At 42.3% G+C, this 72,089-nt stretch overlaps 1 protein-coding gene across 4 annotated transcripts; it reads right to left on the reverse strand.

Moving 5' to 3' along the window:
• Positions 1-1,558: 1,558 nt before the first annotated feature.
• On the reverse strand, positions 1,559-48,697 carry SENP5 (SUMO specific peptidase 5). Of its 4 annotated transcripts, none has more exons than XM_070944966.1 (10): positions 48,624-48,697; positions 37,222-38,759; positions 29,724-29,829; positions 29,445-29,592; positions 23,395-23,442; positions 21,797-21,874; positions 13,253-13,390; positions 11,825-11,908; positions 2,530-2,580; positions 1,559-2,417 (listed from the first exon to the last, which is right to left on the reverse strand). In XM_070944966.1, the coding sequence occupies exons 2-10, from the start codon at positions 38,726-38,728 to the stop codon at positions 2,307-2,309; spliced, it is 2,271 nt and encodes a 756-aa protein (XP_070801067.1). In that variant the 5' UTR covers positions 38,729-38,759; positions 48,624-48,697; the 3' UTR covers positions 1,559-2,306. The 4 variants fall into 4 exon arrangements, with proteins under 4 accessions (XP_070801067.1, XP_070801066.1, XP_070801068.1 ...); XM_070944965.1 differs by lacking the exon at positions 48,624-48,697 and adding an exon at positions 48,497-48,550; XM_070944967.1 differs by lacking the exons at positions 2,530-2,580; positions 48,624-48,697 and adding an exon at positions 48,497-48,550.
• Between the last annotated feature and the right edge of the window lie 23,392 nt (positions 48,698-72,089).

Raw genomic sequence — 72,089 nt, forward strand, 5'->3', positions numbered from 1 at the left:
GACAGCCTAGTGCTGTCAAGACATTTAACATCATGCCCCAATGCCTCAAAGTGAAACTGTAGGAATTGCTAACAACTGGCACATTCATACCCATTTAGCCCCAAAATAAAGGTAAAGGTTCCCCTTGCACATATGTGCTAGTCATTCCCGACTCTGGGGGGCAGAGCTCATCTCCGTTTCAAAGCCGAAGAGCCAGCGTTGTCTGAAGACATCTCCGTGGTCATGTGGCCGGCATGACTAAATGCCAAAGGCGCATGGAACGCTGTTACCTTCCCACCAAAGATGGTCCCTATTTTGCTACTTGCATTTTTTACGTGCTTTGCAAACTGCTAGGTTGGCAGAAGCTGGGACAAGTAACAGGAGCTCACCCCATTACGCGGCACTAGGGATTCAAACTGCTGAACTGCAGACCTTTCGATCGACAAGCTCAGCATCTTAGCCACTGAGCCACCGCGTCCCTATAATACTGAATATTTTGAGTACCAAAATACTGAAGCCGATTTATATTGTTTCATCATCTCCCTCCCTCTCCTCTCTCTCTCTTTCTGACATGTACAGTTCTTCCAATGGCAAAAAAACTTCTTCCTTAGAGCCTTAGAAAGTCAGTCTCTCATTCCGCAATTACACAAATCTAGCTTATCCATGTTGGAAACATGTATTCCAGAGACCTCACCTGAGGAAGTGAGCCTGAATTTGAAAACAAGAACACTGGAGTTGAGAAGGAAGACAGCCAGTATCCAAGGTTTACCACAGGGTGCATCCACTGGGGAGTAAAAATGTTGCAGGCTGGATTTTGTTCCCTTGAATCTGCCTTGGGCACTATTTACACAAATGCAAAGGCAATAGAAAGGGAAGGACGTTTCTTTTCTCCATAAAATACCCATTTTTTTGTGTGTACCTGCTTCTGACTGTAACAGGGATCCTGAGCAGTAAGTGTCTCCAGCTGAAACATCTGGCCAGTTAATACTGGGGGAATGAAGGCTTTTTCCTTTAAAAAGGCTGAATAACTGGCTTATCGCCACCTATTATCACAGGTTAAAATGTTTTTAAAATCCTGTGGGAAATCGAGAGGGTCCAAAAATTATTCTGGAGAGTTTAGGCTGCCAACCATTAGGATAGGGTAGAGTAGGATACGATAGAGTAGGTAGGATAGGGTAAGGTAGGGTAGGATAGAGTATGGTAAGCTAGGGTATAGTAGTGTAAGGTAGGGTAAATAGAGTAGAGTAGGATAAAGTAGGAAAGGGTAGGGTAGAGTAGGACAGGGTAGGGTAGGGTAGGATAGAGTAGGATACAGTAGGAGAGGGTAGGGTAGGACAAGGTAGGATAGAGTAAAGGAACAAGAGATAGTTGAGTGGCTTGATGTACCCAGTTGAGTATTTCTCAACCCTGGCAATTTTAAGATATATGGCAATTCAGCTGGCTCAGAAACTCTGGGAGTTGAAGTCCACACATCTTAAAGCTGCAAAGTTGAGACACCATGACCCAGATGTTGCTTAAAAACAAGATGAAATGTCAACATTTCCTCGGTAAATCTACAAGCAAGACTGCCAAATCCAACTGAACGAGCATCTCCATATTTTATTTGCGCTAAAGGAGTCTGTGGTACAAAGAATTCCTTCCGAATGGTCTGAAGACTGTGATCTAGTACCACTTGGCAAATTAAAAAAAAATACAAATAAAAATGAAATGACCGATTAAAATGGATTTTCACAAACTACATACAGAGTCCAGTTTCCAACTATCTTTCTTCCCAATTTAACGGGGAAGGGATTAGGAAGGAGAAAACATATTTTTTTTTAAAAAAAAGAAAAGGATTCTGGATATTCTTTTCATGGAATTGGGATTTTCTTCTCTTTTCTTTCTTTTTTTGTACATTCAAAGATTATTGCATCAGAAAAAATGGATCATGCACGTTTCATGTTTTCAGACAAAAACGTTTAACCTGTATTATTCTTGTCACTTCTAGCTACATTTCAAAGGTGCACCAATTCTACAGTTTTATACTTCTCTTTGCTTTTAGTCGCATGCTTTGCCTATGCACATGCGTTAGATAATAAATATTAAATACAGGAAAGAACATTAGAAAAAAAAAACCCATGACACTGGGAATATTTTGCGGCAGGTTCACCGGGTAAAGGTACAGACTGAAAGAAAAAAAAAATGCTTGAGGTAATTCTGTTGGCTATAACCACTCCACCAAGATTTGTTTGAAATTCATGGAAGTTTCTTTCTTCTCAGAAAATTCAAGTACACAAATACCAGCTGAGACTCTTCAGAAAATACCAAGGGCTGTTTTTCTTTTTCTATTAGTCTATTAGTCGGCATTCACAGAGTTCCTTGTAAATCCTTTTTCGCACTCTGGGCATGTCCTCTTGAGAGAACTGAAAGGACTGGTCTAAGGCGAGGCACTTGCAGTACTGTGGGAAAAACCAAGAAGGAACACATCTTAGAAACAGAGACGAGAAGCAATGTTCCCGCAGATTCTGAAAAAAAGGAAAACCCGATATTTTTGAAAAGCTACTGCCTTACCTGGAGTACAAAAACTCCACAGTCACTGTCATTTTTCTGTTGTGGAATGCACTGGAAAACCACATAAACAAAACAAGAGTTTAACACAAATATGCACACTGGGTTCCAAGTAACTGATTTGCATTCTGTAGTTGCTCGTTTCCAGATCACCAACAATTTGCAACCAATCTCTAATTATGGTGTGTATCTCAACACTGTGCCAATCATTTTGCTTTCGGAAAGATCCAATTTGTGTCACCCATTTAAAATTAAGAGGACCAGGTAGCAGATAATAAAAAGATTATCTCCTCCACAGCCTGCAGATCACTGAGAAGTCTTGCTGGCTAGAATCTTCCTGGCTGGGGAATTCTGGGAGTTGAAGTCCACAAGTGTTAAAGTTGCCAAATTTGGAGACCCCGGGATTAGACACCTAGTCCCCTGCTGAGCTAGGGAGGTCGTCAGGAAACATTCTGATTGGCCCAGTTCTTTAAAGAGGGAGAGTCAAAGCTCTAAATGTACAAGCTCATGACTTTTACTGTTAATGGCCAGCATAGAAATAAGTTAAGAGTACATATGACAAGTTTACTTGTCTAAATTTCCCAGGGCATCCTGATGAGGAAGCCGCCGGAACAGCTGCTCCAAATGTTGCCCGCTGCTCCATTCTGTTTCCTCCTGTTGACATGAGCCAAGAAGGCATATGGAACCCACTCTCTCCGTTTCCGACACCTTGGAAAACTTTCCCTCCAGAAATATAGACAGAAGTATAAAATAAAGGCGCTGCCCACATTTTTAGAGCTGCCTTCCCAGAAAAATTCCCAGAATCCTGTCAGTATCAGCACTGGCTGGCGTTTCCGAGTCCAAATATAGTTGTGAAGTTCTACAATTTTAGGATCAAGAAGAAAGCTGACACATCTAAGAATGAGTTCGCTAGTGTTTTTTCTAACTTGGCAATTTTAAGAGGGGTGGACTTCAACTCCCAGAATTCCCCACCCAGAACCTCATGAAGGGACTTTGCCGTTTAGCCTTTTTTGAGAGCAAAAGCATTGCTTGAAGGATTTTGCAGAATGGAAACTCGCCACCAAACATTTTTTTACTCTCAAGGAGGTTGGGTGAAAAGATCCCTCCCGAAATCCAGGCAGGATTTCCTGCTTGGATTTTGTGACGAACCTTTTTCAACCAGTCCTCAGGAACCAAAGGGTCATCTGGGCAGGTGGCAGCAGCTTGTGATCTTCCCTGCAGGCTTCCCCATTGATTTTCTGGGGAAGCCAGTAGGATAGACCAGGGGTCTCCAACCTTGGCAACTTTTAAGACTTGTGGACTTCAACTTTTAAGACTTGTGGACTTCAACAGCAAAGCTGGCTGAGGAACCCTGGGAGTTGAAGTCCACAAGTCTTAAAGTTGCCAAGGTTGGGGACCCCTGGTAGATTACACATAGTGATTGCACAATTATGGGGTGCTTGCGCCCAGACCACATTCATGTGACTGTGGGAGGCACTGAAACAGCCATAAATTCAGGCACAGATTATGAGTGTCTTCGTTCAGCGCTGTTGTCATTTTGAACGATTGCTGAACAAATGGTCGTTAAGCGAGGACTACCTGCACTCTCACTTGGAATTGTGCAAATTAGAGTAAGAAAGCGCCACTGTGTTTTTAAAAAAGAGATTGCAATGGTTGTTTTTCTTTTAGGGGTAATACTTGTGGTTGGCGGCTTGGGGTCAATCCCAAGGTCGGCAGGGTCTCGATGTTAAAAAAAAAAAAATACGGCAGATTCTTATGTGGATTTGGCCACGTAAGTAAACACACATGTTATTTTGTAATGGAAAGTAAATTCCACCTCCCAGGCACATGCCAAAATTTTTAATAACCAAGATCTTCCCAATTATTTCAAGTAAATATTTGAACTCTGCTATCTCCTTTACACAGGCTCCATTTATTCTGAGCATGCACACACATGGCCAAACACACTAGTTCAGAGTTACTCCTAGCCTTCTCTCCACAGAACACAGATTTTTTTTTTACAGCTTAACGTATTTGGTCATCTTTAAGGCATTTTAAAGCAAGGTTGTCCATTTGAGTATTAAAGACTTACTAGCCCCTATGAACACACCTTCACAATGCACTAGAATAGAATAGAATAGAATAGGGTAGGGTAGGGTAGGGTAGGGTAGGGTAGGGTAGGGTAGGGTAGGGTAGGGTAAGGTAAGGTAAGGTAAGGTAAGGTAGGGTAGGGTAGAGTAAAATAGAATAGAATAGAATAGAATAGAATAGAATAGAATAGAATAGAATAGAATAGAATAGAATAGAATAGAATAGGGTAGGGTAGGGTAGGGTAGGGTAGGGTAGGGTAGGGTAGGGTAGGGTAGGGTAGGGTAGGGTAGGGTAGGGTAGAATAGAATAGAATAGAATAGAATAGAATAGAATAGAATAGAATAGAATAGGGTAGGGTAGGGTAGGGTAGGGTAGGGTAGGGTAGGGTAGGGTAGAGTAGAATAGAATAGAATAGAATAGAATAGAATAGAATAGAATAGAATAGAATAGAATAGAATAGAATAGAATAAAAAATTTTATTGGCCAAGTGTGATTGGACACACAAGGAATTTGTCTTTGGTGCATAGGCTCTCAGTGTACATAAAAGAAAAGATACGTTCGTCAAGAATCATAAGGTACAACACTTAATGATAGTCGAGGGTACAAATTAGTGTTTGTAACTAACTGGGAGGAAGAGGGAGATAACTAGATGTGTTAAGAGATTTGCTTCACAGGACACCATTCGATGAACTGTCATCAATCAGAGTGAGAGCAGTAATTTAGAGGGCTTTTACGGGGAATTCAATAAATGGCAATGTCTGTGGAAAAAGTGAGCCGACCCTTAACTTCAAAAACCTGTTTCCTGAGTAATGAGTAACATCCTAATTAAGTTCTATATTAGGATGTCCCAGGATCCTAATGTCTGCTGGAGGCAATGTTTATATGTTGTTAAGAAAATAATGATGATTTAGTTTGGCCCTTTCCCATTGATTGATCTATTTTTATTTTCCCTAAGACATGATTGTCTTTATCTTTCTGTAACAGCTTTGTTCCCTATGCCATCCGTCTGGTGAATTCGCAAGATTCATTTTTCTCGCCATGTATGTGTATACTTCCGAACTAGTGCGTCTTGTTTCTCTGTGTCATATAATAATATATGTAGGTATATGCTTATTTATTTGTTTGTTTATTTTGTCATGTTTATGTAGTGTATATTGGAGGTAGTGACCCTTTGAGAACTGTATGCAATGAAATTTCATTTTAATGTATGTCGATTATGTACATTTAAAGTGACAATAAAATTATTCTAAGTTTAAAGTTGGGGTACTCAAGCTTTTTGGGACCAATCGGAACTCCTGAATGTTCTCTAGGGCTCCTAGAGAGGGAGGTACAGGTGGTCCTTGACTTACGGTCACAATTGAGCCCAAAATCTCTGTTGATAAGTGAAACATTTGTTAAGTGAATTTTACCCCATCTTACGGCCTTTCTTGTCACAAGTGAATCACTGCAATTGTTAATTTAGTAACACGGTTGTTAAGTGAGTCTGGTTTCCTCATGGACTTTGCTGGCGAGAAGGTCACAAAAGAGGATCGCATGACCCCGGGACAATGTGAACCAGTTGTCAAACATCTGAATTTTGATCACGTGAATACGGGGATGCTTGCAATGTTGTGTGAACCATGGTCATAAGTCCCTTTTTTCCAGCACCGCTGGTAACTTCAAATAATCACTAAACAGTCTACAGAGGAATTATTGAGTCTGTCATCTGCACCTCCATAACTGTCTAGTTGGGTTCTGCAACCCAACAAGACAGACACAGACTTCAGAGAATAATTACAACTGCAGAAAAAACAATGGCTACCAACCTGCCTTCCATTGAGGACCTGTATACTGCACGAGTCAAAGAGGGCTGTGAAAATATTGATGGACCTCTTGCATCCTGGACATAAACTGTTTCAACTCCTACCCTCAAAACGACACTATAGAGCACTGCACACCAGAACAACTAGACACAAGGACAGTTTTTTTTCCAAACTCCATCACTCTGTTAAAGAAATAATTCCCTCAACAGTCAAACTATTTACTAAGTCTGCACTACTATTAATCTTCTCATCTTCTCGTCCCTATCACCCATCTCCTCCCACTTAAACTGCATGACTGTAACTTTGTTGCTTGTATCCTTGTGATTTATATTGATTGTTTCCTAGTATGATGATTGCTTATCTGTACCCTATGACTATTATTAAGTGTTATACCTTATGATTCTTGACGAATGTATCTTTTCTTTTACGTACACTGAGAGCGTATGCACCAAGACAAATTCCTTGTGTGTCCAATCACACTTGGCCAATAAAAAATTCTATCTATCTAAATGAACTGTTGTAAGTCGAGGACTACCTGTATTCTCCAAACATGGATCACTGTGGTGGATACCACATATTCAGAAAAGATTCCCTATTGTGTGAACTCCACATCTCCTGGATCCTTTCTATGATCTCCAGCTGATAGGGAGAGTTCTCCATGAACAGCTGGGCAGTAGCTTCTCACCTATTATTATTTTCTGTACTTTTGTGAATGTGTTTGTTTATGGGTTCATAAGCATTTTTGTAATGATGAAACTAAAGATTGGTGATTTCTTCTTCAGCACCCCCATTCCTTTTTTAATTCAAAGTGTGTATCTGTTGGTGTTCAGTTGTTAGGAAGTGTCTGACTCTTTGCAACTCCATGGACCACAGCACTTCAGGGCCCCGTCCCTCCACTGTCTCCGGGGGTTTATCCAAATTCACGTTCATTGCATCGATGGCGCTATCTAACCATAGCACCCCTTTGCCATCCCTGTTTCCTTTTGCCTTCCATCTTCCTCAACATCAGGGTCTTTTCCAATGAGTCCCCCCCCCCGCCCCTTCTCATTTGGTTGGCCAAAGGATTTGAGCTTCAGATTCAGGATCTGGCCTTCCAAAGAAGAGTCAGAGGTGATTTCCTTCAGGATTGACCGATTTGATCTCCTTGCAGTCCAAGGGACCAAAGAGTGTATATATATATACATATACATATACATATATACATATATATATATATATATACATATACATATATATACATATATATACATATATATACATATATACATACACACACACACACACACACACACACACACACACACATATATATATGTAAAAAGCATTAAGTCAGGCAACTGAGGGAGTTGCCTGTGGGACTAAACCAGGGGACCCCAAGTGTTTTGTTGGTGATGCTCCTGTGAACTGCAAAACAGTCAGAGCTCCAATTATGCCTAACTTTTGTACAGTATTTAAGAGATTTCACATTATGCAAAACCCAAATGGCTCGTTTTAGGCAGGACCCATGGGATTGTACTATTCAGTTTCATCTGCCCATCCAGTCTATGCTGACTTCTTCCAACATCAATACCATCCGATATTCCTGAGGTCAAGACACATCCTAGAACCCACAATATCCTTTCCCCCTCCCCCCTACTCACAAAAGGACTGGGTCATTTATTAGGATGAGGGCAGGGCACAACTGGAAAAATCATCCTTAAGACAGCCAGAAAGCTCCAAGGCATCTCACTGAGAAACTGGATAATGTTCAAAGACCTGTTTTATTATCTCCAAAGCTATTACGGGATGTAGCTACGAAAGTCACCAATCCCCTTGCTTTCATTTCATCCCGATTCTTTGCCTTTCACAAGCAGTCCTCGAATTGCAACTCTTCGTTTAATGACCGTTTGAAGTTACGACGGCACTGAAAAAAAAGTGACTTATCACCGTTTTTCACGCTCACGACTGTTGCAGTATGCCCGTGTTCACGTGCTCAAAAGTTCAAGCCCTCGGCAACTGGTTCATATTTATGACAGCTGCAGTGTCCTGGGCGCGCGCATAATCCCCTTTTGCAATCATCTGACCAGCAAAGTCGACGGGGAAGCCAGATTCACTTAACAACCGTGTTCCTCACTTAAATACTGCAGAGGTTCGCTTAGCAACTATGGCAAGAAAGGTTGCAAAACTCACTTAACAAATGTCTCACTTACCAGCAGAAATTTTGGACTCCATTGTGGCCGTAAGTTGAGGGCTACCTGTATTCCACCAGGGCTATCTTTGATTGTCAAGGCTATTGTATCAGGCAGCTTGATATCCTACAGGAAAAAGCCACATCTCCCACCTTTCAAACTATCCCTCCAACCCCCTTCCTAATAAGGTATGTATCCAGAGGTAGTATTCAGCCGGTTCGTGCGAACTGGTAGCAGAGATCGCGGGTGAACCCACAAAGTGTGCGCATGCGTGGCAAACCAGTGGTAAGAATATTGGAAATCCACCACTGTACGTACCTCTGAGTCATACTATGCAGAAACCTTTCCCAACCAGGTATCCCCCCCCCCCGCAATAAATGGGGAGGTGGGACTCTTATATCTGGCTGGAAATTCTGACTTTTGCTTCCAACATATAGGGAGGGACACCCAACCAGGCAAAGTAGCTGTCTGCTGCTCCTTCTCAAGCAACAGACATAAACTTAACCAAGCCACAAACTCAAGAGATATCCTGAACAAGCTACGTAATCTGATTTTTATTCAATCCATCTTTATAATTATAGGGAATTGGCGTAACGACGCTATGGTTAAAGCAGCAGCTAAGCTGTACTTAGGCAGGCAGACAAGAATTTTTTTCTAAAGAGAAGATCTGGTATGCTGGTTACGCTCCGATTCCACGATGGTTATGTTTTTGGCAGCGGAAAGCTGCCTCAGCTACTGAAACGCTCTAATTTTCATTTTTCTGTCTGACATTATAAACAGAGCTCCACTTTTAAAATGATATGTAGTTGGAGGGAGGGGGAAGCTTTCTGTACGGCCTGGTGATGAACATCTGGGTGGAAATTCTGGGGCTTGAAATTCAGACATCTGAAAGTTGCCGGGATCAGAGCAGCCTCTCTCGAGCCTGGCACTCACAAAATTAAGTACCATATCTTTCGGAGTATATAATGCACCTGACTATAAGACACACCTAAATTTAGAAGAGGAAATCAACAAAAAAAGGTTTTTCCCTCTGCGGGCCCATTTTCGGGCCTTTTCCAGCTTTTTTTTTTTTTTGACCCGTTTTCTAGGCTTTTTTCTGCCTGTTTTGGAGAGTTTTTTGGCCCATTTTTGAGGCCGTTTTTTCCCCAAAAAATGCCCCCCAAAAAGCCTCAAAAACATAGCCACCAATTTTTTTTCTTTTCAGGTACTAAAGTTCTTCTCTAATTAAAACTCGGTGGTTCTCCACCATTCTGACCCCAGGAACTTATGAAAATTATAGTACAGGTCATCCTTGATTTACAACAGTTTATTTAGTGACCGTTTGAAGTTACAACAGCACTGAAAAAAGTGACTCAGGACCGTTTTTCACAGTTACGACCGCGGAAGCATCGTGATCAAAATTCGGACTCTTGGCAACTGACTCATATTTATGACGGTTGCAATGCCCCGGGGTCATGTGATCACCTTGTGCCAACTTCCAGGGGGAAGCCAGATTCACTTAATAACCTTGTTACTAACTTAACCACTGCAGCGATTCACTCCAACAGCTGTGGCATGGAAGATCGTAAAAGCAGGCAAAATTCACTTAACAACGGTCATAACTCAATGGTGGTTGTAAGTCGAGGACTACTTGTCTTAAAGAAGACCCAACGCCGTAAAAAATAGTTCCAAGGTAGTGGGGGAGGGGGAATCTTAACATCTCTCTCCCCCCCCCCCCCACTTACATTTTTATCCTGCCCTCTCTCTGACTCCACCCCGCTATTGTTAAATGCAGCTCTTCCATGCAAAGCTTTCATTTTACACCAAGTCAAACCTTTGGGCAGTAGGATTGTTCTCCAAGCTTGTTTCAGTTTAGTTTCTGAACGTCTCGGTACCAGATTAGGTAACATCATCAGTAGAATCTTCTTGCCCTATTCCTCTCTAGTTTATGACTTGTGCGCCAGTGTGGTCAGTTGTTCGTTTGATTGGTCGTTTGTTTGGAGCTATGTTTAAATTCTGAGCAGTTGATTGGTTCCCTTGTTGATTGATCGTTCGAATGGGTCTAGGTTTCTTATATATTCATATGTTTGATCTGGATCAATATGCTTGTTATTAATTGCTCCTTTGGTAGAATCTCCCTTCTGTATTTTGTCTTTGACTTTAGATCAGGGGTGTCAAACGAATGTCATCACGGTGGCGTCACGTGACGTATCGCAATTTTTTCCCCCTTTGCTAAACTGGCATGGGTGTGGCCAGTGTGTGACACATACGGCCCGCGGGCCACGAATTTGACAGCCCTGCTTTAGATAGCTCTTTTCTGAGTATTGAATTTATATATATATATATATTTTTACCAACAAAGAAATAAATATATAAAATATATATTAAAACATTATATATACATACACACACACACACACACACACACACACACACACACACACAAATATAAATATTCAACACAAAAAATAGTTTGTTGCGAAAGCAACTGCCTGCGAAGACTCCTGGACTGGGGCTGAAAGGCGAAACCGGAAGCAGTATGTTCCGTCCCATAATTAGGTAAACCAGGTTGTCTCACCGGAAAAACACTTTGCTGAGTGTAAATTTTGTTGTATACATGATGTACAATGGCAATAAAGGCTATTTTTATTTTTTTATACTATTATTATTATTGGTTAATCTTTAGTGAGATTCACAGCCTTTGAGGCTGGTTAATAGCTCAGCAGCTCAAGTCCTAACCAAGGACCTAGGAACGGTTAAGGTATCGTCAGAGGATGTAAGCTGTTCTGAGTAAGGTGGTTTTTTGTAGAGTCAAAATGTTCAAGTCCGGCAAATTTAGAATTTCTAAATTTATTATTTAATTTATTATTTAATTTATTTATTTAATTTATTATTATTATTATTATTATTATTATTATTATTATTATTATTATTATTATTATTTCTTTTATTCATTAAACATGAAACTCAGTCAACTGAACATTTAAAGATGTGTCATAAATACCATTGACAGGTGCTAATGGTTGATATGGGTTGCTGCCAACATCCTAGGTAGCTGCAATTTCTTGATGTGTTTTGTAAAATTCTTGGACATGGTACCAAGTGCCCCAATGACAATGGGTATCACGGTTACATGTTTCTTCCATAGCCTTGTAGTTGTTGTTGTTATGATGATTATTATTATTATTATTAAATGTGGGTTTGTGAACTATCACAAAGTCAGACCTTCCACCAGGTACTACCCCAAAAATTACCTCACCTCCATGACTAGCAACTTACCTTTGTAACAGCCGTCTGCCAATCCTGAAGGAAATCGGGCCGATTCTTTTCTTTAGCTTCTGTCAGCAAGTATTTCCGTATGTTCTTTTAGGGGGGAAAAAAATAGGAGGAGGAATATGAATCAAGAGCCTGTTTGGATCGGTTGTAAGTTTCTTAAACAAGCACTTCCCCACACATCGTGCCCTCTGAGAGTCAGTGGGATACAATGAAAAGCGTTTGGCTTGGAACAGAAAGCTCCCTTAATGGCCATGATTTAAAAAACATCCTGGGTAAATCTTGCAGGAATCATTAGCTTTCCGTGTAATTAACCTCGCGGGATTTTAATTCATTTTATCTCTGCAACAAATCTGTCTGTGTAGCCTGCAGAGTTTTACCGAAAGGAAGAGGATCAATAACAGACACGAATTGCTAAAGTTATTTAAGACGGCTTTAAGAAGGGACAGGAACCTTCGCTGGGTTGTTACTATGATAGATTTGTTGGACTACAACTCCCAGAATTCTTAAGTACATGTTGACCTTGGGCCAAAAGGGTTGGGAGCACTGAGACTTCCCGTCGCAGTGAATTTGGAGAACGCTAGATTGGTTTTTTACAAAAAAAGGATATTAAGAACTCAGAAAAAAGTGAGAAGAGGTACGGCCCAGTCAGAATTAACAATATATTTATTTATTTATAAAATTTATAGGCCGTCCATCTTATCATTGGGCAGGACTGTCAAACTCCCGGCCTACGGGCCAGATGCATCATGCGCTGGCCACGGCCACGCCTGGTTTAGTGAAGGGGAAAAAAGTCGCGATACGTCACGTGACGCCGCCGTGATGACATGCATTTGACACCACTGCCATAGGGTAACTCTGGACGGCTTACAAGTTACATCTTAGTTAAAACGTAAAATGTTAAAATCAAACCTTAAAACCAGAGACATATGGGGGAGGGGGGCAGAGTAGGGGGGAGGGGGGTCTGTTATTACTCGATCAACTACCTCCATTGTGCTGATCCCCCATTGGGGCCCGAAGCCAACTGGGACAGCCATTCTTTAGGCCAGGGGTGGGCAAATGTGACCCTTTAACAACCTGTTGAAGTCCACAGGTTGTAAAAGGGCCACATTTGCCCATCCCTGCTTTAGGCCCTTATGAAAAGAAAGGGGGTTGGGGCTAACTTCACATGGGGGGGGGGAGGCAAGATGTTCCACAGGGGAGGAGCCACAGCAGAGAAACCCCCCCTCCTGGACCCCACCAGCTAGAATATTCGTGCTGGCGGGACCCACAGCATGCCTCCTCTGCCAGCACAATTGGAGCGGGCGAGTCCCAGTTTTGTAAATCAGAATGAGCGTGCTACACTCAGGACAGCTCTATCAAAGGGACGACCAAGGTCCTTGGGATATGAAAAGATGGGACATGTTTTATTAGAAAAGCAGCTGTTCTTCTTACCTCTACGCAGAACTTAAAATGAATGCCTTGAGAGTCATAAAATGAAATAATTCGGTTAGGGAGATTCACAGTAATTAAGGACCAGTGGACTTCCAGGTGAATAGGAATTAATAAGAGGGTCTTTTTGAAGAGGTCCACCTGAAGGGGAAAAAAAGTACAGGTCATCCATCAGCAGGAACGAGCAATGTCTCACCTGCTCACAATGCTGAATGCATCATTAATTCCCACAGAACCATAAAGAAAACCACCAGAAATTCCAACCGTAAGACAAAGAGGACAGACAGAGGAAATGTAGGATACACTTGCCTGCCAATTTCACACAAACACACCATGCTTCCTTCCTCTTTACCCGAGGTGAAAAATTACTGCCTTCCAAATTAGGGGTTAGAATCTCCATCAACTTCATAACCTTTTCAAGGTTTCCACGGCAAGCGGAGGGAGCTGCACAGCTTTTACTGGGGGACAATTTCAGAAGTTTGAAGGGTGTATCCGCAAAGCTTATTTTGGCCCTTCCCATACAGACCCCATCCCCGTTTCTGATTCTCAGGTCATAAGATTTCTGCATCCCTGCTTCCGAGGATGTTAAATTGCAACTGACAACCAGGAAAAATGAAACTTATTGCCCAAACGTCTGGACAAAGCTCTCTTCCTCCCTTATACTCGTTTAATTTGCCATGAGGAATTTGTAAAGGAGTTGGTCTGGAGAATCCTAGGTAGCCATGATTCCAAGATTGGCTAATTTCTGATCTATTTTATTAGAGACAGGAAGGTAGAACCTGTGTTCCTGGGAGCCAGGTTTTTTTTTGCTCGTACACGACTTTAGGACCAGGGTGTTAAAACCAGGAGCACAGCTTCCAGTTGAAAGCAACTCTTATACGAGGGGTCCCCAGGCCACGGCCTACTACCGGGCCACGGCCTGTTCAAAACTGGGCCGCCCAAATGGGGGGCGAGCACATGAGCACGTGCAAAGTGCCCCTCGTGCAAGTGGCGGCCACTTGCCTTTGCACGCAAAGCTCTCATTGCGTGAACAGCAGGCATGTCTGCTCACACAAATTGAGCTGCGCACACTCGTGCCCACCTGCCACTCGCAGAGAACTACCCCTCCCCCGGGGCCGCCAAGCGAGAAAGGATGGGGACCGCTGCCTTATATCCTCAAGCCAAGTTCTACCTACAACTTTACAGCAGGGGTGAAATGTAAAATTTGTTACTACTGGTTCATGCGGCTCGGCTGGGCATGGGGGGGGGCAGGGATTTTTGCTACCGGTTCTCCGAACCACCCGCCGCCATCACTACTGGATCGGGCGATCCGGTCCGAACCGGGAGCATTTCACCCCTGCTTTACAGGATCCGGCAAAGAGAATTTTTCCATTCTCCACCCAATGCAAAAAACTACATTCAAACCTGAGCTCCCCCAAGGCAGTGGAAATGGAAGGGTTGAGGCCCAAATTACTTTCTGGCAGGACAAATTAATAACCCCAGGTTGCTTCTCAAAACAGCAGTGGTTATACAAAGAATGCTACCGATACCATGCCGGACAGCAGTTCCACATGGAATTGATTTTCCCCACTTCCTACTCAAAGAGGCAAAAGAGCTTGAACTGCAAGGAGCAATTCTTTAGCGAGCTGCAGCTTTGATGACAAACATGACCTCTCTTAAAAGAACACCAACTGCATGCAGACTGCACCATAGGCTCTAGCAACGCTGGACAATCTGGACAATCTTAAACAGACCAGCAATGCTGCAATGACAGATGACTGAAGGCGAGCTTGGAAGATAAGCAACTTCTGAGAAATTGAAACCGTTCAGAGCAAGCTTCAAGAGGTACTTCGGAATAAGTATGAGCATGGACATATGCCATCTCCCTTGCAGCTGCAGGCACGACAATGAGCTGCAGACAGGTGCTATGTTTCTGCTAATTGACCTAATTGGCAAAGCCACACGGAGTCCAGAATGAAAGAAAGATGCCGACTTGGAACAGAATTAACAACGTTGCTTCCTGCAAATGGCCCACATGCCTTTGCTCCTCTTTTAAGTCTTATGGGAGGGGCCAATCATCTCTCAGCCCTACTCCTGAGTCGTCCCTTTTATTTTAGCTGTTCTTGCCTTCTGGCATCTCTGCGCAGGCACACACTGGGAACAGGCTCCCCCTGTTCCTCTGCCTCGCTGAGGTCCGACTCAGGAGGCTCCGGAGGCAGCACGTACCTCCCAGATGGCCCTTTCTCTGCCTCTGATGCGAGCCCTCGTACGAGCCTTCCCCAAACTCCAGGAGTGGCCCATGGTCCTCCCCAGCCTCCTTACTGTCCGACTCTGCTGCCAGTTTTGCAGGCTGCTGGCGGACCACAACACCTTGCTGTTCTCTGAACTTGATTGTTTTTCTGCAGAAGTTTCATTAGTTAGGTAACATTATCAGTGCTGGAAGGGAATGACAAAGCAAAGCCCTCTCCCTTCCAGCACTGATGATGTTACCTAGTTGGGTAATAAAACGTCTGTAAGAAAACCACCAAGCTCAGGGAGCAACAAGGACCCCATAGTTCATCCAGGAGCTACAAATATTCTCTTCTATTTGTAAAAAAAAATACTAGCAGAGTACAAGCTCCAAGAACCTTTCCTCTCTGTACTATCTTTCTCTTTTCCATCCTAACAACCATAGGCAGGGATATGAACCAAGGAGGACTTCTGAATTCTGGTTGACAGTAACCAGATGCCTATTGATGAAATAAGAGTCGTTTAAGAAGGCCTCCCTGGATATCTGAAGATGGAGGCTTTTTACAGGAGACATTGGAAAAAGAAAAACAGCAATAGTCACAGGGAAAAGAAATGACAGAGAGCGCACACACCACTGTCTGAACGTTTCTTTCTTCAGAAGATCCCTGATAAAAAGATCATTAGGGGACCAATAAAGATCATACAACACATTATATTTCTTTTTTCCTGTACGCTTTTTGGAATTCCAATTAGCTAGACACATTTCGTCCCGAAAGGCACACAAGAGGACAACGAGAGACCCTTGTTGAAACAACTTCTAGGGTCAATGATAACTTTTAAAGCTGTTTTTTAGATTTATATCCTGCCTCTCCCCAAAGGAAGGAGAAGCCGTGAATAAAGTATTCCCATCGTTTTTTTCACCACCACCACCACAACCTTGTGAGGTACCTTGGGCTTAAAGTGACTGGCTAGCTGCAAGGCCCCCTCGGGGAAATTTCCAGAAATTTCTTCCATGGCTGAGGGAGTACTTGAACCCAGGGCTCCTCAATCATCACCCGACCGTTTACATATCCGTGAGGCCAAGATACCAAACAGCAATTTAAACATTTCCAGCATTTTTAGTAGTATAATCCGTAAAAATGTTTGCTGAAATTTAGTGAAGTAATAAAAGAGGAATCTGGAGCTCTGCTGGCAGAGGCGGGGGTAGATTTTTTTTCTTTTTTAAAGACTTTTTGTGTTGTCATCCACATTTTTCATTCCATTTCATTCACCCACTTTGCATGATGGCCTTGGCCAGTAAAATTCCTGGTAAAGGATTAAAAAAAGAAAATCTGTCCTCGATCAATAAAAGAATGCATATCCTTGACCCAGTCACATGGGAGTTAATTTTCCTTCCCAGCAGTCATTTATTTGATGCAATTTGCCAAATAAATGAGAACTTTTAATTTGCTAAAAAAAAAAAAAAAACGTGGAAAAAAATCTCCCGTATTGACTTATTCAAAATCAGAAATATTGGACGGCATACAATGAGATGGTGTTAAGCATAAAATTAACATTTTTATGCAAGGTGCTCAACAGAGAAAAATGTCCATCAATTCACGCTGTGAAATGCTGAAGTAGCTCTTTAATTCTGCAACCCAACCCAGTATAGTGAAGATCTGGTAGGTGCCTAAGAGAGATAGAAAATGTCCTGGGCAAGTGAGGATAGTAATAGCTTAATGGAGAGGAGAAACGTATTTGCAAACAAAGCAAATATTTGAAAATAAATGTTACGATTTTTTTTCCATTCATGGATGAAGCTTTAATTAATCCAAAATGCAGGCTCCTGTTTATTTGCTGGCGCTCACCACCCTGAACATATTGTGAGTTTGGAAAGGAGGCAAAACCAGGAAAGAATTCCAAAAAAAAAAAAAAAAGTCAAAAGGACATATGCTTAACAGCTTCAGAAGCCTCAATGAAAACTCCAAACAAACTTCTCATTTCTTTGCAATTATCAGGGAACAAAAGTCTTGGCACTTTAAAAAAAAATGTGCAAGAGGGGAAAGATACAGAAATAACAGAACACCCAACCTTCTGCCACCAGCATCTGCAATCTTGTCTCTAAAGAACTAACACTGTTACGTAGGCAAACACACTGTTCTTACTAAAAAGGAAGGATCAAGTAACCCCACTACAGATGGAATAATCACAGATCAAACTGCTGAAACAAATGAAACTATTTACAGGATTTCTCAATCAGAACCCAATGTTCCACCTCTACATTAACTCAAGTTTAAGAATCTAATGATAATTTAATAATAATTAATAATTAAAATAATTAATAATAATAATTTAAGTGATGCGGTGGCTCAGTGGCTAAGACGCTGAGCTTGTCGATCGAAAGGTCGGCAGTTCAGTGGTTCAAATCCCTAGTGCCGTGTAATGGGGTGAGCTCCTGTTACTTGTCCCAGCTTCTGCCAACCTAGCAGTTCGAAAGCACATAAAAAAATGCAAGTAGAAAAATAGGAACCACCTTCGGTGGGAAGGTAACAGCGTTTCGTGCGTCTTTGGTGTTTAGTCATGCTGACCACATGACCACAGATACGTCTTCAGACAGCGCTGGCTCTTCAGCTTTGAAACGGAGATGAGCACTGCCCCTAGAGCCGGGAACGACTAGCACATATGTGCGAGGGGAACCTTTACCTTTTTTAAGAATCTCAAAGGTGCTTTTTTCAAGAAGCAATTGGACTTCCTGGTTTTCTTGGAAAACGTTTCACTTCTCATCCAAAAAGCTTCCTCAGTTCTTCAGAATATTCTGTTCAGAATTCTGTTCTGTTCTATTCTGTTCTGTTCTGTTCTGTTCCTGGGAGCTTCTTACTTTTTCCCCTGAAAATGTTTTGCTTCTCATCCTGGCTTCTTTTTCTGGTTTTCAAGAGAAAAAAAACAACAACTAAGAAAGTCCTATTGACTTTTGAAAAGCCAATATTTTGGGACAATATTATTCATTGTTCCTTTTCTCTTGATTCATGTGGGAATGTATAATGACCAGAAGATATCTTAAAGAATCTACTGCCAGGAAAGGGAACTGGGAGGACAAGTACATTTTTTCATCCATCTATTCCGTTGAAGGTCAATGAGCAAGTAGACTAAACAAGACTCTGGGAATGAACATCTGTTGTACTGTAGATGATGAAACCAAGAGTTTAGCTTCTACAACAATGGACTATGCTATCTTCGTAAAGGACATTAGTGAATATACAGGAAGATTGGGAAGAAATGGTTTGGCAGGCACTTTCTCAGCTCACGAGAACAGCATAAAACAAGAATCAAAGATGGAAGATAGAAACAGCCCAGAAGTTAACGTGCTGATTTTAGAAGAAACCCTCCCATACTACCACCTCTTACAATACTAGACAACACAGTATCAACAGTAGAGTCCTTCATGTTTCTAGGTTCTATCATATCTCAAGACTTAAAATGGACACCTAACATCTAAAACATCATCAAAAAAGTTCAACAAAGAATGTTCTTTCTGCACCAACTCAGAAAGCTCAAACTGCCCAAGGAGCTGCTGATCCAGTTCTACAGAGGAATTATTGAGTCTGTCATCTGCATCTCCATAACTGTCTGGTTTGGCTCGGCAACCCAACAAGACAAACACAGTCTTCAACGGATAATTAGAACTGCAGAAAAAACAATTGCTACCAACCTGCCTTCCATTGAGGGCCTGTATACTGCATGAGTCAAAAAGAGGGCTGTGAAAATATCTACAGACCCCTCACATCCTGGACATCAATTGTTTCAACTTCTACCCTTAAAAAGACGCTCTAGGGCACTGCACACCAAAACAACTAGACACAAAGACAGTTTTTTCCTGAATGCCCTCACTCTACTTATTAACTAATTAACTAATTCCCACAACACTGTCAAATAATTTACTAAGACTGTATTAGTATTATTCTTCTCTTCCTTACTAGTATCTATCTCTTCCCACTTATCGCTATAACCATGTTGCTTGTATCTTTCAATATTTTTATTTGTTTCCTAGTACGATTTGATAGCTTATTAGTAACCTTGACTATACTAATGTTGTATCTTTTTATTCTTGATGAATGTATTTCATTCTCCTTATGTACACTGAGAGCATATGTACCTAAAACAAATTCCTTGTGTGTCCAATCACACTTGGCCAATAAAGAATTCTATTCTATTCTATTCTATTCTATTCTATTCTATTCTATTCTATTCTATTCTATTCTATTCTATTCTATTCTATTCTATTCTATTCTATTCTATTCTACTCTACTCTACCCTACCCTACCCTACCCTACCCTACCCTACTCCACCCTACTCTATAAAGCAGAACACAAAGGAAGAAAACCAGGGTGAGCGTTCAGCATTTTGTAGAATATTACAACAGAAATACTGGCAGGCGATACTCAGAACCTCTGATGTTTCTACACCATTCCAGAATATGAAAAGTAATCAGAAGACAAAGCTGTTGTGATAAGACATTATATAAACTCAATAGGGACTTTAATCCTACAGCATTGGAAGGTTATATAACTTTTCAGAAGGAAAAGGGATGAAGACGTTGTAGTGTATGCGAAGAAAATATGTATTTACAGAGTTAGGAATGCAGCATGGACATCCCATGGCAAGTGAGTTTGCCTAAGACTAAAAGGAGACACAAATGTTTGAGGTACCAAAAGCAACAAAAAGGATTGTTTGGGTTAGAAACAAAAGAAAAGCAAAAGGTCCAATGGTGAACTGGCAAAGGGAGAATTAAACTCGGATGCTGTGTTTGATCACATGCTTGTTGTCCAGAAAAGCACGCCTTGCATTTGTGGGAATAAAACTAGGATGATGATGGTGATCGATCATTCATTCATTCATTCATTCATTCATTCATTCATTCATTCAGTGTATGGCATTGTTACATTAGCCAGGAGACCATGATGCTAATGCAGAGCAGTAGTTTGGCTGCTTGTTTACCAGCAATGTTAGGTTAGAACATAGAATAGAATAACAGAGTTGGAAGGGACCCTGGTGGTCTTCTAATACAACCCTCTGCTTGACCCTACAATACTTCAGACAAATGGTTGTCTAATCTCTTCTTAAAAACTTCCAGTGTTGGAGCATTTACAACTTCTGAAAGCAAGTTGTTCCACTGATTGGTTGTTCTAAAGGTACACAATTGTGCTCTTCCCAGGGGGCCCACAAGAGGGGAACTAATTTTGCACCAGCAAAAAAGATGGAGCTTTTTCTATAGCGCTATCCAAGCCCCCTCCCCCTCCAGCGAAGCCACTTCCCAAATGGGCAATACGACTGGTAAGGTCCATTGCTGGCAGGATTTAACCGCCGCACAAAGCACCAGCTTATCTCCCCACCAAATGATACCTATTTATCTACTCGCACAGAACATGTCCACAGGTGGGCAGCAGCTGAGGCGAGTTATGGGAGCTCCCACCGCCAAGCAGTGCTAGTGTTCAAACTGCTGGAGCAGAGACCATCTCCAATGTCATTAAGATGAAGATGATGATGATTAGCACCAAGTACAAATACTGGGCACCACAGTTAAAAGAAGGACAGAGAGTAAATGGAGTGAGTTCAAACCAAAATGGTCAGATCAAGATGGTTAACAAAACTGGAAATGAAACCAGCTTTCAATTAGTAAATCTTAACCAGGACCATTTAGACAGAGCTACATAACTCCAGCTCATAAAAAATTATACAATGAGAATTAACTATGGCTTGGGGAGTAACTGAGAGCTGAAGTAGCAAAATAAAATGCCCTTAATCTCAGATTTTTATTTTTTTAAAAGGAAAATGCACATTCTCAGTTTAATTAAAATCCAGCCAGGTGAAACTGCCATTTGCGGCTGAACTCAAAATGCTCTACACAAAGCGTGAACAAAACAAAACTAAGTTCTACTACACAAGTCAAGTAACAAAATCCAATTTAATTTCTAATTCCAAAGAACAGAATGGAACATTTCGATTTCTGAAGCCCGGTTCTAAATAAATACTTACAAAAGCTATTTTAACTTCAAAAGGATTTGAAGGAGGTTTGGCCTGCACGAACGACTAAAGTAATCATATTTTTGTGATACTACACTTGACTTTAGCCAAAAGGCAAAAAACACTTTTCCTTGGTCTGTTCCCCAAAGAATATTCTCATCAGCTATACCATCAATGGTACCCTTACATTTATACGCTTTGGTTTTGACACAGGTTTAATATTTTTATAAATGGGAAAAGTTCATAAACATAAAATTCATAAATTTCAGGTGCATTTTTTCCAATGCTCAACATTTCTCACCTGCCAAGGGTTGTCAAGATGAGGAAATAGGATCATACCTTTTTAGTCCATCGTTTCACCCCATTATATCCTTTGGTTACCAGCTGTCTATGGAAAAAGCTGTTGAAGAAATGAACCTATAAAGACAGGGTGATCAGTGAATTTACTGGTCCAATCGAAGCTCACAATTCCAATACTGAACTGTGTCCTCAACAGTAAAGCTACTGCATGCAACAAGAGAAGGAAAAGATTTATATCCTGCCTCCCCCCAAAGGAAGGAGAAGCCGTGAATACAGTATTCCCATTGTTTTTTTCACAACCACCACAACCTTGTGAGGGACCTTGGGCCTAAAGTGACTGGCTAGCTGCAAGGCCCTCTCAGAGAAATTTCCAGAAATTTCTTCCATGGCTGAGGGAGTACTTGAACCCAGGGCTCCTCAATCATCACCCGACCGTTTACATATCCGTGAGGCCAAGCTACCAAACAGCAATTTAAATATTTCCAGAATTTTAGTAGTATAATCAGTAAACATGTTTGCTGAAATTTAGTGAAGTGATAAAAGAGGAATCTGGAGCTCTGCTGGCAGAGACGGGGGTAGATTTTTTTAAAAAGACTTTTTGTGCTGTCATCCACATTTTTCAAAGAGAAGGAAAAGGACCCATCTTTAGACATCTATCAATCTGGTTTGGTACAGCAACCAAACAGGACAGGTACAGACTTCAATGGATCGTCAGGACTGCAGAAAAAACAATTGCAACTAGTCTGCCTTTCATTGAGGACCTGTACACTGCACGAGTCAAAAAGAGGGCTGTGAAAATATATATAGACCCCTCGCATCCTGGATATAAATTGTTTCAACTTCTAACCTCAAAAAGACTCTATAGGGTACTGCACACCAGAAAAATCCTGAACATAAAAGGTTTCAACTCTTCCCTTCAGGATGCCACTATAGGGCATTGCGTGCCACAACTAGACACAGAGTTTTTTCCCCCGTGCCATCACTCTGCTGAACATCTAATTCCCATAGCGCTGTCTTACGCCTAAGGATATTTACCATGTAATACAGCTGTATTTCTATTATCCTTGTCTTGTATGTACATCCACAGCTTACACACCAAAGACACATTCCTTTATGCTCAATCACACTTGGCCAATAAAGTTGTTCTGTTCTCTTCTTTCCTATTCTACCCTACCCTACCCTACCCTGCCCTACCCTACCCTACCGTACCCTACTCTATTCTTTCCTGTTCTGTTCTGTTCTGTTCTGTTCTGTTCTGTTCTATTCTATTCTATTCTATTCTATTCTATTCTATTCTATTCTATTCTATTCTATTCTATGCTTTCCTATTCTATTCTATGCTTTCCTATTCTATTCTATTCTAAAACCAGTTTATGAGCCTGTGCATAAATATTCAAATAATATTCATAAAATGCATGTATAAAACATAGGCAGCTTAGACCCAGCACTTCAGCTACTCTACTTGTCTCCACCATCACCCAACTTGCCAGATGATTTGACTGATTACAAATAATCCTGTTTGATAAATAAACTGATTCTCCTCTTTTGTTTGTTTAAGATAATTTTTTATTCTCCTTCCCGCTCTTGTATCTTATTTGGCTAATTTTACCTAAAAAGACAATAAGAAAGATACCTACCTTATCAGGGACTGCATCCATTATTAGCTCGCCATACATGTTGATAATCTGAAATGGTTTAGAAAAAAATATTTTAAAAAAGGGAAGGATATGATGTCCAACACAGTCATTTTATGGAACATAAAGAAGTATATATCAAGTTCCGTAAGCTTAATGTAATATAGACAACAGACGCAATCCAAGTCTAGGCAAAGGAAAAGAGACAATTACAAGTATCTCACATTGATTAAAAGAATGTTTATTTTCTCTTATACAGTAACTTCATAATAGTTTAGGGCCGTAATGCAGAGCTGCGGGGAAGCCTGCTAGGCCCAAAATGGGGGACGGGGGGTCCCGTGCCCATGTGCGGGGGGGCAGGGAGAGCGTGGGGGGGCAGGGAGAGCATGGGGGGTCGTGTGCACATGCGCAGGCCTCCCCGCATTGCATTATGGGTGCCAGCACGCATACGCGCTGTCACGTGCGCACACGAGCGCTTTCAGCACACGATGAGAAAAAGGTTAGCCATCACTGGTTTATGGGGAAGGTGTCAAAAAAAATGTTACGTTTGGATGTCCTGTATCTGTGTAGCGTATTAAGATATTAGCACCTGAATCTAATATTTCTGCAGACATAAATGATAGAAAAGAAACACAGAATGTCTTCAGCAGTTCATTGTTTGCCTAAAGCCCCACTCTGCATATTTTTCTGTACTTGCATTGAAATGAGGCATATGAATGCATTCCCTTCAAAGCTCTCTAGATAAAAAGATTTTAAAATCAAAGGCTACCTTGAATAGCTGTTCTTGTTTGGTGTGCCTGGGTGATTTGTTTTTAAGTTCCACTTGTGGGTTTTGTACAGTGAATCACACAGATCGTGTCGTGACCGGCTGTAAGCCGAGAAATACACGGGTCCAGTATATTGATTTTTTTTATATATAAACAATGCTGCACTTCAATGGTTAGATGGCCTAGACATCGTTATTTGAACATAGATCTTTTTAACATTTATATTTTATTGGGTTTTACTAATCTAGGTGAGATGTTTATATATAAGTTTCTGGGTTTTTTGTATCTTGCTGAAAAGCAACAATTCTGTGCTGCAATTTGGGAGACTCAAATAGCTATTTCTGCCTTGTAAGGCGTCATCAGTGAGAACACCAGCCTGAAGATGACGAATGAGACTTCGTCGAAACGTTGCCAAGACACCTCCAATTTTACGCGGGAGAAAACCCGAATAACCAAAGACCTACACACACACACACACACATATATATATATATATATATGTAGGTCTTTGGTTATTCGGGTCTTCTCGCACGTAAAATTGAAGGTTTCTTGGCGACGTTTCGATGAAGTCTCATTCGTCATCTTCAGGCTGGTGTTCTCGGCTTCGTGCTTCCAGGACGGAAGCACGAAGCCGAGAACACCAGCCTGAAGATGACGAATGAGACTTCGTCGAAACGTCGCCAAGAAACCTTCAATTTTACGTGGGAGAAGACCCGAATAACCAAAGACCTACATACAAACACCCGCGAAAACCTGAGAAAACAAATATATATATATATATGGTAGTCCTCGACTTACGACCCAATGGAGCCCAACATTTCTGTTGTTAAGGGAAACATTTGTTAAGTGAGTTTCATCTCATTGTATGACCTTTCTTGCCACATTGTTAAGTGAATCACCGCAATTGATAAGTTAGTAACACGGTTAAGTGAATCTGGCATCCCCACTGACTTTGCTTGTCAAAAGGTTGCAAAAGGAGATCACATGACCTTGGGAGACAGCAACGGTCGTAAGTATGAGTCAGGTGCCAAGCATTTGAATTTTGATTCACATGACCATGGGGAGGCTACAAAGGTCGTAAGTGTGCAAAACAGTCGTAAGTCACTTTTTCCACTGCCGTCGTAACTTTGAATGGTCACTAAATGAACTGTTGTAAGTTGAGGACTACCTGTAATGCTAGTCCATACATGATTTGTCATGCACTAAATAAATAAATAACATAGTGAATTCCAAACATTTTTGGGAGACCACCTCACAAAGGAGTCGCCAGTGTCCACAACACAAAATCGCTGTATTTCACATTTGCTGGTTCAGAGAAATTATTTGCTTATAGGTAGTCCTCGTCTTGTGATCTGTCATTTAGCAACCATTCGAAGTTAAGACCTACCTGGAAAGGGGGACTTACGACTCAGATCCAAAGTTCTGACAGTGCCCCCTGCACAGTCACGTGACTACACTTTGGATGCTCGGCAACCTGGCCATATTTAGAATAGAATAGAATAACAGAGTTGGAAGGGACCTTGGAGGTCTTCTAGTCCAACCCCCTGACCAGGCAGGAAACCCTACACCACTTCAGACAAATGGTTATCCAACATCTTCTTAAAAACTTCCAGTGTTGGAGCATCCACAACTTCTGGAGGCAAGTTGTTCCACTGATTAATTGTTCTCACTGTCAGGAAATTTCTCCTTAGTTCTAAATTGCTTCTCTCCTTGATTAGTTTCCATCCGTTGCTTCTTGTCCTACCCTCAGGTGCTTTGGAGAATAGCTTGACTCCTTTACAGCCGTTGGCAGCGTCCTGCGATCACCTGACTGGTTTTGCCAAAAACCAGCACTTCCTTCCGGTTTTCTGCAAAACCGCAGCAGAGCAAACAATGGATCTGCTTCACTGTCATGTTCGCTTAACAACTGCCAAAACCCACCTCACCCCACAAGTCAGTTGTCATTTTACAACCTACAATCGTTAATGGCAGGCTCCATTACAATGATAACTATGTCTCAGAACTTGCATGGCGCAGTGGTTAGAATGTAGTACTGCAGGCTACTTCTGCTGACTGCCGGCTGCCTGCAATTTGGCAGTTCGAGTGTCACCAGGCTCAAGGTTGACTCAGCCTTCCCTCCTTCCGAGGTGGGTCAAATTGAGGAGCAATTTGTTGGGGGCAAATATGCTGACTCTGTAAACCGCTTACTGAAGGCTGTCAAAGGACTGTAAAGCGGCATATAAGTCTACGTGCTATTGCTATTTAACCTTTTGCTCCTGCCTGAAATACTTTGACTCACAAGAAAACATGCTTAAGGTATTAAATAGTGAGGTTGTGTCAAAAATAAAATAAATGAGCTTCATTGGCTGTGGGAACAATACGACCTATGCTGTTCCTTGTATCCTAAAGCATCTTTTGGCATTTGTAATGTTTATTAGCCTCTAAACTTTCATCACGATAACAAACATCTTTGAGCAGAGCAGCTGAATCGAGGCCACTCTTGCATACAGCTCGATTCTTTGGGAACTCTGCAAGCAGCTAATGTAAAAAAATATAAAATAAGGAAGAAAAAATAAAAAAGAAAGCTGCTTCTTCACTGCAGTTGTAATTATATTATCGCAGAGTTCCTTTTTTTAATCTTCTTCTTTGAAAGTTTCAATAACAATCATTATAAAAAAGGAACTGAACTCTGCCAGCGACAAATAAGCCACTTTTAACTCCTTGGGGAAAAAAATGCAAGATAAAAATTTGATAAAGAGCCCGTTTACTTCTGCAGCCTTCTCAGAGTTCAGCAAATACAGTATATAGATAAGAATAAAACGTGTTCTGAATGGAATTTTAGTCTCCTTTATAGGATTAACACTGTAGAACTAATATATCACATAGTGGCCTAATGTAATACAATTTACACATTTTTGAATAGACACATGCTCACAAGCATACATTAATTCTCAGAAAAAGTGGATTATTTGCACACACATTTTCACAACTAATCAAACCAAATGCTTTGGATTTTCCAACACAGACGCAGACACACAATTTTGGTAAGTAAGCATTTAAATCATGTCTTTAAGAAAAACTTTCCTTCCCATTTTTAGGCAGAGATAGAGATCATCACTTACCGGTAATACATTCACAATATAGGAAAAAAGAAATTGCTGTGCTAAAGATTCATCATATCTTATTGTTCACAATCATTTCTCTTTCTGAACATATTTTGCTTAACTGCCTATGAATGCCACCTTAGAATCTGATATTTTAGCTGTCCCGTTTTTCTTTACTCCACACGGTTAGCCAGTTAATTCAGAATTCACATTTATATAGGTCAAGCCATCTTCTCCCACCAAGACAACCTATCCAATGTGAATTCAGAATTCATTCAAATACAGCTGTCACCTACTTTGTAGATCAGTGGGCTCGTAAAAATCTGAATGGGAATTTATTGTTTATTCTAAGTTTACTGTATCATCTGTATGATATGTTACACATTACAAAAAAAGATGTTGAGACTTTGGAAAAAGTGCAAAGAAGAGCAACTAAGATGATTAAAGGCCTGGAGAAAAAAATATATTAAGAACAGTTGCAGGAATTGGGTATGGCCAGTCTAGAGAAAAGAAGGATTAGTGGGTGACGTGATAGCAGTATCCCAGTATTTGAGGGGCCGCCAAAAAGAAGAGGGGGTCAACTTATTTTCCAAAGCACCAGAAGGCAAGACAAGAAATAATGGATGGAAACTAATCAAGGAGAGAAGCAACTTGGAATTAAGGAGAAACTTCCTAACAGTGAGAACAATTAACCAGTGGAACAGCTTGCCATAGGAAGTGGTGGTTGCTTCATCACTGGAGGTTTTTAAGAAGAGACTGGACAACCACCTATCTGAAATGGTATAGGACAGTGATGGCTAACCTTTTTGCCATCGCGTGCCAGGAGAGGGGGGGGTGGGGGAGGGTCGTGTGCGCATGTGCCCACGCGCATGCGTGCGCAACCCCCTCCCCCCCGCTCCTGGCACATGATGGCCTGGTAGGCCCGTTTTTCTTTCTTACCTGGTTCCAGATCCTCTCTGTGTATCTGGGAAGGGCGAAAACAGCCTTTCCCACTCCCTTGGAGGCCCTACGGAGGCTGAAAGGGCCCATTTCCCAACTCTCGGTGGGACAGGAAGTGACATTTTTTGCTGTCCCCAGCCTCCAGAACCTCTCTAGGAGTCTTTAGGAGCCTCTCTAGGAGTGTCTAGGAGCCTCTCTAGGAGTCTCTGGAGGCTGGGGACAGGAAAAAACGTCACTTCCTGTCCCACTGGGAGTCGGGAAATGGGCCCTTTCAGCCTCCGTAGGGCCTCCAAGGGAGTGGGAAAGGCTGTTTTCGCCCTTCCCAGATACACAGAGAGGATCTGGAGCCAGGTAAGAAAGAAAAACGGGCCTTCCCCACCCCCCTCCAGAGGCAGGAAACAGCCTGTTTCCCTACTTCTGGTGGGCCCAGAAGGCCCGAAAATCAACTGGCCGGCGCGCACATGCGCCCCAGAGCTGAGCTGGCGTGCCCACTAATATAGCTCCGCGTGCCACCTGTGGCACGCGTGCCATAGGTTCGCCATCACGGGTATAGGATCTCCTGCTTGAGCAGGGAGAGTTGGACTTCCAGCTCTATTCTGATTGTTTGATATGTCCAGGTCTAAATTATCAGAGATCATTCTTATGGCTTATTATATATCTTTATGAGGATCTCATCTGAAAGTATCTTATTAAATTCCCTTTATAAGACCCTGTGGTCCCTACTCAGGGTAGAGTCAGGGCGACTGAATGGAGCTCAGCGTTGACTGGCCGGATGCCCTTCCTGATGCCACATGGAGTTCACAGCAGATATTTTGCGCCTTAGGAGAAAAACATCTGCCACTACCTAGGATTGAACTCTCAACCTTCCGAGTGGCAGGCGAGCGTCTTCACCACTAGGCCATCAAGCCGCTCCCTGAAAGTATCTCATTGAGCTTAGAGAATCCTTACTCTAGAAAGGCCTCTGTTCTGTAACACTGGCAATTCTTTCTTACACATCTTCTAATCCCTACAAATCAGAGACTCTGAACCTTTCTGGATAAGTGAGCACAACATTTTGAACATTTGGCCTCTTTCACTGAATGGTTAACATCCAGGCACTGTCAGCAACAAGCTACAAATCCACCGACATGCTCCCCTCCATCATTGCTTGGTGCTTCTTAGGACGTTTTCCAAAGAAGCCAACATTCCATGCAACGACACTGGTTGTCAACAAACATCATTTCAAGCAGATACATCTTGGTGGATATTTACAGCAGAGTCTTACCTGGTCATTTAGCCAGTTCTGGCCATCTAGCGTTGTCAAATCATCCATATCCAGCATGTGCTTATTATAAAAGACCCGGAAATTACAAGTGGGAGATTTTGGATGCCTGGTCTGATACTTCATGATTTCTTTAGTAATAAATGGCTTTCTGCAACAGAATTAAAACAGCCGATGTTAAATAATCCCAGTACTTGTGAGATACAGGTACATAAATCCATAAACATGGAATCTGGAATGAGCAAGAATGAGCAAAGCAGAAAATTATAGAGAGCTACTAACCGATGAGAAAAATCTTCATTAAAGACTTCCTTTAATCTTCCCATAACGTCTTTTTCACAAAGCGGAACTAAGCTGCCGTACTTCTTTATTACTTCATCTAAGAATCCTTCAAGGAAAAGATTGGTATATTAAAAAGTTGCAGAATTAATTACAAAAGAGCTGGCTAATCTATTTCCACAGACAAGTTTCAATAAACCACTTTTTCGTCTAGAAAATACAGCACAAAATTAACCCGCAAGGTTAACTGATGAATGTTGCTGGTCAAAGACACTACAGGTAGTTCTCGGCTTACAACGGTTCATTTGTAAGCCATTTGACCGTTCAAAGTTATAATGGCCCTGAAAAAAGTGACTTATGACCATTATTCACTTTACAACGGTTGCAGCAACTCCATAGTCATGCAATCAAAATTCAGACACTTGGCAACTGGCACGTATTTATGACGGTCGCAGTGTCCCAGTGTCATATCCTTTTGTGACTTTCTGACAAGCAAAGTCAATGGGGAAGCCAGATTCACTTAACAACCGTGTTACTAACTTAACAATTGCAGGGATAAGAAAGGTTGTAAAATGGAGCAAAACTCACTTAACTACTGTCTCGTCTAGCAACAGAAACGCTTGGCTCAATTGTGGTTATACGTCAAGGACCGCCTATACTGGAAGTAGACCTAGGATCCCAGAAATATAGTTTCAAATAATAATGTGAACAAACCAAGTCGTTTCTCATTAAATCCAGTAACTTCATGCTTACTTCCGGACAGCGAGAATCGGAAAAGAGGCAGCTTTATTTCTCAAGCTGGGTTAGAATAAATAAAAACCCCAATTCCTAGACAGAAAGTTGGCTTTCGACATGCTTGCTGTAATGACTCAGAGCCGCAGTCCGGACAGATTCAGAAGAAAATAGGCTTGATCCAAACAGCCAGAATCTACTGATCCAAAGAAAGACTAGATATTTTTAGCAATACCACTAAGGCAGTGTTTCTCAACCTTGGTAGCTTGAAGATGGGTGGACTTCAATTCCCAGAATCCCCCAGCCAGCAGCGCTGGCTGGGGGATTCTGGGAGTTGAAGTCCACCCATCTTCAAGCTTCCAAGGTTGAGAAACACTACACTAAGGCCATCTAGTACTATGGTCTCAGTCAGATTAAATGGGGGAAGATGATACAGTTACAGAGCCTGTTCATTTAAATCTAGGATGGGGAGCATTTCTAGACAGATAACAAGAGGTTCAACAAGCATCATCTATTCTAGGACATCTGGAACAAAAAAAAACATCTTTCTTCTCAATAATGAAATGAAACAAACTGTTTTTCCATGTGCTCCAAGGGTGAAACGCTACTGGTTTGCTCCGGTTCAGGAAAACCGGTAGTGGCAGCAGCGTGTGGTTCAACGAACTGGTAGCAGTGGCAGCATGTGGTTCAGCAAACCAGTAATGGTGGCTGTATGTGGTTCGGCGAAGCGGTAGCGGCAGCAGCGCGAGGCTCCGCCAACCTGCCCGGACGTCGTTACTTCCTGGTTTTAACCTGTTTTAACCTGTTTTTGACCCTCTATGCATGTGCAGAAGGCTTTACGCATGCGCAGAGGGTCTACAATCGGACCTGATGATGGCAAGCGCGCAAGTGAAGCGAGCACACGTGCGTGGCACGCGGACTTCCGAACCGGTAGGGAAGGTAAGTAGATTTCACCCTGATGTGTTCCATTAATAAGGGATGGGTGGGGCATATATTATGATAAGGAAGCAGATACCTTGGATTATTGGTCTTCAATTATAAAGTAATTGATCCAATCACTCCAATTGCCTCTTTTGAAATGCTCATTGTACTGTAAAAAGCCAATTTGGCCTCTAGTGGTTAAGGTTAGGTTGTTATGGCAACAGGCTAGAAACTGGAGACTGAGTTCTAGTCCCACCTTAAGTACGAAAGCGATTTTGGGCCAATCAGCAGGAGACTATGAGTTCTAGTCCCACCTTAGGCATGAAAGCCAGCTGAGTGATTTTGGGCCAATCAGCAAGAGACTATGAGTTCTAGTCCTGCCTTAGGCATGAAAGCCAGCTGAGTGATTTTGGGCCAATCAGCAAGAGACTATGAGTTCTAGTCCCTCCTTAGGCATGAAAGCCAGCTGAGTGACTTTGGGCCAATCAGCAAGAGACTATGAGTTCTAGTCCCACTTTAGGCATGAAAGCCAGCTGAGTGATTTTGGGCCAATCAGCAAGAGACTATGAGTTCTAGTCCCTCCTTAGGCATGAAAGCCAGCTGAGTGACTTTGGGCCAATCAGCAAGAGACTATGAGTTCTAGTCCCACTTTAGGCATGAAAGCCAGCTGAGTGATTTTGGGCCAATCAGCAAGAGACTATGAGTTCTAGTCCCTCCTTAGGCATGAAAGCCAGCTGAGTGATTTTCGGCCAATCAGCAGGAGACTATGAGTTCTAGTTCCGCCTTAGGCATGAAAGCCACAGCTGAGTACCTTTGGGCATTTACTTTCTCTCAGGACCTCACAGGGTTGTTGTTGTGGGGTAAATAGGAGGCAGAAGGAGTATTAGGTATGTTCACCGCCTTGAGTTATTTATAAAAAAATATAAATGTGAAACAAACAAAGGAAAGAGAGAAGCATGCAAAACCTATCTGAGTATTTGATGTTCACATAGTATTTTTAACTGGTTTTATATGGGTAAATTGCTCTCAACTCAAATTGATGATAATCAAGACGCAATCTTGATTCATTCACCAGATTCATTCCAGATTCATTCACCAATCTCTAGCAAAAACCTTGTTTGCCTTTTCATTATTAAATTATCAAATTCATTCATTATATCAATGATAAATTTACTTTCCACCATTTCTATCTCTGGAACTCATGAAATACTAGAAGCTCAGGGCGTCATCATCCACTACTATATTCAGCAATTTATCTTAAGTTGATTTTGTGGCTTCCTTGTTGATTTGTTACATCCACAAATCCAACTGCAGCCACTTAAAGACTTTGAAGCAGACATGAACACATTAAGACCACAATAAGCATTTCAAAAGCACGCGTGCATAATTTAGTCAGATTTAGACGGGCAAATATAAATCAATTTCCCCATCTTAAATCCATACTGAATTGGTTCCACATTCAGCCTGCCTTTTAAGAATGAAGTTTTATGTTTCTATATTCATGGAAGAATAAATGCATTTTAACATCCGTTTCTCCCACTATATACGTTTTTATCTCAAGTTATTTTTGCTAACGTATTCATTTCTGCACATAGTTCTACTTCGTATATGTCTTCTAGGTCTCTCTCTCTCTCTCTCCACCTTTTGCATATTAATGTTTGCACAGTAATACATATATTACTAAAAACTGTGAGAACTGCAAATGCCAAATAGCTCTACTTGGATTCACATTCTGAAAATTCTCATTAAAATGGGAATCAACTTCTCTCCCATAAAATGCAATACAGGGTTTCATTGTGTTTTAAAGATGGAATTGGACAAACGCATATCTGATCAGTTTTGAAATTTATTGTTCCAACTCATCCACCTGCCTACTTACTGCAGGGACTCCGATTTTACTAAGCTGCCAAACTTCCTCGGAATTTAAGGTTATTAAGAGCTTCCACAAAAACTCTGCCACAACAGACTATAGCAGGGGTGTCAAACTCGGGGCCTGGGGGTCAGATTCGGCCCGCGGGGTACTTAGATCTGGCCCGCAGGGCTGTCCTGGAAACAGTAAAGGTGCTTCTGCCAGCTAAAATGGAGCTTGGGAGGGCTGCGTATTCCGTTTTCACTGGTAGAGGGTTGCAGGAGGCCCTGGCAGCTGAAAACACAGCTTGGGAGACCGTTTTCACTGGCAGAGCACTCAGGCCGCCACAGGCGCCGACATGAGTGGTCAAGCTGGCCACGTCCACCCTGGCCCCCGAAGGTCAAACACAACCCTGATGCGACCCTCAATGAAATTGAGTTTGACACCCCTGGACTATAGGTTTCAGGTGACTCTGGAGGGCACAGATCAGCCCCCCCCCCCCCCAAGTGGCCTCAACAATTCTCAGAAAGAGGACTAACAACCAGATGACTGCAAGGAATATAAATCCTTCCATTCTCCGCCATTCAGTCAGAACTGAAGAAGCTTCTTGGATGAGAAGCAAAACGTCTTCAAGGAAAAACAAAGAAAATCCAGTTGCCTTTTGAAAGAAAGCACCTTTGGGACAACTGCCACAATAAGCATGGCAAACAGAAAATATTCCCTGACAGGAAGGCAAATTAGTGGCACTGTTTTCTAATGCTATCATGGCGCTAAACAAGCTTTGGCTTTTTTCCTTTTAAAGGGAAATAGGCAAACCAGGAAACAAAGCACTCCATTGTAACTTCTCCCCTCTCTTTTTAACCCAGAAAGCATCTAGAATCTTGAAAGTGGAAGCAGAAGGTGCAGTCATCTGGTTGTCCAGTAATGTCCATTACTGGACATTAAATCATGCTTTGTTGGCAGCCTGCTAAGTTCTCAATTTTAATTAAAGTAAAACAATCTAAAAAAAAAAAGACTAAACTAGATTGGTTACCAGTAGGGGTGCTCCTAGACTTATTGAAATCCACTGGCAATTTACAGACCTCTCTGCTTTACTCTAATATGTCTGCAAACAAAGAGACTCAATGGAAGGGAACAAGCAGGAGACAGAATTAAATATTCCCTACAATTTCTACCTTTTTTTTTTTTTTTGCAATGAAATGGTAACCTGAATTGTCAGATCTTGAATACCTCTTGCTTCATAGGTTATAATACGCTCTTTTCGCCGTCAATCTAAGTTCGTATACAGGTAACCCTCATTTTAACAACTGTGATTGGAACCATTTCCACTGTTGAGCAATGTAGGTGTTAAGTGACTTGTCCCAACCCTTTTGCCACAATTCAGCAAATCACTGCCGTTGTTCAGTGAATCACACAGTCGTTAAGTGAATCTGGCTTCCCCCACCGACTTTGCTTGCTGGAAGCTGGCTGGGAATGTCACAAATGGCCATCACGTGACCCTAGGATGCTGCAACCATCATAAATATACGCCGGTTGCAGCAAGCGTCGTAAGTGTGAGGACTGGTTGTAAATCACTTTTACATCACTCTTGTACCATGTTTCCCCAAAAATAAGACCCTGTCTTATATTTTTTTGAACCCTGAAATAAGCGCTTGGCCTTATTGCCATGCGCTCAAAAGCCCGATTGGGCTTATTATCAGGGGATGTCTTATTTGGGGGGAAACAGGGTAACTTTGAATGGCTGTCAAATGAATGGTTCTAAGTCGAGGATATTTGTACCAGCAAAATCTAAATATGCATCTTGAATCACCCACGGGACTGGACTTACAACCATTTGTTTAGTAACCAAAGTTAAAACAGCACTGAAAAAAGTGACCTATAACCATTTTTCACACTTATGATCATTGCAGCATCCCCATGGTTACGTGACCAAAATTTGGCCATCTGGCAACAGGCTCATATTTATGACAGTTGCAAGTGTCATAAATATGAGCCTTTTGCAGCCTTCTGACAAGCAAAGTCAACGAGGAATCCAGATTCAATTAACAACCATTTTACTAACTTAACTAGAGTGATTCGACTTAACAATTCTGACGAGAAAGGTTGCAAAATGGGGTAAAAATCACTTAACAAATGTCTCGCTTAGCAATGGAAATTTTGGGCTCCACTGTGGTCGTAAGTCGAGGACCACCTATATCAATGCTGGCCCAGTATCTTCCAATAAAAAGCAAAGACCAGTTCCTGTATTTCTTACAATTAGGGTTGTCGTCACTTCTCATGTAACCTACAGGAGAGTAACAGAGATTGGTTTAGCTGTGATTTATTATAACTGCATTTGAAATTGTTTTCATTATATTAGCTTTCAGATGGTTTTTATTGTTTACATTCTGCTTTGATGATGTTGCAGCCTTGTGAGCTGCCTGGAGTCAGATGGAAGACATCAGTGCATAAATGGTGTAGTAAATAAAGAATATGGAAATAATGTGGAAATATTAAGTCAGAATTATGAATTCCATGAAAACGGCTGAATTGTAGAACTTGGCAACTATTCAGAGCAATGCTCCAAAGCAAAGTGTAGTAATGGTTGCACAGGTAGTCCTTGACTTACGACCAGAATTGAGCCCAAAATCTTTGTTGTTGGGCGAGACATTTGTTAAGTGAGTTTCGCCCGATTTTACCACCTTTCTTGCCAGTTGTTAAGTGAATCACTGCAGTTGTTCAGTTAGTAACCCGGTTGTTAAGTGAATCTGGCTGCCCCATTGACTTTGCTTGTCAGGTCTTCGCAAAAGGGGATGATATGACCCAGAGACACAGCAACGGTCATAAATATGAGCCAGTTGTCAAGCATCTGAATTTTGATCACATGATCACGGGGATGCTGCAAAGGTTGCAACTTTGAAAAAAAACGGCGGTAAAGTCACATTTTTTCAGTGCCGTTGTCACTTTGAACGGTCACTAAACAAACTGTTGTAAGTCGAGGACTACCTGTATAAAAAATGAATGCAGAATACTACATAAAAGTTGTTGAATGCCAACACCAAAGTCACATTTTCCCAGCAAGACCTGAGCTTATTTTTACAGGCCACCTAAGACTACAGCAGAATTTAGTCATCGACACTCAAATAACGTTTTTTTTTAATCACAAGGTCAGCAAATACATCCTTCTGTGCAGCAGTATGTTGTAAAACCTCTACACTAAAAGCCTTATAAATTTCAAAAACGGTCTTTCATTCTCCGTATTGCAGATAGTCATCGGTACGATTTGCTTGTCGTTTAAAATGGAAATATTGTTAAACCTTGAATTCCATTTAATATTTCTACGCTGAAAGGAGCTGTGTGTGTATCATTAATTGGGTTATAAGCAGCTGCTTGCAAAGCTTCATGTTCTGATCACAAGGGATGGTGCAAGCATCATAAATGTATACCAGTTGCAGCCAGCGTCCTAAGTGTGAGGACCGATTGTAAATCACTTTTTGCAGTGCCCTTGTAATCACGATTCACGCGCAGGCGCGTGCATTCACCTGCTCCTCCGACAAAACCATCCCTTCCTTCCCCACCCGGAAAAGTTGGGGACTCTGCTAAGGGTGAAATGCTACCGGTTCGGACCGGTTCATCCGAACCAGGAGTAATAAAAGCTACCGGTTCGCCTGAACTGGTAGTAAAAAAAATACTACCGGTTCAGATTCCGACGATCAGCTGTGCCGCAGGAAATCCTGCTTTCTAGCGTATTTAAATCATGCGGCACAGCTGTTCCCCTCACTGTTCTACTTACCTTAAGCCTCCTTTTTCAGCGCTGCGCAGTAGTGTACGTTGTGCGCATGCATGCACAGCGCACATTTAGCACGCACTGTGCATGCACGCGCAGCGAACCGGTAGAAGAACTCGGAGAATTTCACCACTGCCCTCTGCTCTACAGGCAGCATCTGAATCTCAACCCAGAATAACTACACCAAGCAAAATACTCAATAACGTAAGGAGGGGGGAAAAATAGGCAAATACCACAGAGCCAGGCAGCCAATTGCTCATCATTGACACAAGACACTTTCTGACTGCTCCTTTTGCCACCTTTGGGAGTCCCTGATTTCTGTCCTGTGCTTCCTCCTCTCAGAGGCTCGTCCAGAGGGCTCTTACAATACAGGTGATCTAAGAGCTCTGTGCCAAAGACGTCCGTGCTGATAGGCCCTTCCACTTCCATCTGACTACGGCAGTCTTCGTTCTGGACCGGCTCCATGACAGGTCCATTAGTGCAACCGTCGCTTGTACCCAAATCCAACTTGGAGGGCTCCAGGACCACCTCATCAGAACCCATCACCTGATTGGATTCTTCCTCGTCGTGCCCTGAAACAGAGATTTCTTTTTCCGTTACGATGAAAATGTCTTCGGGACAGCTGTCCAAGGACGGCATCTCCCCCATGTCCGCCCTGGGCAGGGCCTCCGTCCCCGAAGGAGGACTTTTCTGCAACTCCGGAAGCAGGCAGGTTTCCGCGATACCATTTTGGTCTCGGGGCGCCAGGTTTTTGTAATGGAGCTGCCTACAATGAAACAGTCTCTCCTGTGTAAGGCAAGCATCAGGCCGACACGTTTGACTCTCCTCGATAAGTGGTCCTGGCATGTTACTGTTCATATCTGAGAAGCAGAACAGGTCCCAAGGAGAGTTACGCTTGGATTTCCGTAAAGGAAGCGAGGCCCCGCGGTCCACTGCGAAGGCCTCCGCCTGCTTAGCCTCTTGCCAATCTCTTGTTACTTTCGCCGCCCAACTCAGCTTGCTTTTGTTCAACTTACACGTTTTGCCTCTCCGAAGCTTGGGAAGAGATTTCGCAATGCTAATTCGAAACTTAACCAGAGAAAGTTTTTTATGCATCATAAATCGGGATCTTTTTAAAGTACGCTGGTTGAATTTAGGCCGTCGGGCAATCAAGAGGCCGCAAGTTCCATGGTGCTTCAGTCCTCGGCAACAATATTTCCTCGTAGAGTTATTCAGAATTATGATTTCGTTTTGTTTTCGGTCATTGTTACGGACTCCCCCGTTCGAAGCAAGTCTGTTCCTTTTAAGCGACAAACCAGTAATGCTGGCCTTGGGGCTGTATGGCTTGTATTGACAAACCTTTGAGTCAACCCCTAAGCCAATGTATTTAGCCAGCAGCTCACTCTGGCAAGGTGTCCTGCGAAGCCCCCTAGACCCTGAACAGGGTCTTCCACAACTGGAGAAAGGGGTTTTGAATCTATTTTGTGGACATGTGCAATTCTGAATAAATCCAACTGGCAGATTTATATTGAAGAACACATCAGGAATCCAACTTCTCTGGTGCAGAAGAGGCCTCCTTCGGTATGGTTTAGTTTGTTTTGCATTGAAAGATGTCCGATTGTTTTGCTTCCTTCTTTTAAGTAGAGGCTGTCGCCTCCTCTGGAAGCAGCGTGGCCTTGGCCCCCAAAGTCCCGCAGTCCATGTTCGACAATTGGCCAGCAACAGACTTCTCCACTGCAAGTTTTGACTATGCTCTTTCATTTTTCTGCAGCATTATGATCCCAAAGTGAAGCTGCAATGAAAAAGAGGGACAGAATTACACCACAGAATACATGCAGGTTGTCTCATTTACCATTCTCCGGTAATGTAGGGAGCTACTCCGTGACTTACAACCACAACTGAGCCCAAAATTTTGTGGTTAAGTGAGACATTTATTAAGTGAACTTCGCTCCATTGTATGAATTTTCTTACCACGGTTTATTTATTTATTGGTTCGATTTATATGCCGCCCTTCTTCAGAGACTCAGGGCGGCTTACAATGTGTTAAGCAATAGCCTTCATACTTTTGTATATACCTGCTTAGTAGGGCTTTCGCCCCCTCCCCCCAAAGTGGTGTTCTTTTTTATACAAAGTCAGCTTATTGACCCCACAATCCGGGTCCTCATTTTATCTACCTCGAAAGGATGGAAGGCTGAGTCAACCTTGAGCCTGGTGAGATTTGAACTTGCAGTAATTGCAGGCAGCTGGTGCTACTTAACAGCACTTTAGTCTGCTGCGCCACCAAGGCTCTTTTTGTTAAGTAATCACCGCAATTGTTAAGTTAGTTACACAGTTTTTAAGTGAATCTGGCTTCCCCCCATTGACTTATCAGGTGGTCGCAAAAGGGGATCACATGACCCCTGGACAATGCAACCGTCATAAACATGAAGCAGTTGCCAAGCATCTGAATTTTGATTAGATGACCATGGGGATCGTGCGTGAAAAACAGTCATAGGTCATTGCCGTTGTAACTGAATTGTCAACTAAACAAAGCTGTTATAAGTTGATGACTACCTGTAATGGCTTAGAATTTGCTCCCTAAAAGAAAAATGTATCTTTTCTAAGTGGGGTCACAAAGAGACCCTACAGTATCAATAACTTTCTTTCTAAAGTTCTTTCTAAAGAAGAGTCGTGGTGGCACAGTGGGTAGAATGCAGTATTGCAGGCTAACTCTGCCCACAGCCAGGAGTTTGATCCTGACTAGCTCAAGGTTGACTCAGCCTTCCATCCTTCCGAGGTCAGTAAAATGAGGACCCAGATCTCTGGGGGCAACTATGCTGACTCTAAATTGCTTTGAGAGGGCTGTAAAGCACTGCGAAGCTGTATATGAGTCTAAGCGCTATTGCTAAAACCTACAAATAGGTCACAACCAGCCTTGCATGCTGCTTATTGGTAGAAAACAGGAAATACAGGACCTAACCCAGGGTGTCAAATTCAAGGCCCGTGGGCTGGATCCGGAGTGCTTAGATCTATTTCGAGGAGCCACCCTGGAAATATGAAGGACCAGCCCGCAGCGCCTCTGCCAATGAAAAAGGAGCTCGGGAGGGTCGCACCCTGGCCATGCCCCCCCTCCCCCTGAGGTCAAACACAATCCTGATGCGGCCCTCAATGAAATCGAGTTTGACACCCCTACCTAATCCCTTCCTCTGCTTCATGCCAATTCCCAACTGCACCCTAATTTCACCGGAGCCCTGGCTTTTGCCTCCAATGATTTTCTTTTCACTATCTTGGCCCTCAAGGCTTCATCTACATCTTCATGTTTATCCAAATATATTAAACTATCTGTCAGCACGTCAAGATGCATTTATCCTAGTGCTGACATGAGAAGGAGAACGCAAGTGTCTGCAACAGGATGGTTGCCTTTCACCTACTTATTTTAGCTGGAGATAATGTCCCCTAGGAAATGGATGGGAAGGGGGAAATTCTTTGAGTTGGAGCAGTAGGTTAGGGGTGAATGATTGGGAAGAGGGCCAATGAATGCAGAGGAGTGGGGGAAGGAATAGGAGGGATTTTGGGTCAGCACCTCAGTGTAAAAGTTGCCGTGCTAAATAAAATGGAAGTTTGTTTCAAAAAAGACTTTGAGATGCAATTTATTTGAAGACAGCCTGAAAACCTGACACTATCTTTAAAAACTTCTACCCTATTCTATACTATGTGCCTAACAATGTGTGGCCAGTGAGGCAACATATTTCAAGGGAAAACCTGAGACGGACATAGTTAAGGAGAAGAGACCAAATATCAAATTCAAATACAGGTAATCCTCGATTTACAACAGTTCATTTAGTGACCCTTCAAAGTTATAACAGCACTGAAAAAAGTGACTTACGACCGTTTTTCACAGTTACGACCGTTGCAGCATCCCCATGATCCTGTAATCAAAATTCAAATGCTTGGCAACTGGTTCATACTTACGACCGTTGCTGTGTCCCAAGGTGATGTGATGCCCTTTTGCAACCTTTTTGACAAGCAAAATCAATGGAGAAGCCAGATTCCCTTAATAACCGTGTTACTAATTTATGTAACTGCAGTGATTCACTTAACAACGGTGGCAAAAAAATGGACCAAAGGTCACTTGACAAATGTTTCCCTTAACAACAGAAATTCTGGGCTCCATTGTAGTCGTAAGTCGAGGACAACCTGTATCTCAGCCATAAAATTGCTAGGCATCCTTAGGCAAACCACTATGCATCCAGGCAATGGTTGTATTTACAGTAACCTATTACAGGAATAAGTGGGGAACTGAGCTAATTCGAGACTATTTCAAGGCATACGGGAAAAGCCTTGATTTGAACATTTGAAATCTGTTCTATAAATGATCACCCTATTGCAATCTCACTCCCACACAGTTTTAATCATCTGTTTCTTCGGTGCTGTCTCTTCTACCCTATCCATTCACACTCCTTCCCAGCCCCCACAAATGCCCTTCAGATATTTCGGATTATTCTTGTTAAGAGCCTTTAATTGGGTACCAAAAACTGAACTAGCTGTTCTAATTCAAAATCCAGCTACTTCACCATTTACACCGAAGACTACATTCATAACTGTGGCCAACATGACTCAAACATTGCCATTTGTGTATAACTATCGCATCCTTTGAAGGCATCACTCTCAGACCTCAGTAAAACAGTCATCTATACGGATACTGTGATGATATGTAATGTAGGAGCCGAACAAAGGTGAGCTGGTCTTTTATTACAGCAGGTGACCGAAGCAATCAGTTTTTGTCCTATCAAGGTCATCTCTACCACTGAGAGCTAATCAGTGTAGAGCTCCTTCAACCCCACCTTGCAGTAATAATAAAAAAGAATCTCGGGGGGAAAAAAGGGGGACGATGAAGAAAAAACATCGATGGACAGAAAGAAAGGTGCCTACATAATATACTGTATGTATATACGGTACATTGAGGAAACCTTCTGAACTGGTTTACAAAAATTAAAAGATTTATGGAGGTCAGATGCTTGATAAGTAAAAAAAAATATTCCTTTTTAATTCCTCTAAAGACAGGCAGCCAGCCAAAATGGAGGATTGCAAAATTGCAACGCTATCCAGAACATACAAAACTCAACAGGATATAAAATCATGTTTGTTCAGCAGTAAAAAATCATGAAGGGTTTTTTTTTCCCCCATTATGTGTGATGCTTATTCCTCCAATCTGGATTAATATTGTAACTGAAATATATATTTAAATCATTTGTAACAAGGTGCGAATCCAAAACCATATGTTCTGAGCTTTAAATGAATGTATATTCATTGAACAAAACTCAAAAGTACCTCAAATGTTCACTATTCAAAAGGGATAGAAACATGAAAAATGGGAACTTAAAAGCCGCGCTTTGCTGCTTCCTCATGCTCTATTTTAGGGCAACAAAAGTAGGCAGGCTGCCACATGGTATTTTAGTCTTAATCTACACAGAAACTGCACATATTTAAAGGAAGTTAAGTCCACGGTTTATAACACAGTATTGCTGCCCCTAACATTTTCTGTTTTCTAGAATGTTCTAAATGTAAAATGTGCAGGTTAAGGCACCAAGAACCAAGAAACTGAGTATAAATCCTATTCTAGGCCTGAAAGCTGGTTGGGTAATTTTGGGCCAGTCATTCTCTCTCAGTCCAACCCACCTCACAGGAGTTTGTTGTGAAGAGAATAGGAGGAGGAATGAGTATTAAAGTATGTTCACCACCTTGTATTCTTTATAAAAATAATAAAGGTGTAATATAAATAAATACGGTATTATTTTCATTGTGTTCCTTTGTCATGATTTATTTTATTCTATTATTTTAGTTCTGCTTACTCCTTTCCTTTTTCTTCCTTTTTATTATTGTAGGCTTCAAATGTGCCTTCAGCCTGAATTGTTTGAGGGTGCCTGTCTTGGCTAAGTATATGAGTATCACATTTTTAACATTCTGATTATTAGTGTGTTCTGATTTATCCTTGCTTCGTTATCCACTGGCACATCTCGAGTGGGTGGTCCACAAATTTTGCAAAATAAAATTAAGTAACACTATTACTGGGTTTTCAGCTTCACAGGTGCCATACGGAAAATTATGTAGGTTTATCTCTTTACTAAGCTTTGGAGGAATAACTGGAAAAATGTGCAAACATGTGCATCAGGAAGAAACATCAAGAGAAATATTTTTGCTGTTATGTTGCAGGTATTGTACGAGTCTATTGCTGTTGCTTCTTTGGTATCTGTTTTCTGACGAATGCTTTAAACAGACATTGGTTGTAAAAGTTGCTTAATTATTCTTCCAGTGTTAGATAGGAATGTTTCAGAATAGGGAAGAAAAAAAACCTCCCCTACCCAATTTTTCTATAGGTGGTAGTGGTGGTAGTGCTTAGCCTAGACCACATCCTAGTTTGTGGCTCACTGCTATAAAACAAAGAAGCAAAGGGACTATTTCAAATTTCCACAATGAAAATAGCAAAACACCTATTTTTTTTCCCAAGCTTTATTTTTCTGGAACATACTTCAAGTGAAGATGGAATAACTCTTTTGTTCAAATGCGGAGTGAACCCTTCATTTTACAAATAACTGTGTTAGTTTATAGGCAATTTTTCTGAATGTATGCTTTTTGTATATCCTTGCCATTAAAAAGAAAGATTTTAGCTGTAAATTTGATTCCACTTCACATATACGTAGCCCTCGACTTACTACTACAATTGAGCCCAAAGTTTCTGTTGCTAAATGAGTTAAGTGAATTATGCCCCACTTTATGACTTTTGAATGGTCACTAAATGAATGGCAGTAAATTGAGGACTACCTGCAATGGTTTCAAACATGCAAACTGATAAAATTTTTGTTACTATCTTTTTAACCAAAGTCGACAACAGAAAATTAACCTGAAATGAAATAATGATTTGTGGCCCCTATCCCTAAATACATAAATTAATCAGATGAATATGTGAAGATCCCTAAATTTAAATTTACACACAGAGAATGCTAATATTTTTTGTTTCAGAATGCTTATGTTTCGTATTAAATAATATATAGCACTGACTTGGTTTTTTCCCCCCCAAGGAACTGCAAACAATAGAAATTCTGAAACATTTTCTGCTCAGACTTTACCAAGGTTTCACTCTAAGAAATTTTCCTGGCTGTAAGTCAAGCTATTTTCTCAAAGGTCCAAAATATCGGAAGACTATACATAGCTTCACATGCTTTATATATTTAAAAGTCAATTATTAGTAATCTCTTGGTGAAAATTTTTGTCTGCTAAACAGCACATTTTTGGAAAACTGTACATTTTATTCTTGTGTAAACAGTTACTGACTGACCACAAATTGGCAAGTAACAAAAGCAACACAAGCAGAAGTGGGCAATTATTCAGTGCCAGAGGAACTACTGGAAAATGTGGGGAACTCTAGTTATCTAAGCAGTTTTGCTACAGGGGACGGCATAATAATCACAAAAATATAAAAATAGTAAAACAATATTGCAGCACAATGTTCTGGAGAGGTAAAACAGTACCAAAAAAAAAAAAAAAAGACTAGACATGGACCATACTCAGCTTTCTTCCACTTTAGACCAGCTGATCATCACTGAAAACAACTGCTCTAAAATTCAGAAGAAAAACAACAAACTCATTTCAAAAACAAATTGGAATATCGGTTTACAAAAACCCTTTTCTGACTTGTTGCCCTTCAAATCTGCTCAGGCTGCACTGTAAGCAGAAATTAAAGTCAACACATCTGAAAAACACAACTGGAAGAAGTCTGATCTACCCAGATATGAGGAAAAGTATCTGAGAGTCTGAGATGTTATTGTTCGAAACCATTTCAAAAAGTTTGCACACAACTCAAAACCTTCTTCTGTTCTGTCCTCCAAAAATATAACACTGGCAGAGGAGAGAACTGCACATTTTAAGTTCATTGTTCTCAATTGTAAATGAGGATAATTTCATGACATCACTTTCTGTGGAAAAAAAGTGCTCACTCTCCACCAGCTCGGCCTTGTAAAACTAAATTCAAGCCATCCTGGCCTTGAAACACACCGTTTTCCCAGCAATGTGATAAATAGGCTACACATTCAAAATTTGCAGAAACTAGGATCCATCTCTTTCAGATTTCTTATCCCCCTCATCTCAATGTCACAGGTCCGTCTCCCACTCCACACAAAACTTTTTCTTTTTAATATGAAAGGCTTTCTACCAAAATTCTAAACTCAACTTGAAAAATCAGATCACAGATTTATAGCCTGCAAGATGTTAACTTGTCCACAAAGAAGTCATTGGCCTCTGAAGGATGTGGAATATTTGATCTTTCTCTGCTGGTTGCAGAGGAAGTATTTCTCCCTGTGCAAATGGCAAAGGAACCAGAGGAGGGATCTGTTGTTTTTTTCCAGCCAACTCGTTCATCAGCCTGGAACTCCATATACTCTCCTGCATCACTTTCCCTATTGCCTATGGCTGTCAGGGAAGCTGTTAAATACTAGCCTGTTTAAAATTGCTAAATTATAAGGTTGTCACACCCTAAAATATGCTGCAACACAGACACTGTCCCAAAGTCAGAGAAATCTGACTTGTAGGTACACGCCAGACCACAGATTATGAAGGCAAGCCGTACACAGTGCATTTACCAGGATTGTGCTCTTCCCTGCAATACCACTTTCAACATACAGAGTAGGGTGCAGTTCTTTGTTTAACTAAATGCAATGGTTCACAACCTGTAGTCCACGGATGCGATGTCATCACTGGGGGTTCGTGAAGGCTTGAACCAAATGTTATGATTTAAATCTTGAATTAGGTCTTGGCGGTCCGTGGCCACAAAAGCTACTTAAAGAGGGTCTGTGGTGAAGAAAAAGGTTGAGAGCCACTGACTTAATGCACTATGAACTTGAAAGTCTCCATTTTTTAGACTTAAAACTGATCAGCGTCTGGCAAGTCCCTGTCTGGTTCTCCTGGCCAGACTTTTCTTTATGCAAGAGGAAAATAATAAAGAGTGGAGGAAAGACTGTCCTAAAAATAATGTCCAACAAGCCAGGTCCTAAGCGTATCTAATTCTTCCACCTACGAAATAGCTGTGTTCTTTGGCTAACGAAATTTTATAATGTAAAATCTTTACGCTTTCTACCCTCCCATCTGCAGCCATTTAACAATCAAGACGCTTGTTTCCATGTAAGCATAAGCTGCCAATGTAACACTCACCCATTTATTCTTATCCAGCTTCTTAAGTATAATCAGTACAAGCATGCATATTCACCAGTGACCATTACATCAGTTCTACCTCTTCACACTGGATTCGGTAAAAACACCTGAAATATGAAAATGGCCTCTCTTTTTTTGACATTTTCTGAGCAGCGTAAAAATCTGTGGAATCAGACCAGCAGATCAACATCAGTCACCACCTTCCATAGTGATCTATCAGATGTCTCTTGAGAACCACAAACAAGACACAAAGGGATTTCTCCTGACTAGGAGCTTCTACCAGCATTATTTTACAGGTTGTCTAATCCGCCTTAAATCCACCCATTAGCAACTGTCAGCATAACTTGTGGAAGCACGTTCCATAAATTAAATGTCTGATTTAATTTAAATTTCAACCCTGATCATCAGTTTTATTTAATAACTCAAATATTATGAGGGCAGGATCTAGATCTTAGCAGCTCCTTGAATGTAACTATACTAAAATACATTGAACCTAAGTGCTTTAAACAGTTCTGTATTTTCCCCTGCAGCCAAGAGGAATAAAGTGCTTGCCCTTGAAAAAAATACAAGAAGTATTTCCAAACAGCTTTTTCAGACATCTTGTGAAAAAAATTCTCAGCAGAAAAGATAAAGTAAAAAAAAAAATCTGCTTGGCATCAGCAACTTAGGTCTGTACAATTTGCAGCCTGAATATGTACCCCCTTCCCTTCAGGTTTAATTCTAATAAGGATCTTCGGAGAAGATATACAGCCCTGTCTGTATATCTTTAAAGCAGCTGTTGTACTTCATGTACACCCCTGCTTTCTTAGATATATAACTACCTCCTATTCTGATATTTTTCTTCATTGGAAAATCTTAAGATGAAACATTTCTTTTACTGCTACCTTACTTAAAATATGCTTTTATATAAGCATGTTCTCTGAATCTTCTTTCTGAAATTAGATACATCATCATTTTCACTCCCTTTTCCATACTATAACTTCTCCACACCATAGGGAAAAGAAATCTCAGCAGACAACACGGATTCACAATCTCTTTTAATTTCCCTAACACTCCCAGGCTTGCATATACAGTCATTACTTTCTGGAGCTCTTAACCTTCACTGTCCATTTCTATAGTTCCTTTTAATTCCTGCAGAACACTGGATAAAAAGAGATGTGCATAAAGGCTGTAAAAGGACTATGAAGCGGTATATAAATCTAAGGGTTATTTCCATTCCCACTGCCAAGTTATTTAACAGGAAAAAATATGTGTTGTTGTTGTTTTTTGCTTCAAGTAATATTATTGAAGGAGAAGGACAGAGCCTGTAGTACAGTGGACTAAAGCACTGTTATTAACATCTGCTGCTTGCAATTACTGCAAGTTCAAATCTCACCAGGCTCAAGGTTGACTCAGCCTTCCATCCTTTCAAAGGTAGGTAAAATGAGGACCCAGATTGTGGGGGCAATAAGCTGACTTTGTATAAATATACAAAAGTATGAAAGCTATTGCTTAACGCATTGTAAGTCGCCCTGAGTTTCTGGAGAAGGGCGGCATATAAATTAAAGCAAAAAAAAAAAAAAAAAGGGAGGCCAGAGCTAAACCAGATGTGTTTTGTGTCAGAGCTCCAATCAGTTCTTGCTACCACAACATACCAATTTAAGAGCACAGAGAAAAACATTTAAAAAAAATGTTTTTTTTTTTGCAGGTGGGATTTTATTTGGCAAGCGAGTATCCTCAATAAACAGAAGTCACAATAAACCAGCGTTAGGACTTTAATTTTAATTATTTTTTTCTCTCCCCCCCCCCTCCGGATCAGGTTCTAAATGGCTGGACCTTCGGATTCTATTGAGGAAAGAGAGGGGAGAGATTGCTGGGGGCGGGGGGAAGAAGCCATGTTCGTTTTGGTTGCCTCAAGTTCCCTCGGGTTTTTTTGTTTTTTTTGGGGGGAGGCTTAAAATCGAGGAAACGGTGGCGCCTCCCGGGTTGATCGAGTTCATCGGAACGGGGGATAGATTTCATTAGAAAGGGGCCTGAGGCTGATCCGAATCGAGCCCCTTTGGGAGCGCGGAGCCCCCCCCTCCCCTCCCCCACCCGGCCCCGGGGAGGCACCTGCATCCCTCAATGGACGCCCATTCTCGCCACCCTCCCCCCCCTCCGAAGTTAGGGGTACAGAAGACCCCCCCTCCCCACGGGAACCCCCGCCCCTAAGAGGATTCCGGCCGGAGGACGGGTGTGTGTGGGGGGGTCCACTAGGCCGAAAGCCGGCCCTGCCCACCCGTGACTCACACCCCCCCCCCGCAGGAAGCGTGGCGCGAGCCCCCGGATCACCACGCCCCCTCCCGCCGCTGCCAGTCCGGCGCGTACCTTCGTCGCTGGGCGCATCCCGGCCTCCGAGTAGGGCTTGGCCTCCCCCGCTCCCGTCCCCCCTCCCTCCTCACCACCACTCTCCCCTGAGCGACAGCACCCGGCAACCGCCTCAGCAACGACTCACGTGGGTCAGGCTCCCACAACCTACACGGCGGCGACCGGCCCCAGCAGGCCTACGTCATCCTCCAGCGACAAAAGCGACGGGCGGGGAGAGAGAGAGAGAGAGAGAGAGAGAGAGAGACGCGGTGGGGGGGGAGGACGGAAAGGAGAGAGAGAGAGGAAGGAGAGTCGAGGGGGCCGTTCTGCGCAGGCGTCTGTGCGCAAGCGGGAGGGAGGTTGGAGGACCTCGGAATCGGTGGAGGGGGGGCGGGGCAATACAGAAAGAACAAACTGAAGGAAGCGCCGCCGTCATTTCTCTTAGAGAAAAAAAAGAGAGGGAGCAAGGCGCGTGCGCGAGCGAATTCCTCTTGGTACAGGTGCGGCTGCGCGATTGATTTCCCGTTGCTAGGATACAAGCGGTTCTTCTCTCCCCTTCGGGTGTCCAATAAGAAAACGGGAAAGAAGTAGAGAATAAGCCCCGCCCCTGTTTGTGGGCGGAGCGTTCTACTCATTCGTCTAAAAGGCCTCTAAGTTACGTGTTGATGTTGAATGTCTGAATGAGGGTGGCGCATTTATTTGAATGTCAGAAGGGAGAATTCATGGATTCACATGAGGCATAAGCCTCATGTAGTATTGTAGAAATATTTGAATTCTGGTTATTAGAGCGGAAATAACTTGTGAGATCATTGTTTTCTAAAGGTGAAGATTGGACTTTTAACCCGAAGTTAAACATTAAAGTCCTTATTTGACCTCAAGCGTGAACCTGGCAGCCCAACCTACCTAATAAGGTTGGGATATAAATTCAACCAGTAAATAAATAAGTACTCTTGAAATGGAGTTCAAATACCGCAAGCAGGACACCCCAAGTTAGGGGTAAACATATCACCTCTAAGAACTGATTTTCCTCAAAATACAGTTTCTTTCAAGGGACATTTTTAAGGAAGGACAAGTGATTTTATCAGTTCTGCTGAACTGAGCCGGGAACTTCATTGTTTCCAACTTCCTATGAAATAGTGAAAGGTTTATCTGAAATCCAGGAAAAGGACAGCTGATTTAGAATAGAACAGAATAAGAATAGAATTCTTCATTGGCCAAGTGTGATTGGACACACAAGGAATTTGTTTTAGTGCATACGCTCTCAGTGTACATAAAAGAAAAGATACGTTCATTAAGAATCAGAAGGTACAACACTTAATGATAGTCATAGGGCAGTGGTGGGATTCAGCCAGTTCGTACCTATTCGGGAGAACCGGTTGTTGGAAGAAATCTTCTTTTGTTTTTTTTCCACTTTACAGGGCTAATCCTGTAAGGAAGGCAGGAAGGAAACATTCTGGTGTTGTTTCTAGCCTAATCTTTATTGCCCTGCTTACAGAAACCAAAGCGCCCATCGAAGTGAATGACGTTGAGTTGGCCATGCCCACACGGTCACATGACCACCGAGCCACACCTACCCAGCTGGTCATTAGGGCAGAGAACCAGTTGTTAAATGATTTGAATCCCACCACTGTCATAAGGTACAAATAAGCACTCAGGAAACAATATCAATACAAATCGTAAGGATACAAGCAACAAAATTACAGTCATGCAGTCATAGGTGGAAGGAGATGGATGGTGGGATTTGTATTGGTGCAAGCACTGTGGTGGCTGTGACCTCCGTCTGCCTGTTTGTCTCTCCTCATTCACCCAAAGCAGCGTTTAGACTTAGAAACTTGGAATGACTTTATTGTACACTAATCGACATACATTAAAATGAAATTTAATTGCATACAGCACTCAAAAGGGCCACCACCTCCAATATGCACTACATAAACATGACAGAATAAATACATAATTATGCATATACCCACATATATTATTATATGGCACAGAGAAACAATGCAGTCAAGTTCGATGCATACATGTACATGACGAGAAAAACGAATCTTGCGAGTTTACCAAATGGATGGCATAGGGAACAAAGCTGTTACAGAATCTGATGGTCCTGCTATAGATATTTTGAAATCTCCTCCCAGAGGGGAGCAACATAAACAGATTGTAAAGTGGGTGTGTGGGGTCTCTAATAATGCTTCGAGCTCTAAGCACATAGCGCTTATAAGCATCATCCTGAATAATGGAAAGTGAGCTTCCTGTAAACTTCTCGGCTGTCCTTACCACTCTCCGCATTCAAAGGGTCTCTCGTCACTCTGTGACAAGTGCCTCAAACTTAGAGGTTGCAGAAGCTGAAAACATTTATTCAGGGGCGAGCATAACTTAGATGGAAACCCGAATGGAGAGAATGATGTTCTGGTACGGGGGTCTGCAACCTTAAACATTCAAAGAGCCATTTGGACCCATTTCCCACAGAAAAGAAAACACCGGGAGCCACAAAACCCTTCCCATGCCTGACTATTTCTTGAGCGGCCACAAAACTAGCATATGTAGTTGAATTAAATGTTCTGTTTTCTTCTGAAATTTTTCTTTTCTTGGATTTATCCATGGTTGGCCTACCAGAGGGTTGAAAAGCTCAATAAATCATGTGCCGGTGGGTGTCTCACATTGGCGGTTGTGATGCATATTTTGAGTGACGGGGAGCCGCAGCAGAGGGGTGAAAGAGCCATATGCGGCTCGAGAGCCACAGGTTGCTGACCCCTGTTCTGGCAGATCTGAGCCTTTTGAAAAAAAGGGGGATCTTTCATGCACTCTTGTCATTGAACAAACCCAGAATATTTTACGCGGCAAGTCTCCTCACACATATGCATTGCTGCTTACCTAAGTCTGTCTTTTTTAACTTCTGGGAACTAGGGCCAGCCCTATTATTATATATTTAATTTCATTTGAAGCATTAGACACAATGTTCATATACTTCATCCAAGGTTTGCACAATCCCTTGAACTAGAAATTGACTTTATGAGTTAGTGACACACAACGATCCAAGCGGAATGGCGCTGGCTGGTTTGTGACTCAGTGTGTGATGTGAATAACCTGGGTTTTGAGTTCACCCATTTTCTGGGGTGACGTAATGCACCAAAGCATAAATTAATCAATCTGGCTGTTTTCACATACAGTAACACCCTAGCTACACAGAGAGATAAATTTAGAGGAACTGTAGTCAAGCTTAGCGTGTTTTGCAAATGGAGCCAATGTTGCTTTTACTAACAGGGCTAAGCATGTTCTGTGAATACTGAGGCTTAGATGACTTATTGGATATTACAAAAAAGCATTTCAACATATTGTTGTCTCTACAGAATCCAAGAAAGAAGTTTTTTTAATCCAAAGGATTTACAGTAGTGGAGAGATGGAGGGAGAATACCGATCGTCCTGGACTTACGACCACAACTGAGCCCAAAATTTATGTTGCTAAGTGAGTTTTGCCCCATTTTACGACCTTTCTTGCCACACATTTGTTAAGTGAATCACTGCAGTTGTTAAGTTAATAACATGGTTGTTAAGTGAATCTGGTTTCCCCCTTGATTTTGCTAGTCAGAAGGTCGCAAAAGATGATTGCATCGCCCCATGACACTGCAACCATCATAAATGTGAGTCAGTTGTCAAGCATTCAAATATATAAATCACATCCGTGGTGAAATCCAATTTTATTTACTACCGGTTCTGTGGGCATGGCTTGGTGGGCGTAGTGTGGCTTGGTGGGTATGGCTTGGCCATGGCTTGGTGGGCATGGCAAGGGAAGGATACTGCAAAATCTCTATTCCCACCCCACTCCTTGGGGAAGGATATTGCAAAATCTCCATTCCCACCCCACCCTGGGGCCAGCCAGAGGTGGTATTTGCCGGTTCTCCGAACTACTCAAAATTTCCGCTACCAGTTCTCCAGAACCTGTCAGAACCTGCTGGATTTCATTCCTGAATCACATGATCATGGGGATGCTGCAATAGTCATAAGTGTGAAAAATGGTCAAAAGTCACTTTTTTCAGTGCTGTTGTAACTTGTAACAGTCAGTAAATGAACTGTTATAAGTCAAGGACTACCTGTATATGATTAGTTCAATTTCGTTCACTAAGACTTGGTTACAGGAAACTCCCTCCCTCCCTCAAAGGAAGATTGGCAAAAGTTTCACAAAATAGGGGGGATGTGTGTTCAGACAGGTGACCTCCTGCAGATATTTATTAACAAATTGATTAATTAACATTATTGATTAGTTAACAAATTCTTATTAATATATTAATAGAGTTAACTCTTACTAACATTCCTTTTATTTTTCTTTTCTTGTTTAAGCGATGTCATTTCACATTCATGAGTTTATATCCGTCTACCAAAAGAACATAAAAATGTTGAATCCCTATTTCAGAGTTTTATGCACAGACCTGGTTGGGAATGCATTCAGTCAAATATATTTATAGATCCTTTTCAGATCATTGCTTTTCTTGTCAGTTGGCCAACTTACCCTGTCTAGGGATGGACTAGGATTACGGTGGGGAAGGGTTTCCTGGGAAGGTTGAGTGGAGCACAACAGGAGTGTGCGCCAAGAGCGCCCAAATCCAAAAGCTGCAAAGAAAGAATTACAATGGGAACATAAACTGCAAGAAGCAGGAACATGGGAAAGGTCAACGGAATGAAGGATTATATGAATCAACTGCTCCAGTACTTCTCAGATAAAAACCATATGGTATCCTGGGGTCCTAGGAGATTTCAAGGGGCCCACAGGTTAGAGACATAATGGAGGGCCACGACGTGTACCAAGAGGCCACAGGAAAACAAAGTCTGTGTAGATAGTCCTCGACTTAACGACCTAATGGAACCTGCCAATCATGGTCCCAAGTCATGACATTTGTTGTGGCTCCGTTGCCTGAGCCTGGGCTATCGACAGAGGCAGACTCTGAGAGTGAGGGGGAGGAGTTGGCAAGGCCTCCCTCTCCAGGACCCTCCTCTCTGGCAATGCCTCCGGAGGACACCGAAGGCCAAACGATAGGCTCAGAGCCAAGCACATCCCCGCAGCCACAGGTGGACAGCGACGAGGAAGATAAGTGCTGGCTGGACCCTCGACAGAGGCGCAGGGAGAAACGTGCACAGCAGAGGGGAAGGTGTGCCAGAGATTAGCTGAGTCACTGGACCACACCCGACAGGGTATAAATGTGGGTGTGGTGGCCGGTTCAGTTTGTGATGAGCAAAAACTGGAAATACTCCATGATCTCTGCTTTACTGGACTTTGCCTGCTTTATCGGACTGCATTTGGATTAATCTTTGTTTTGTGTGAGTAAAGTCTGAATTGGCAGCTAGCTACTAGGTTGCTGCCAGCTTTATCATCAAAGAGTTTTGTCGTGTGGCTTATTAACTCCGGTCCGTCTGTCGGGGTGTGTGCGTGGTACGGGGACAGAACAACATTCGCACGTTGGGTCAACCACACGACACCCAATTTTACAATCTTTTTTTTTTTTTTTTGCAGCAATTGTTTTAATTATTAGTTTTGATTTTTTGCTCTTCAGAATACATTTTTATTAGGTTATAAAGTATTATGAAATACAAAAGCAAATAAGAGGACAGTAAAGGGGAAAGGGGAAAGAAAAGTGAGGAAGGGTAGGGAAAGAAAAAGAAGCATTGACTTCTGACTCTTATCTGTTGCAGTAGAATAAGGCATTAATAACAAATCACAACTTTTTGTTTTACCATAATAGTATTTTGCAGCAATTGTTAAGTGAGCACTGCAGTTGGTCCAATGATTTGCTGTGGACCGCTTCTGTCATAAAATATGTACATGTGACCGCAAGATACTGCCAACGGCCATAAATGCGGACTGGTTGCCAAATGCTCAACTTGCAGTAATGTGACTGGACAAGCCACTGGAACTTCTGAACTAGGGTGTAAGTACCTCCAGGGCGATCCGTTTATAACTTTAAACAGTCACTAAGTGACCAGTCCTAAATCAAGGACTACTTGTATCATACTGCACATATACAGGTAGTCCTCGACTTACAACAGTTTATTTAGTGACTGTTCCATGTTGCAACGGCACTGAAAAATGTGACTTATGACCATTTTTCACACTTAACAACCGTTGCAGTATCGCCACGGTCACATGATCAAAATTCAGATGCTTGGCAACTGACTCACAACGGTCCTATGACCGTTGCTGGATCATGTGATCAGCTTTTACGACCTTCTGACAAGCAGAATCAATGGGGAATCCAGTTTCACTTAACAACCGTGTTTCTCTGGCAAGAAAAGTTGTAAAATGGGACAAACTCACAAATGTTTCACTTAGCAACTTAAATTTTGGGCTCAGTTGTGATCATAACTCAAGGACTACCTGTACACTGTTGTTGATACCAGAAAATGCACCGGTTACTGTCTCATGTCCATATCTGCTAACAGGCTGAGTCTGGTTGGCAAAGAATTTAGACAAAGCCGAATGCTCTCTTATTTATTTATTCTACATATGTGCTGAATATACGTACATTGAGAAAAGCTTGATTAGAAAAAGATGAGCTTTGGTTTTAAAGGAAGACACATCAATAATCTCTGCTATGCCAATGACACTACTCTGATCCCTGAATGTATAAATGATCTGCAACCTTACTAATGAAAGTAAGGGAGCACGGCGAAAAAGGATTAAGATTAAATATATCGCAGACCAAACTAATGACGCAGGCATAGCAACCAGCCTCAGAACTGACAATGAAGATTCTGAAGGGGTAGATAACTAATGTCTTTTAGACTTGAATAACTGAATAATAAAGGAACAAGTCATCATGAAATGTATCACAGACTAGCAATTGGTAGAGGAACCATGATATTCAGATGCTGGGATTTATCTCTACCTACAAAGAACAGAATCCTGCAGGCAATGATTTCTTTTTGTGGCACTCCAGCGAAACGTGGACTTGGAAGAAGTAGGATAGACAACATATTGACACTTTGGAACTTTGTGGATACCATGGTTAGGCCAGAAAACAAATCCATTGATCATCAAACCAATCAATTCCAGACACAAATTACCAAGATCAAAGTATCATATTTTGGATAAATTATGGACTTCTCAAGACGGTTGTCTTGAGAAGTCCGTAATGCATAAAGTATCCAAAATATGGACTTCTCTAGAAAAGTTGTTTAGAGAAGTCTATAATGATGGGGAAAGCATAAAGGAAGAGAACGAAGAATACAATCAGCAGCAAGATAGATGGATTTTATTACAATGGGAATGGGTGCAAGAAAGGATCTATTTATGTTCAGAGTAGGGAACTATGGCCCCTTTATGACTTGTGGACTGTTAGAAACTGGATCTAGCCCAATAACTCAAAGACATAGACTAGTTCTTTTCAGTAGTTTTATTGTTGATCTGTTGGTACTGGAGGTCACTGACCTTGTACCTTTCTCTTTCAGGTATACATCTGGAATCAACTGTGGAACATGTGGTTGGCCCTTTTGTACCCAGGAGGAGGGGGCAAGAGGTAAGGAGTGGTTACAGGGATTATGGGATATGTGGTTAGTTAACCCTTGAAGGACCGGGTGGTCAGGGAGAAGTAATAGTTAGGCATTTATCATGACAAAACCCCCTCTAAATGCCTAACTGGATACCAGGGGTAATGTATGCGTACATACAGGAAATACACAAGTACAGACATGAATTACAAGCAAACACGCATTTTTGACATTAGGTAAGCATGTTGTTTATGTGGTAGGGGTTTAGTGAGAATATCTGCTGTTTGCTCCTCTGTGTCACAGTGTACTGCTCTAATGAAGCCTATCTCTGAAAACTGCCTGACGTGTTTGTATTTAATGTCAATGTGTCTAGAACGCTGACCTATGGCATCGGCCCTAGAGATCTCTATTGCTGCTTTGTTGTCTTCGTGGATAACTATTGGATATGAGGGTTCAGCCCAGATGTCGCAGAGCAGGTCATCGAACCATACTAAATTGTTTGCGGCCTTTGATAGGCAAACAAATTCTGCTTCCGTGGTTGATGTGGCCACCAGTTTTTGCTTTCCAGTGTACCAATGGATGGGGCAATTGTTGAGTAGTAGCACGTAGCCAGAGGTGCTTTTTCTGCACCCTATGTCCCCAGCCCAGTCAGCGTCAGCATAGCAGGTTAGCTTTGGTTTCTCGGATGTTTCTGGTTCTAGGCAGAGTAGGGCATCCGCACTGAATTTTAAGTATCTGAGTAGTCTTTTGATGGCGTTCCAGTGTATTAACGTGGGCTTGCTTACATGCCTGGACAGAAGATTGACGGCTAAGGCGATGTCGGGCCTGGTCCAGTTGGATATGTATAGCAGTGACCCTATCGTTGACCTATACAATTTGTTGTCTGTGAAAGGTTCAGATTCCTCGTACATGGTCTTCAGGAACTCAGGCTGCATGGGGGTCTCGCTGGGTTTCGCTTCGGACATGTTGCATTTGGACAGCAGCTCGATGATCTTTTCTCTCTGGGAGAGGCGGAAGCCCTTGTTGGTTTTTATCACTTGGACCCCTAGGTATCTGTCAATCTTCCCGAGTGACTTTAGGGAGAAGTGGCTACCCAGGTCGGTGGCGAACTTGTCACATCTGTCCTTGTGTTTGCTGATGTACAAGATGTCGTCCACGTAAACGAGCACACCCTCGAATGTGTTGTTTTCTCTCCTCGTAAAGAAACATTTGTCGGCTGAGGTGGCCTCGAAGCCCATGGATCTGAGGGCCTTGGCCAGGCAGTCATACCACCTTTTGCCTGACTGCTTGAGTCCGTACAGGCTTTTGTTCAGCAGCCAGGTTTGGTCCTCGCCTTTGTTGTACCCAGGCGGCGCTTTGACGTATATTTCTTTATCCAGCTCGGCGTGTAAGTACGCTGTTTGCACGTCGAACTGGAAGACCTCCAAGCCTAGGATGGTGGCCACCACCAGGGCGCTTTTGACGCTTTCCGCCCTGACGGTTGGCGAGTAGGTGTCTGTATAGTCTTCGGGGTATCTTTGGGCGAAACCCTGTGCGACTAATCTTGCCTTGTATAGGACCTTGTTGTCCTCTAATGTCTTGACCCTGAACACCCATTTGGTTCCTATTGGCTTTTTGTCCTCTGGAACTTGGGCAGGTGAGTATACCTGGAGGTTCCTTAGGCTTTCCATCTCCTTCTCCATGGCAGACATCCATTTTTCTTTTTCTTCCTGGGGGAGCCCGAGGATGTCCTCATATGAGCTGGGCGTGAAATGGGTGTTGTGGATGGTCATAACGTAGTCCTCTAACTTCTTTGGTAGCTTGTTTCTGGTTTCTCTGATTGGCCTGCTGGGGGTTGGTTCGGTTTCCTGCATGTTGTCTGCCTCATTATCCGTTAGGTCATCTATCTTCAGTGAGGGGTGCCCTTCTTTCCAACCTTTGACGCTTGCCTTGCGATGGTTGGCTTTGTGCCCTGTGACCTCTCTGACCTCCCTTTCCCCTTGGTCATGCTCGAACGTGACCCTATTGGTTGGGATGTCATTGGAGTGTACCCTCGACCAGTTTGCGTTTTCGTGGAAACTGGCTGATCTGGAAACCACAAAACGGTTATTGTTGTCGACAAATCTGTAGCCCTTTGTGCCCGGTTCGTAACCCACGAACCTTAACCTTTTTGATAATTTTTCCCCCTTTCTTCTTAGCTGCCTGGGAATGTGGACATCAGCTGGGGCGCCGAATATGTGTAAGTGAGCAATGTTGGGCTTTCTGTTGTATAGCATCTCGTATGGCGTCTTATTGATAGAGCTTGACCACAGTCTATTCAGGGTGTAATTGGCGTAGTGTAATGCCTCTGACCAGAAATGCTGCCCCATCCCAGCATCCTCCAGGGCGCATCTCATCATGGTTTGCAACACCCCGTTTTTTCTCTCTGAGACTCCATTTTGGAAGGGGGAGAAAGGTGAAGAGGTGTAATGCGCTATGCCCTGCTCCCTCAGCCACCTTGTGAACTCTTTGGCCATGAACTCTGAGCCCCTATCGGTCATTATCTGCCTTATTCTCATGTTGTGTTGCATATCTACTCTCCTGTGGAATTCTTTAAACCTTTGGAATACTTCATTTTTGTGTCTCAGGGAGTAGACATACCCGTACCTGGTGTAGTCATCTACAATCGTGAGGAAGAACCGCTTCCTATGTCCTACAGAGGGTTTCATTGGCCCTACCAAGTCCATATGCACCAATTGAAAGGGGTATTCCGTGGTTCGTTTGGATCCCCTGGGGATGGCCTTAACCTTGATCTTAGAACGCTTACAAACTGAACACTCCAAGTAGTTTTCGCAGTTCTTTACTTTGAGACCCTCGGTACATTCCGTCATTTTCTTTACAATGGGGAAGCTTATGTGTCCCAGTCTCCTGTGGAGGAGATGGGCGCAGTTATCATGTAGTGGCTTGCCGATAGATACGGACTTGCTTGTCTTCTCATGGCTACTTCCTGCCTCCTGCTGCACCCCCTCTGTTTCTGGATACTTATCTATCCTGTGGTTTGTGCTGGTATCAATGCCTTCTTCCTCTCTTGCATTGGGTGTGAAGTAGGGGAGTCCCTCGTGTATGGTTACCTTTCCTATCTCTTTCCCCTGCTTGATCAAGTGTGCCTTTCCATCTTTAAACTTTATTTCTATATTTGTGTCTCGAGTTAGCCTCGTGATGGCTAGCACATTGTGGGGAATCTCTGGTATGTACAGTACCTCCTTTAAGTCCCCTAGCTGTGTGATGTGTACGTTTCCTTTCCCCACTACTCTGACCTTGCTTTGGTTTGCCACCTTTATTTCTGAGTCTATTTTTGTGAGTGAGTCTAGCAGCTCTGGGTTACAGGTAGTGTGACTTGTGGCCCCTGAATCTAGAAGCCATGAGTTTCTCTCTATCTTGTGTTTGTCATTTGGGTCATCGTGCCTGATCCCGTACATGGAGCCAGAGCTACTCTCCCTGGAGTGGTCTCTGCGCTCGTGGTGTTTCTTGGGGTTGGGTGACCATCCTCGCCCCCTTTCCTTTGGGTACCTGCGTTCAGGTGACCTTCCCCCTCTACTGTCGTGCTGCCCCCTATCCCTATGGTTCCTGGGGCAATCCTTCTTTAAGTGGTTCCTCGATCCGCAAGAATAACATTCTGAGGTATCCCTGGCCCTATCCTGGAAATCCACCCTCTTTGTGGGTCTGGGGTCCCCTTTGGCTAGTTGGCGTTCCCTCCTCAGGGTGTCCTCTGCTACGAGCTGACTGGTCAGTGAGCCTAGTGTGAGGTATTGCATGTTGAGACTATTTAGTTGGGTCATGAAGATGTCCCAGCTGCTATCAAGAGAGTTTATGATTATGCTTATCATGCTCTCTTCAGTGATGATTTCCCCCCTCTGCATGAGTTCTGTCCTTGCAGCGTTCATCTTTAAGATGTGCTCACTCATGGGGACCCCTGCCTTATGCTTGGTGGAGTGGAACTCCCTAGATAGTCTGGTGGTGGTGGCTCTGCTTTGGCTATAAAACAGGTTACATAGTTTTTGCATAATATCATAAACAGTTAGGTTGTCCTCAATAGATGGATACATAGCAGATGGAATGGAGGTTAACATGATGCAAAATGCCCTGTGATGAATGCAGTCAATTTCCAGTGACCAGGGCTTTTGGGGAGGTTTGTTAGCTAGGAACAGTGCATTCTCTCTCATGAGAGCAACTCTTAATTGTTGGCTCCATTCTATAATATTACCCCCATCTAACTGCAGTTTTGGCAAATTGGCATAATTTGCCCCAGAAATGTTAGTAAGGTTACTTACTGGGGGGAGCTGTCCATGGTCCAAGTTGTGATTAAACTCGCAATAAGGCTTTGGGATGTCTGTGGCCATTCTGTACTTGCTTGGATCTATGTAACTTGCTTCTCTTATTACAGGCAGGTACTGGGCATGCGCGAAGCTCATTCCGCGCTGGAGTCCATCGGGTGAGGTTCCTGTTGCTGGAGCTCCCAGGCCTAGGCCTAGGCCTGTCGGTGGGAGGCTGGACCCGCCTCCGGTGGGTCCGAAGATCCCTCCCTGAGGTGGACACCACTGCTGGATGGCCGGATCCCCGGCGAAGAAGGGCAGAAGGTGAGGGGGCGACGCGGTCGCAAGTCGAGGACTTTCGCGGGTCGGCGGCGCGGAAGCAGCGGAGGTCGTAGGTTGAGGACTTCCTGCTCCCAGCGGCCCGGCGGCAATGGCGGCGGCGGCGGCTGATCCTCCCTCGTGGTCGCTGGTCCCTGGTCGCGTGGACTGGCCTGATGGGTGTCGTGGCGTTGGTGAGTAGCCGGTTCTTCTCTTCTGCCTCGGGCCTCGCGTTGCCGGTGTAGCGGGTGGTGAGTTCGAGTTCTGCGGTTGACTTTTCCTGCAGGCGGGCGGTCTTTTGTGCCGGTTGCTGGTGTGCGCGGAGTTTTTTTGTGGGCTCTGCCTCGGTTGCCTGGTCTCTGTTGGTTGTCCTGGCCTTCTTGTGCCCCCCGGGATTTTTCTTCGATTTATTGAGTGCCGCAGGAGGCTCGAAAGCAGAGCCTAGGGCAGCGGTGATGGTCTCGATTGCCTTTTGCAACTCGAGATCGGTGGGCGTTTTTCTTTTTGTTATTGCGATCTCTTCGTGGTCGCTTTCAGAGCTGGGCTCTTCGTAGTCACTTTCTGAGTCCCCCTCGTCTGTTTCGGGGTTCGGGCATTTTCGCGCCAAGGGATTCAAATCCTGGCTTCCCATTGGCTGGTGCTCGTCCCAAGATGGCCGTCGGGAAGGGGGCGCGGAGATGGATTCTGCCGGCTCAGGGTCATCGGGTTGGGGTGGCTTACCCTTTTTTGCTGGCTTTTCTTTCTCGGTGGTCTTTGGGGCCTCGATCGCTGCTTCTTGTTGCTCGAAGAGGTTTTGAAGGTCCGCGATGAGGTTTTCTTTGTCGCTGTTTCCCTCCATCAGTTTCAGGATGGAGAGTTTGAATTTATTCATTTTCTGTGCTGTTTCTTCTTCCGGGGCGATGATTTCCTTGGATGGCCCCTCTTCATCTGATTGTGAGTCCAGGCTGGAGTCCTGTTCGCTTCCAGCTTCTGTCTCCTCCATGGCTGTGGCTTCGGTTGCAAGCTTCTCAGCCATCTTCTTGGTAAGAGCTCTGGTCTGTGCTCTGTTTGCTTCTTCAGGATAGGTGTTGGGTTCAGTCATTGTCTGGAGTTATGGGCAACCGACCTCTGCTACCATTTTGTTAGAAACTGGATCTAGCCCAATAACTCAAAGACATAGACTAGTTCTTTTCAGTAGTTTTATTGTTGATCTGTTGGTACTGGAGGTCACTGACCTTGTACCTTTCTCTTTCAGGTATACATCTGGAATCAACTGTGGAACATGTGGTTGGCCCTTTTGTACCCAGGAGGAGGGGGCAAGAGGTAAGGAGTGGTTACAGGGATTATGGGATATGTGGTTAGTTAACCCTTGAAGGACCGGGTGGTCAGGGAGAAGTAATAGTTAGGCATTTATCATGACATGGACTTCAACTCCCAGAATTTCTGAGCGGCATGGGAGTTGAAGTACACAAGTCATAAAGGGGCCGTAATTCTCCACCTCTGATTTAGATGCTCGCCAAGAATCAACACCAACTTATGGCACTTGACCAATCAATCAAAAGCAAATCAAAAGGGAATACAGTATTTACATGTTCCATCAAGCAAAATACAGTGAACAGCTACAAGAGGATAATTGAGGCTTACCAAAGAGTAGCTTTGATTTTTTTAATTGGAAATGGTATGTTGATAGGATAGAGATAGATAGACAGATGATGGATGGAAGATGATACATTAGATCAGGGGTCTGCAACCTTAAAGAGCTATTTGGACCCGTTTCCCACAGAAAAGAAAACACCGGGAGCCACAAAACCCTTCCCGTGCCTGACTATTTCTTGAGTGGCCACAAAACTAGCATATGTAGTTGAATTAAATGTTCTGTTTTCTTCTGAAATTTTTCTTTTCTTAGATTTATCCTTGGTTGGCCTATCGGGGGTTGAAAAGCTCAATAAATCGCGTGCCAGCAGGTGTCGCACATTGGTGGTTGTGACACATATTTTGAGTAACGGAGTCACAGCAGAGGGGTGAAAGAGCCACATGTGGCTCCAGAGCCACAGATTGCTGACCCTTGCACTAGATAGATAGGAAGACAGACAGACAGAAGATGGATGGATGGATGGATGGATGGATGATATAGTTCTCACTATTTTGGTATGGTTTTTAATCTAAAGTGCTGTTGCTTATTGTCACTATTGAAAATTTTATTAGGCTGAATTTTTTGCTATTTAAAATACTTCCTGCATTTTGTAATGTTAGCATTTTTTTTTTAAGTTCATCTTGGTCTGAAAGACAGCCAGAGAATATTTGTTGCTTGGCAGCCATTTAAAATTAATAAATCAAATCAAAATCAAAAGAAACTTAGTCATGGACTCATCGTTCTTCTTTAATGAAAAAAAGACAAACTATGCCTCGTTTTTCCTTTTGGCTTCTGTGGGTAACTTTTAAATGACCTCACATCTTCCTCTCAAAATCCTGAAGTGTGAAATAGAGCAATGAATTCTTAGGCATGAGATAAATACACATCCCTATCCTAAAATTCAGATTAATCATCTGGAAGCAGTCAAGTCACAGAGTTTCTTATGCCACCATTTTACAAGAAAATTCTGTTTTTCTAGACAAGAGCAGACAATTTATAAGTGGGGCTTTCAGTTTTCTGGTGATATCACTCAATGGTCAAAAAAAATTTTTTACACATGAAGACATACCATGTGCCATTTATGATTTGCAGATTGGTGACTTGGCATGATGGAATCAATCAATTATGGCTTATTTAATTAATCATACTTAGGAAACAGATTTCTTCCTGACAGCAAGTTGCGATTACCCATTTTTAGTAAGGAAGCATGTTTTGGCCATTTCTAGTGGGGTGGGGCTTTTATTTACTTATTTTTAAATAAAGAATCCCTATTCCACTAAGTCAGACAACATCTATATTTTGAGAGATTCCACACAACTCCAGCTTGTCCAGATGGAAAATACTTTATTCTTTTGAAAATTGCAGGAGAAAGAGAGAAAGAGAAAGAGAAGAGGGGGGAGAGAAAGAAAGAGAGAGAAAGAAAAGAAAGAAAGAAGAAAGGAAAGAAAGAAAGAAAGAAAGAAAGAAAGAAAGAAAGAAAGAAGAAAGAAAGAAAGAAAGAAAGAAAGAAAGAAAGAAAGAAAGAAAGAAAGAAAGAAAGAAAGAAAGAAAGAGAAAGAAAGAAAGAAAGAAAGAAATTAAATATTTGGGTTTGAGCTTCTGATCAAAGGAAAATCTACAAAAAAAAATCTATAAGAAAAAAAAAGTCAAAGAAAGCAGATAAGGGGACTTTCTCTTTAGGCATCTGGTCATCCAAAGCAGCAGATAAGAAGTTTAGTTTGAAATATTGTAGAAGGCTCATTTTTTTATTTTGATTGAATATTCATAAGTCTAAAATTTTGTCTCTGATATTTATCATGTTACTGTAACTCAGTATTTGTGTGCTTTATATCACATGGAATTACTTTTCAACAGAAGTTCTTCTAAATTAGGATCAGACCAGCATTAACTTGTGGTTTACCTGGAACCTAAAGATTTTCTTTGATGCTTTTCTATCGGAAAACTTTTATAGATTATTCTCTAGTATTGGAACAGCCTGTAATTTTTATCCCCTTCTTAACAAAATTTTTACCTGTGATTATTATAATAATCACATCATCGTCATCGTAGTCGTTGTTGTTGTTGTTGTTGTTGTTGTTATTGTTGTTGTTATTATTATTATTATTATTATTATTATTATTTTAACAGAGATGGGCTTCACATAATTTAACAACCGATGTTGTGGTCCACGAGCAACCTGCGGAGTCAGAGTCAGATAGTGAGGAGGCTGGGGAGGAATAGAGTCCTGGATAGTCCTGGAATCTGGGGAAGGCTTGGACGAGGGCTCTGCATCAGAGGCAGAGATGGGGCCAGGGCCATCTGGGAGTGATGCACGGACTCCGGAGCCTCCAGAGTTGAACAGCAGAGAGGCAGAGGAACAGGAGGAGCCTGTTCCTAGTGCACGCATGCCCAGAGCTGCCAGAAGGCAAGAGCAGCTAAAGCAAAAGGGACAACTCAGGAGTAAGGCCAGGAGATGATTGGGCCCTCCCATAAGGCTTAAAAGAGAAACAAAGGCACTTGGGCCTTTCTGCAGGAAAGCAACGTTGCTAACTCTGTTTCCAGTCGACATCTCTTGTTTGTTTCTGAATTTCGTGGGGCTTTGCCAAGTAAGGTCTTTGGCAGGGTGTCAAAGAAGATAAAGCTTGGTGATTATCCCGAAGGACTTCTTCCGAAGGACTTGTTTTGCAGCTAATTGGGACTCAACTGGGAATGAATGTAATTCTCAGCTGTTACAATAAAATAATATTTTGTTTGAGACTAATTGTGTCTTGTAATGACTCAGTAAGCCTACATCACAATTGGCTCGCCTAGTGCAGAACCAAAAATGTGAGCGCATGCCTTCTGCGCTTGCATGCAGCTTCAAACACATGGTGATTTCACGCATGTGGCTTCCAGCACACCTTCTCGGGCAGCCGCGGTGAGTAGAATGGATGAGGCGTGGCAATCACCTGGGCTGTGTGGGCGGGGAGAGCGAGCCAGAGAGTGAGATATATAGGACGAGATAGTGCTCAGGCGGGGAGGTGGGCCCAGCAGGTGGTCGGAACTACCGGTTCGCTGGAACCTGTCCGAACCGGCAGCAGCCCACCTCTGATTTTAAATCTACTCTCTTTTTCTTTTGGATATAAAGTTTGCTTTTATTGCTCTCTCTCTCCACAAAGGATTTTCCGAGTCATCTGATTTAGTATTAGGGGACCAGGGTTGATTTTGCCTGAAAGTTAACCCTTTGTTAACGTAAAGTTTGTAGGTCGTACAGATTTTATGCATTAAAAAAAATGAGACCATACTTGGCTAGCTAATAGCAATCATGCATAAAATTAAAATCTATACAACGTGCAAACTTAGTCTGTTAGGCTAATCATTTAGATCTGGCTGTTTATCTGATTATTATTTTCTCCTTGCCAAATTTTATTGCATTATATGTTTTCATTATCTAACCCATTTCAACCGGTGTGGTTTTCTAGATGGAACGCTGGTCATTGACTCTAGTAAAGAATTAACTGACTGACTAGTTCAATTTTCCCGTGTGCCTCTAATGGTTCCAGGCTTCTCCGTGTCTTAACCTCTTGCATTTTCTCTTCTCCCCATGGAAAGCCAATTAGGTCTGACTGCACAAACTTAAAAATGTTCACTCAGAAGCACATTCCACGGAGTTCAGTAAGATTTAGTCTCCTCAAGAGCATAGAAGGGAACAGCCCCACACCGTCTCATTCGGTGGTGCAAATCTGTACAAACACCAACAGGCCGACAATATATCGGCTGTTGATTTATATACTGTAGAGACAAACACATATCTAAAGCCACACGGTTTGGAAGCTGGACTAAAACCCCAAACAACCCTGGTGCACATGAATCACCAAAACGGTGTTTGATATTTATTGTCACCCGAATCAGCCAGATTTAGCTGCTAAGCAAGGATGGATGCCCACATTTCTGAGCAGGGCTAAAGAAAGTAAGAAATACAATTTAAGGAAGTTTATCCTTCTTGCATTTATCACAGAATATGATATATATTCTGTGATATATGAAGTAAGAAAATTTATATATATATATATATATATATATATATATATATATATATATATATATATCATATTCTGTGATAAATGCAATATATATATATATTCATATATATATATATGAATGATGTGGCTTCAGTGCCCTCTGCTGGATTGTCTGCCTTATTATTTTTAAGTGCTTTACATTCTGAACAAAGTGTAGGTACAGGTAGTCCTCGACTTACAACAGTTCATTTAGTGACCGTTCAAAGTTACAACACCACTGGAAAAAAGTGACTTAGGACTGTTTTTCACAGTTACGATCAGTGGGATTCAGCCAGTTCGCACCTATTCGGGAGAACCAGTTGTTAACTTTCTAAGCAGTTCGGAGAATCGGTTGTTGGAAGAAATCTTTTTTTTTTCCCCACTTTACAGGACTTATCCTGTAAGGAAGGCAGGAAGGAAACATTCTGGTGTTGTTTCTAGCCTAATCTTTATTGCCCTGCTAACAGAAACTGCCTCTCTGGTTAACCCTTATTACATTGTAACAGCTAAGGCGAAGCGCCCATCGACATGAGTAACGTTGAGTTGGCCATGCCCACACAGTCACATGACCACCGAGCCACGCCTACCGACCTGGTCATTAAGGAAAAGAACCAGTTGTTAAATTATTTGAATTGGTTACGATCGTTGGAGCATCCCCATGGTCACGTGACATTCAGATGCTTGACAACTGATTCATATTTATTACAGTTGTAGCATCCTGGAGTCACATGATCCCCTTTTGTGACCTTCTAACCAGCAAAGTCAGTGAGGAAACCAGATTCACTTAACAACCGTGTGACTAACTTAACAACCGCAGTGATTCACTTAACCAATGCGGCAAGAAAAGGTCATAAAATGAGGCAAAACTCCCTGAACAAATTTCTCGCTGAACAGCATCAATTTTGGGCTCAATTGTGGCCATATGTTGAGGACGACCTGTATTCCTCGACTTACGACCGTTTGTTTAGTGACCGTTTGAAGTTACCACAATGCTCAAAAAAGGGACTGATGAGTGGTCCTTTGAACTTTCAACTACTCTAGCTTCCCCATGGTCATATGATCAAAATTTGGGGGTTTGGCACGGATGTATAGCCATAGCAATAGCACTTAGACTTATATACCACTTCATAGTGCTTTTACAGCCCTCTCTAAGCAGTTTACAAAGTCAGCATCTTGCCCCCAACAATCTGGCTCCTCATTTTACCCACCTCGGAAGGATGGAAGGCTGAGTCAACCTTGAGCCGGTCAGGATCGAACTGTGGAACTGCAGGCAGCCGGCAGACAGGAGAAGTAGCCTTCAGTACTGCATTCTAACCACTGTGCCACCTCGGCTCTTATGATGGTTTTGGCATCCCAGAGTCATGTGATTACCATTTGTGTCCTTTCCGGATTGCTTCCAACAAGCAAAGCCAATGGAGGAAGCCAGATGCATTTCACGACCGCATGAGTCATTTAACAACTCTAGTGATTTGCTTAACAAAAGCTCTGGCAAAAAAAAGGTTGCTTCTCAATGGAAATTCTGGTCACAATTGTCATAAATCAAGGACTGCCTGTACAAAATAAGACATCCCCTGATAATAAGCCCAATCGGGCTTTTGAGCGCATGGCAATAAGGCCAAGCACTTATTTCAGAGTTTAAAAATATATAAGACAGTGTCTTATTTTCGGGGAAACACGGTATACAGATTCATCTTTCTGGCACATTAAAAAAAAGCATCACTGCACTTGCAAGAAATGAGTCCTCATATTTGGAAGAGCAACAAAATTATTTCAGATCAAAGGTTACCCCAGCATTAATAGTAATATTCAAAACAAGAAATGGGGTTCCATCTCCTCTTTCAAAGTTACGGACATAGGTTGTTTTGGGGTTCCTTGAATTTATGGTTTAAACTTTTTAAAATATTATTATCCTTCGTAAAGAAAAACATCATTGGTAAGTCAGTGGGCTCTTCCGAAGAATCTGATGTGCTTTGATGAGAGGTTTCCATGATTTTTGTGTGTGATACAGCAGTTTTGCATTAATTGCAGTGATGGCCACTGACTTATATCTTCTTAAAGGGGAACTTGGCAAATTTGTGATGGATGAGGCAGTCGTTGGCAATTGTAGAGAAGTTTCCTGCTTCCTGTCCCAAAGGTGCTTTTTCAAGAGGCAACTGGACTTTCCTGTTTTTCTTTGAAGACGTTTCGTTTCTCATCCAGGAAGCTTCTTCAGCTCTGACTGGATGGTGGGGAATGGAAGCACCCAGAACTTCTGGTAAGACAAGCACATTAACAGATTAACAGAGTTGGAAGGGAACCTTGTAGGTCATCTAGTCCAACCCCCCGCTCAAGCAGGAAACTCTATACCATTTCTGACAAATGGCAGTCCAATCTTTTCTTGCAAGTCTCAAGTGATGAGGCTCCCACAACTTCCGAAGGAAAGCTATTCCATTGGTTGATTGTTCTCACTGTCAGGAAATTTTTCCTTAGTTCCAGGTTGCTTCTCTCCTGATTAGTTTCCATCCGTTGCTTCTTGTTCTGCCCACAGGTGCTTTGGAGCAGGGGTCTCCAACCTTGGCAACTTTAAGACATGTGGACTTCAACACCCAGAATTCCTCAGCCTGCAGAGCTGGGGATTGAAGTCCACACGTCTTAAAGTTGCCAAGGTTGGAGACCCCTGCTTTGGAGAATAGGTTGAAAAAAAGGAAAATAAGTTGATTCCCTCTTCTTTGTGGCAGCTCCTCAAATACTGGAATACTGCTATCATGTCACCCCTGGTCCTTCTTTTCTCTAGACTAGTCCTACTACCCAATTCCTGCAGCTGTTCTTCATTGTTTTAAGGCACACCCTTAATCATCTTTGTTGCTGTTTTCTACACTCTTCCCAAAGTTTCAACATCTTGATCAATGGTGGGATTCCAAATCTTTTCATACCGGTTCTATGAGAGTGTGCTTTGCGTGCGCACACATCTAACGTGTGCTTCACACACATGCGCAGCACTCAAAGACCGCCCTTGGTGTCAGCGCTGGTGAGCTGAGCTGAGCTGTTGTTTACCTCAGCTGAGGCGCAGCAATCCACCCTGCCGCACGAATCAGCTGAGCTAAGAAAAACAAGGGAATATAGGACAGGGAAAGGCGGGGGCGGGAGGGCGGGGCCAGCCAGAGGTGGTATTTGCTGGTTCTCCGAACTACTCAAAATTTCCGCTACCGATTCGCCCAAACCGGCCCGGACCTGCTGAATACCACCTCTGATCTTGATGCTAGAAGTTGTGATACAACAACCTACCTCCTTGATAATGTTTTGAATGACATCTCCCATTATTACTGGCTGTGATAGCCGGGCCTAATGTGAAGGGCCTCATTACTTGGTTTTACTATTAGCTGATTAAACATCACAGCTGCCGTTTATACTTATTTATGTTGTGGATGTTCTTTTTTATTGTTTTAATGTCTTTTAAATTTGTTTTAATAGTTTTAGCATTTTAGACTTGTAAGCTGCCCAGAGTCACTTGGCTGAGTTGGGCGGCTATAGGAAATGAAAAGAAATAATAAAAATAAAATAATCAAGCTATTCTCCAAAGCACCTGAAGGTAGGACAAGAAGCAATGGGTGGAAACTAATCGAGGAGAGAAGCAACCTAGAACTAAAGAGAAATTTCCTGACAGAACAATTAACCAATGGAACAACTTGCCTCCAGAAGTTGTGAATGCTCCAACACTGGAAGTTTTTAAGAAGAGGTTGGATAACCATTTGTCTGAAGTGGTGTAGGGTTTCCTGCCTAAGCAGGGGGTGGGACTAGAGGACCTCCAAGGTCCCTTCCAACTCTGTTATTCTATTCTATTCTATTCTATTCTATTCTATTCTATTCTATTCTATTCTATTCTATTCTACTCTACTCTATTCTACTCTAAAATAAAATAAAATAAAATAATAAAATAAAATAAAATAATAAAATAAAATAAAATAAAATAAAATAATAAAATAAAATAAAATAATAAAATAAAATAAAAGTAAAAATAAAAATAAAAATAAACTAATCAGGGTTTTACTGCAAAACATCTGAAGGTGACCAGGTTTTCTTCTCATATTTAACGCTTCTCCTGAAAGAATTCAAATGAAATCATGACCTTGGCTTTTGAGAATACCAGACGACAGAAGAAAAGAAAGATACCAAGAAAGAAATGTTAGGAATGTATGTTCCTCTCCTGAGTTTCTCCTCCTCATGCAACCATGTCTTTTCATTTTGGACTAAATAAGAGCCTGCTATTTCTCCCTGATCCAGCAATTCTGGGAATTGTTTGTCTCGAACTGAAGGGTATTAATAGCAGGCTCTTGCGCTGGGGATTAAAAGGGTGATCCTCTCTGGTGATTAATAAAGCACCCATCTTCTCAGTCTCCCACTCACCCTTTCTCTGCGAAACAGAGGGCTCTGGAGGAGGAGGACTCACTCACAGACCCGAACTCAGCAGGGAAGCTGTGATGGATGTATATGTAGGCTCACCGCAGAGAGTAATATGAAGTCATCTCAAAAAACTGCATCTGCCATAGAGCACAACAACAAGAAAAAGGGTTAGGATAGCAAAATGGGATATATGGGTGCCCTAAGAAAGTTGCTTCTTGTTTTTTTTGCTAGGGTCAGAATAAAGAAGAGATTTTTAATTTCTCAGAATACTGGAGTTGAAAGGGAGCATTCTAGGCCATAGTTTCTCATCCTTGGCCACTTGAAGACCCTTCCTTCCTTCCTTCCTTCCTTCCTTCCTTCCTTCCTTCCTTCCTTCCTTCCTTTCTCATTTATTTCCTTCCTTCCTTCCTTCCTTCCTTCCTTCCTTCCTTCATTTATTTCCTTCCTTCCTTCCCAGGCTGAAATGCATTTTAGCCTTTTTCTTTCTCACAATAGCCAACAGCCAACCCTCTGGTGGAGCCACAAGTAGGAGATGCCCTTCTCCTGTCACTATCCTTCTGCAATTAATACACGAGGGGAAGATGCAAATTCGCTCTCAGCAACACAAGCAAATGCCACCCTCAGTGAGTGCAATTTTTTTTTTAATTTTAATTTTAATTTTTTTTAATTTGATTTATATGCCGCCCTTCTCCGGAGACTCAGGGCGGCTTACAATGCATTAAGCAATAGCCTTCATACTTTTGTATATTTATACAAAGTCAGCTTATTGCCCCCACAAACTGGGTCCTCAATTTACCTACCTTAGAAAGGATGGAAGGCTGAGTCAACCTTGAGCCTGGTGAGATTCGAACTTACAGTAATTGCAGAACTTACAGTAATAGCTGGTGTTAATCACAATGCTATCAGTCTGCTGAGCCACCAGGCCCTAATTCAGAGAATTCTGAATTCAGAGAAACCGCAGTTGTGGAGAAGAAATGCATCTACTGGAGCTTTCCTGACCCAACCGAAATAAAACTAAATGGGACACGACTTCTCTCCTGCAATTTCCTCATTCTCCACTGAAGCAGAATTAAACTAAAGTAATAGTAGTAAAGGTCCCTCGATTTATATTGTGTCTGGAAGCTGAATGACCTTCTTCTTTATAGCCAAGCTGTCCACATTTTTCTACTATTTTTCTACTATTATTCCATTTTGCCCTGATCATGTCACTGAATTGGTGAGTCTTTACATCCAAGTTGCCCATTACTTCAGTCAGATATTACATTACCATCTTCCGCCCCCACTTTTGCTTGGTTGCTGATTATTATGGTAATAAGATCATCCTTCTTCTAATTGTATCTTCTGTACTAGTTCATCAGGTCTCTGTCCACTGGCATGACCTGACCAATAAGCAAGCCCCCACCTCAATCTGGAAGTCAGAAGCTGGAGAGAAACAGAACTATTAGCCCTACTAATAGCCCTACTTAGCCCTACTAAGCAGGTATATACAAAAGTATGAAGGCTATTGCTTAACTCATTGTAAGCCGCCCTGAGTCTCC

Source organism: Pituophis catenifer, unplaced genomic scaffold, assembly GCF_029215685.1.
Source record: "Pituophis catenifer annectens isolate HBS135680 unplaced genomic scaffold, rPitCat1.0.hap2 SCAF_6, whole genome shotgun sequence".
Lineage (NCBI taxonomy): Eukaryota > Metazoa > Chordata > Lepidosauria > Squamata > Colubridae > Pituophis > Pituophis catenifer.

Bases quoted from the DNA above. Each gene is read 5' to 3' on its own strand.
- SENP5 (XM_070944966.1), bottom strand. From the start codon at position 38,728: ATGAAAGAGCATAGTCAAAACTTGCAGTGGAGAAGTCTGTTGCTGGCC. The intron at 23,443-29,444 runs GTAAGACTCTGC...AAACCATTTCAG, and splicing joins AGAACTGGCTAAATGACCAG to ATTATCAACATGTATGGCGA. The intron at 13,391-21,796 runs GTATGATCCTAT...TTTCCCCTTCAG, and splicing joins TGAAACGATGGACTAAAAAG to GTGGACCTCTTCAAAAAGAC.